Here is a 72089-nt window from a genome sequence, read left to right on the forward strand (position 1 = left end):
TTCTGAAGTGATCGTTGCCGAATGCAATGACGTGGTTAGAAGTTAGTGTATCTAACATACAGTCGATACTTTACTATCTGATTTATGGCAGTATTCCAGCACACTTTGAAATGACCTAGGATTATCCCTGGAATAAGCAGACTTTAAGAAAGTAAATAGGATATAATTTAAGACTCTCACACTAGACAGTTGGAAACGTGCAAAGAATGGAATACAAAGGAAATAGTAAAATATCACAGAATATCTTTAATACAATGCGTATTTGTAAATAGAGGAGGGATTTCTTTACAAGTTGCTTTAAGTCGCACCGACACAGGTAGGTCTTATGGCGACGATGGGATTAGGAAATGGCTACGAGTGGGAAGGAAGCAGTCATGGACTTAATTAGGGTACAGCCCCAGCATTTGCCGGGTGTGAAAATGGGAAACCACGGAAAACGATCTTCAGGGCTGCCGAGAGTGGGGTTCGAACCCGCTATCTTGCGAACACTGGATACTGACCGCACTTAAGTGAATGCAGCTATCGAGCTCGGTAAGAAGTAAAATTATTAACCTTCAAATGTTCTCTATATCTTGCCGTAACCAGTTTGTTAATGAAGTAGAGTACATTGAACATATTCCGTGTCTGTAGTGCTGAAAGTGTGAGGATCATGCAGTACTTCGATGATTCAAGAAGTTTACTATACTGATATTATGATATCTCAAGAATGTCAGAATTTTAAGCAATCATTAAAGCTCTCTCGCTAAAGGTTGCTTTTTGGTCTCGAATTCAGTGATGGCTGGGCGAAATGGCAGAGCATTAAGGGTCGAGCAGCTGTGAGCTTGCATTCAGGAGATGGTGGGTTTGAATACCACCACCGAACACGGTAGCAGCAGTTGCTAAAATGCGGCCAGTGTCAAGTATACGTGAGATAGTGAGCTGGAATCCCACTGCCGGCAGCCCTGAGATAGTTTTGCGTGGTTTCCCATTTTCACACCAGACAAATGCAGTACTTAATTAAAGTCACGTCCCATCGTTGCATCGATGAAAACCTCCGATGTGTTAGTGCGACGTTAAACCACTAACAAGAACTCAGTGATGTTTGAGAAGTCAACCTCCTTTCTGCCGTAGATGTAAATTGAACCTGGGCTCGAATGGAGAATAATGTAAAATGAATAGTGGAAGAGACTCGTGTCTCAGTGACTCGTAACAATTCCCCCAGTTATTAATTCATAATCCTATTACGACTGTTCTGCGATCATTACGTTATCAGGGCAGGAGTATTTTTGTTCATACGAGACCTGAATAACGAGTGAGTCAGGTTTTCGTTGAACATCAACATCACTTTAAAATGCATCTTCGCAGAAGTATTAAATTAGCTGGGAGTGGGGTGAGGATTAGCTCAGTGGCTTAGCTGCTGACTTGCTATTCGGCACACTGTTGTAGGAATCCCGATCGATCCTGGGTTGAAATATTCATCTACAAAATCATGTGGCCTCAGGAAAGGCACCCGGCCTTAAAACCCCAGCCAAAAACCAAAATGAGCCTGGGTGACTCCAGCGACCCCAGAAATTACTGGGATAAGGGGAAGAAAGTTTAGTCCGGCTCCTTGGCTGAATGGTCAGCGTCGAGGATTTCGGGCCTTCGGTTCCCGACCTGGTTGGGGAGTTTAATCGTATCTGGTTAATTACTCTGAATTTGGGGCAAGGTGTTTGTGTTTGTCCCAACACACTCATCTTCATACACTCACAACACAAAACACAACCATCGCAGAAACACGCAATGGTGAATACATCTCTCCACATATGGGTTGAGTCAGAAAGGACATACGGCCGTAAAACAAGGCCATATCCCCATATGTGACTAACGTCGCACCCGTGACCACACCACAGTGTGTGAAAAGTGGTAGAATAATAAGGAGAAGAAGAGGAATAAAAGTGTTGCATTCTAAAGCCGCCCAAGTAGTTTTGTGTTTCTGGCTCCTAACTGGATGAGGTCTCAGTTTGAATTTTTGGTTCGTCCAAAGGTATTACTTCTTTTGTGGAGACCAGGAAACCATTCACCAAACTCGTATAATTGAGCAGCTAGCTGTAACAAGAGGCACAAGCCCTATGGTAAATGGCATGCAAGGTAACTGGAGGAGATGGCACGGTGACTAATTTACCCCAATATCTGCGGGTTGGGTAGCAATGGTCCTAGATCGATCTCTGTGGTGCAGTTAGATATTTGTTGTCTTCTCTCAGCACGATAGTGAGCTCGATTCAGCAGGGACGTTCAGTTGAAACAAGTGTCTATTGTACTAATCTTAGCTGCACATAGCGATAACTATACATGTCGATTCGAGTTTGATAAAGAAATCTTGTAGGCGTATAAAGTGATCCCTTTGTGCAATAGAACCTGATCCTACCTGGAAACGTGTACCCTGTGTGTTCAAAATAAATAAATAAATAAATAAATAAATAAATAAATAAATAAATAAATAAATAAATAAATAAATAAATAACCACTGATCAGCACTTAGTCCTATCGCCCATGTGGCAGATCAGTCACTTACCTAGCATTTTCCTAAAAGGTTTCAAGCAAGGTGGACATTTATCAAATCTAGGTAAAGTTACCAATCCTTTATTTTTCTTCCTATGGTGTAACAGTTGCCACAACTTGTCCCCTTGCGTCCAAACTTCAACTTCATATTACGATCTTTCCTTCATATAAACTCCACATAAGCTTATTCGTCTACTAATGTCATTCCAAATGTCCGACTCGTTGGCTGAACGGTCAGCGTACTGGTCTTCGGTTCAGAGGGTCCCTGGTTCGATTCGCGGCCGGGTCGGGGATTTTAACCTTAATTGATTAATTCCATTGGCACGGGGGCTGGGTGTATGTGTTGTCTTCATCACCATTTCATCATCATCATCATGACACGCAGGTCGCCTACGGGAGTCAAATAGAAAGACCTGCACCTGGCGAGCCGAACCCGTCCTGGGATATCCCGGCACTAAAAGCCATACGACATTTCATTTTTCATTCCAAACTATCTCTCCACTGACAGCTTGGAACGTCCGCTAAGTCGAGCTGTTCGTATCTTCACTCCCAGGTCATCCCAGCGCAAACATTGCAACATTTTCGTAACATTACTCTTTTGTCGGAAATCACGCAGAAAAATTCGTCCTGCTTTCCCTTGGACCTTTACCAGTTCTCCAATCAAGTAATCTAGGTGAGGGGTCCCATACACTAGAGCTACACTCTAATCAGGGTCTTACCGGTACATATATGCCCTCTGGATTTCATCTTCACAACACCACTTAAATACCCTCATAGCAGTATGAAGATATCTTTAAACTTTATTTAATCCCCTTTATATGACTACCCCAATTACGATATTTTGTAATGTTAACACGTAAGTATTTACACTGATGTCCATCAGCAGTGTAAGTAAAACTGAGAGGACTTCTCCCATTTCCGAAACTTACAACCTGACTTTTCACAACGTTTACCATCATACAATTGTCTACTGTACTCACAATTTTGTTGAGGTCTTTTTCCTGAAATTGCTCAAAATTCTGGAACTTTTTTTTACTCCATCTGGTGTGACATCATCCGTAAAAAAGCTTTATCAGTGATTCCAGTTCCAGTACCAACCAGTTCTTTACTCATATAATATACTATATATAAGAAAACACTCTCTTGCGGGGCCCTCCTCTTATTCGTTGCAGGATCATCTACGTTCATTCTCTAAATTCTGTTTTCCAGAAATGTAGCCACCCATTCAGGCACTCCTTTGTAACTGGGCCAATGACCTAGCTTTTAGGCCCCTTTAAACAACAAACATCATCATCATCACTCCTTTGTCCATTCCACGTTTCTTCATTTTCGTCCATACTGTCGAAGGCCTTGGATAGGTCAATAGTTTTTCTTTCTATTTGCTTTACGTCGCACAGACACAGATAGGTCTTATGGTGACGATGTGATAGGAAAGGTCTAGGAGTTGGAAGGAAGCGGCCGTGGCCTCAATTAAGGAACAGTCCCAGCATATGCCTGGTGTGAAAATGGGAAACCGCGGAAAACCATTTTCAGGGTTTGCTGACAGTGGGATTCGAACCCACTATCTCCCGGATGAGAGCTCACAGCCACGTGTCCCTGACCGCACTGCCAACTCGCCCGGTAGGTCAATATGATACCGTCCATTTGATCTCTTGAATCTAAAATATCTGCTATCACTTGCTGGAATCCTGCAAGTTGCCCCTCAATGAAATAACCTTTCCTAAACCCGAACTGTCTTCCGTCAAACCAGTTAGTAATTTCGCAAATGTGTCTAATATAATCAGAAAGAATGCTTTCCCAGAGCTTACATGCAACATGCATATGGCCAGCAAAAACCCGCTTTATATTTTTCGCACTTTCCTTTGTTAATTGGTGTACCAATATGAACTCCCCTTTCATTTGATAAAACCCCTGCATGCTAACGGTAATCAAATATGTACTTCAGATACGGTACTGTATCCCAACCCACACCCTTTATTATATTACCGGATATTTTATGAATTTCAGGTGCTTTTCTAATTGTCAACATATGTATCTTCCTTTTATGTAAATATCTTTGTTATCAAAGGTAAATTTCAGTACTTCTATAGTATTATTCACCTCCTCTGCCTGGACATTATCCTCTAATCCAACTATATTCACATGCTGCTGACTAAATACTTCTGCCTTCTGTAAATCCTCACATACACACTCACCTCGGTCCTTCATAATTCCTTGAATGCCCTTCCTGGTACCCGTGTCTGCCGTTTCATTTTTCACTAATACATTTTTATACGACTGCCAATTATGCTTGCCATCATGTTATCTTTAGCTGACTTCTTTGCTAAATTTAATTTCCTGATATGTTACATCAATTTCTCTTTATTTCCTCAACATGTTATAACTCCGTTTCTTTCCAAACTGCCATTACTCCTTAATATATATATTTTTCTGTTATAATATACTAGCAAGATACCCGTGCTTCGCTACGGTGTTATACTGAAATTTATAATTGAATGTTTATTGTTTTGTATATAATCAGCCGAAATTCGCGATCTGACTGATTTTCTGAGAGAATCCGCCAAAACTCGCGATCTGACTCGTTTTCTAATAGATTACGGCAAGTTTCCTCCCATTTTTCAATCTTCCTTCCCAGGAATCGATTTCGTACTTCCCGGGCTAGGTCCAGGTATTCCACCCCGTCAGTTGGGTCCCTAAATCTTTGCCATCTTTTCCTATAAGCATTTTTAATATGGATCAAATTCTAGCGGAGATCCGGCGTGGTTTCGTCTTGGGTGCCTTGGCGGTACTGAACCCGCGGCCGGACTGCATTCTTAGTCATTACACGTCAAGGACCCGTTTCCAGCGCGGTCGGCACATTTGGCGACGGTGAGAATATTATTATTATTATTATTATTATTATTATAGATGTTCTGGACCCCATAGCAAGATGCAAGACCGCTACTTGGCAGTAAATTACATCTGCTGCCATTGTCATTGTTGACATTGTGACCAGCACCATTGTCGCGCGTAGGCAAGTGTGCGGGATTTCTGGCGATACGAATGACATACTTCCGTGTATTATTGACCTTATTATAGAGGTGAACAATTGGACGGTCAATCTCATTCCTATCGTTTATTTCAAAGGTGTTTAAATTTTTATTTATATGCCAGGAGAATCTACTGTAATCTAAGAACGTTCTCCGAAGAAAAAGATGGCTCTTGAAAACGAACCCAGGAAAGATTAAAAATGATCGGTTTATGATCAGAACAAGTACATCGAAAATCTACAGCCTGTTTCCAGTCATTCGACAGGGTCAGGAATGGAATGAATAAACCCTCCATCTAGCGGCGACAATTGGAATTGTGCCGGCTGCAGAAGCCTGTCGCACTCCTCTGGGGCAATGGATAATGAATGACAAATGAAATGAAATAATATTGGACAGTGTGCTGGAATGAATAATGACAAGAAAAACCGGAGTATCCGGAGAAAAATCTGTCTCGCCTCCGTTTTGTCCAGCACGAATGTCACGTGGAGTGACCGGGATTTGAACCACGGAACCGAGCTGTGCGAGGCCGGAGCGCTGCCACCTGAGCAACGGAGGCTCCTTATAAGTGCATTATGAACAGTAAAATCAACTGGACTCACCTCCTTTTACACCCCACCGCCATCAAGTTTATTTATCCCCCCCCCCCCACAAAAAATTTAAAGAAGGCATGTTTCTTTATGTTTAAAGGAGATTCCAAACACCAATGTTCACGTCTATTACCTTCAGCTTTGGGATATAAGTATCCCCATAAAAATAATTCACTTTATTTCACTCCTTTTCACACTCCTCCCCCAACCCCAAGTGAATTTTCCGGCAAAAAACTTGTTTCTTTAGTAGTAAAGGATCTTCTAAATACCAATTATCACGACTCTAACTTCTTCAGTTTTTAATTTCTGTGCCCTCATGAAAGGAATTCAACTCCATTTTACTCCCACCCTCAAGATTATTTCCCCCCAATACGCGTTTTTCTTTGTTTTTAAAGGAGATACAAATACCAATTTTCACGTCTGTAACAACTTTAGTTTTTATTAGATGCAAGTATTTTCATACAATTAAGTCAATTTTTCAATTCTTTCACCTCCCCCCCCCCCACTTCATTGGATTTTCCGAGAATACGTGTTTCTTTACTATTAAAGCAGATTCCAAATACGAAATTTCACGTCTGTAACATCTTCATTCTTGAGATATCAGTAGCCTAATTAAAATAATTTTACACCATATTCAGACATTTTTACCCCCCCTTTCCACCCAAGTGGTATTACGGAAAACTAAAAATACACGTTTCTTGATTTTTAATAGAGATAAAAAATACCATTTTTCACTTCTGTAACATGTTCAGTTTTTTGAGATATACTGTACAAATTCTCATTTTAAAATTTCACCCACTTTTTATTTCCCCTTGAGTGGAGTTTCCAAAAACAAATCACCTATGTTTCTTTATATTTACAGGAGATCCCAAATACCACCTTTTACATCTGTAACATTTTACGTTTCTCAGGTATTCTGTAGATATAATCTTTCAAAAAAATTCACCCCAATTTGTCACTCCTGTTTAACCGCCATTGATTGGATTTTCCAAAAACAAAAAAACACGTGTTTCTTTATTTTTAAAGAAGATCCCATATACAAATTTTCAGTTCTGTAATATCTTCAGTTTCTGAGATATATGTATCCTCATTAAAGGCATTCAACCCATTATTCACCCTTTTACATCCCTCCTATTGGGATTTACGGAACACAAAAAAATACCTGTTCCCTTATTTTTAAAGGAGATTCTAAATATCAATTTTTACATCTGTAAACTTTCAAAATTTTGAGATATAGATACACTCATTTTAAAAATTCAACCCCCTTTTCACCCTACCATTGATTGGATTTTCCGAATACAAAAACAAGTGTTTCTTTATTTTTAAAAGAGATCAAAAGTACAATTTTTCAGGTCTGTAATATGTTCAGTTTCTGAGATATGAGTACCGGTATCCTGATTAAAGGCATTCAACCCCCTTTTCACCCTTTTTCACCCCTCCTATTGGGATTTTCTGAAAACAAAAAATACGTATTTCCTTATTTTTAAAGAAGATTCTAAATGCCAATTTTTACATCTGTAATCTTTTAAAGTTTTGAGATATAGATACACTCATTTTAAAATTTTACCCCCCCCTTTTCACCCCCTTAGCGACGGAATATCCAAACAACCTTTCTTAGCGAGCACCTACATGTTAATATGAATGTATCCCAAAAATTTCATTTCTGTATGTCCAGTAGTTTTGGCTCGGCGATGATGAATCAGTCAGGACAAGTTACTATATATATATATATATATATATATATATATATATATATACTAGCAAGATACCCGTGCTTCGCTACGGTATTATACTGAAATTTATAATTGAATGCTTATTGTTTTATATATAATCCGCCAAAATTCGCGATCTGACTGGTTATCTGAGAGAATCCGCCAAAATTCGCGATCTGACTCGTTTTCTAATAGATTACGGCAAGTTTCCTCCCATTTTTTCAATCTTCCTTTCCAGCAATCGATTTCGTACTTCCCGGGCTAGGTCCAGGTATTCCACCCGGTCAGTTGGGTCCCTAAATTTTTGCCGTCTTTTCCTGTAAGAATTTTTAATATGGATCAAATCCTTGAGGACATCCGGCGTGGTGTCTTCTTGGGTGCCTTGGCGGTACTGAACCCGCGGCTGGACTGCATTCTTAGTCATTACCCGTCCAGGACCCGTTTCCAGCGCGGTCTACATATCTGACGACGGTCCAGAACATTATTATTATTATTATTATTATTATTATTATTATTATTATTATTACTATTATTATTATTATTATTATTATTATTATAGATGTTCTGGACCCCATAGCAAGATGCAAGACCGCTTTTAGGCGGTAAATTACATCTGCTGCTACTGTCATTGTTAACAATGTGACCAGCACCATTGTCGAGCGTAGCGAAGTGTGCGGGCTTTCTGGTGATACGAATGACATATTCCGTGCATTGTTGACCTTATTATAGAGGTGAACAATTGGACGGTCAATCTCATTCCTATCGTTTGTTTCAAAGGTGTTTAAATTTTTATTTATATGCCAGGAGAATGTACTGTAATCTAAGAACGTTCTCCGAAGAAAAAGATGGCTCTTGAAAACGAACCCAGGAAAGATAAAAAATGATGGGTTTATGATCAGAATAAGTACAGCGGAAATCTACAGCATGTTTCCAGTCATTCGACAGGGTCAGGAATGGAATGAATAAAGCCCCCATCTGGCGGCGGCAATAGGAATTGTGCCGCCTGCTGAAACATGTCGCACTCCTCTGGGGCAACGGATAATGAATGACAAATGAAATGAAATGATATTGGACAGTGTTGCTGGAATGAATGATGACAGGGAAAACCGGAGTATCCGGAGAAAACCCTGTCCCTCCTCCGTTTTCTCCAGCACGAATGTCTCATGGAGTGACCGGGATTTGAACCACATAACCCAGCTGTGAGAGGCAGGCGCGCTGCCACTTGAGCTACGGAGGCTCCTTATAAGTACATTATGAACAGTAAAATAAACTATTCTCACCTCCTTTTACATCCCACCGCCGTTAAGTTTATTTATTCCCCCCCACCCACAAAAAATAACAGAAAGGCATGTTTCTTTATGTTTAAAGGAGATCCCAAACACCAATGTTCACATGTATTACCTTCAGTTTTGAGATATAAATATCCCTATAAAAATAATTCACTTCTTTCACTTCCTTCCACACTCTCCCCCAATTGAATTTTCCGGCTAAAACCATGTTTCTTTAACAGTAAAGGATCTTCTAAATACCAATTATCACGACTGTAACTTCTTCAGTTTTGATTTATGTGTCCTCATGAAAGGAATTCAACTCCTTTTCACTCCCGCCCCCCAAGATGATCCCCCCCCCCAAACGGGCTTTTCTTTGTTCTTAAAGGAGTTCCACATACCTATTTTCACGTCTGTTGGCCCTAACAACTTTAGTTTTTATTAGATGTAAGTATTCTCATACAATTAAGTCAATTAATTTTTCAATTCATTCACCTCCCCAGCCCCCATTCATTGGATTTTCCGAGAATGAGTGCTTCTTTACTTTTAAAGCAGATTCCAAATATAAAATTTCACATCTGTAACATCTTCATTTTTGAGATAACAGTAGCCTCATTAAAAGCATTCAACACCATTTTCAGTCACTTTAACCCCCCGCCCTTTCCACCCAAGTGTTATTTCCGAAAACTAAAAATACACGTTCCCTTACTTTTACAGAGATAATACCATTTTCACTTCTGTAACATGTTAAGTTTCTTCAGATATACTGTATAAATTCTCATTTTAAAATTTCACCCCCTTTTTAGTTCCCCTTAAGAGGAGTTTCCAAAAACAAATCGCCTATGTTTCTTTACATTTACAGGAGATTCCAAATATCACATTTTACGTCTGTAATATTCTAGGTTTCTCAGATATTCTGTAGATATTGTCTTTCAAAAAATTCACCCAAATATGTCACTCCTGTTTAACCGCCATTAATTGGATTGTCCAAAAACAAAAAATACGTGTTTCTTTATTTTTAAAGATCCCATATACAAATGTTCAGTTCTGTAATATCTTCAGTTTCTGAGATATACGTATCCTCATTAAAGGCATTCAACCAATTATTCACTCTTTTACACCCCTCCTATTGGAATTTTCCGAAAAAAAAAAACATGCTTCTTTATTCTTAAAGGAGATTCAAAATACCAATTTTCACATCTGTAAACTTTTAAAATTTTAAGATGTAGACACACTCATTTTAAAAACTCACCCCCTTTTCACCCCTCATTATTTGGATTTTCCAAAAACGAAAAATACCTGTTTCTTTATTATTTTTAAAGTAAATCCCAAATACCAATTTTCAGGTCTGTAATATCTTCAGATTCTGAAATATAATTAGCCTCATTAATGCCATTCAACACATTTTCACCCTTTTCCACCCTTCCTATTGGAATTTTCCGAAAACAAAAATATACGTGTTTCTTTATTTTTAAAGGAGATTCTAAATACTAAATTTTGCATCTATACACTTTAAAACTTTTGTGATATAGATACACTCATTTTAAAAATTCACCCACTTTTCACCCCCCCTTAATTGGATTTTCCAAAAACAAAAAAATACGTGTTTCTTTATTTTTACAGGAGATCCAAAACTCCAATTTTCAGGTCTGTAATATCTTCAGTTTCTGAGATATAAGTATCCTCATTAAATGCATTCAACACTTTTTTCATCCCTTTCCACCTTTCCTATTGGGGTTTTTGCGAAAACAATAAAAACGTGTTTCTTTATTTTTGATGAAGATTCTAAATACCAATTTTTACATCTGTAAACTTTCAACGTTTTGAGATATAGATACACTGATTTTAAAAATTCACCCCCCTTTTCACCCTCCCATTAATTGGATTTCCAAAAACAAAAAAATACGTGTTTCTTTATTTTTAAAAGAGATCAAAAGTACCAATCTTCAGGTCTGTAATACCTTCAGTTTCTGAGATATAAATACCGGTATCCTGATTAAAGGCATTCAACCCCTTTTTCACCCTTCTTCACCCGTCCTATTATGATTTTGTGAAAACAAAAAAAATACGTGTTTCCTTATTTTTAAAGAAGATTCTAAATACCAATTTTTACATTTGTAAACCTTTAAAGTTTTGAGATATAGATACACTCATTTTAAAATTTCACCCCCCTTTTCACCCCCTTAGCGACGGAATATCCAAAAATCCTCACTTAACGAGCACCTAAATCTTAATGTGAATGTATCCCCAAAATTTCATTTCATTATGTCCAGTAGTTTTGGCTCGGCGATTATGAATCAGTCAGTCAGTCCGTCAGGACAAGCTATTTTATATATATAGATATATATTACATCTTTGTCATTCCTTAACTCCTTTAAAGGCATGTGCCTGTTTTCACTGTCCTCAACAACTGCCGTAAACCAATAACATTGGTTGTTCAAATTTTTGTTTATAATTTCCCACTGATCATAATTACTTTGTTCAAATTCCCCTCATGCCTGCCTTATCAACCATACTATACTGCACAATATTCCTATATTTACAATCTTTCTTCTAACACATTTATTTTTAACTACATGGGAAACAGTTTCATGATCACTTATATTTTCTATCACTCCAGTTTAGCTATAGAGCTCATCTGGTTATATCAGCACCCGCGTGCAATTTTCTTCCTTCCAGTTCATTCCATCACTTTATGATTCAACTTTCCTTCCCAAGTTAATTATTTACCATTTGTTGGCCATGTTTCTGTCATTCACATTACTGTCCCAGTTAGCATTTGATACATTTACATTACGCATTACAATCACGTCCCTATAAGTGTTGTTTCCCAAATAGCTAAAAAATTATCAAATAATTCGGCACCAGCGTCACACTTTCCAGGTCTGTACACCCCCCCAAAACATGAAGTTGTCACAATGGACAAGAATTTTCTTGAACAGTGCGGGGCATTTATTTCCCTTTCATGTAATGATGTTTCGTTCACGATTCCATTCATTGCATCAAAATAAATTTGATGTTTTCTGGAAATACTTATAGGCAAAGTAAGCATTCCACAAGGCGAAATTCCGCTGGTTCAATCTGCAAATATAAAGACTGCTGTTTTCGTGAATGGAAAGAGATTGTCAAACACTTTTATGAGAAAATCGTGCTAAACAACACTGAAAACGACCCCCAAAACCGAAATGCTATCACCTACTTTATTCGTAATCACTTCAGCACCCTAATATTGAGTAACATCGTCAACCACGTTTGGAAGGAAGCTTCATTTCTAGTTGAATTTAGTGTCCTTGATGATCCTGACAACATTTTGTGGAACACTGGGGAGTCAATATTTTCAACTACCAGTTGCACAAATTTCATCCAGTGTGCTTAGCGACGTGTACAGGTACGTTCATGCTTGCACGATTTCTCATCATTACAGCTATGAGCAGTCACAATTAGTACAAGAAGCACTCTTTACAGCTGACTGTTCCGTCTTATTCAATATTATAGCAGTAACTATCAGGTACTTCTTCCTTGTATGTCCTTCTCAGGTATGTATAAATCATGCATATTAAGAGATTCTGTTTAGGAAAGTTCCTAATTTTCTAAATCCCGGGCACGATTTCAGTGAATTGGCTAATGAAAATGTAATTTAAGGCAGTTCCTTATCCAGATTCATCACGGAGAAGTCATAATACGTCTTAAATTTTCATAGATATCTAAACATTCTAGGTTCATCTATTGAGTAGGCCTACTTTGTTTCCTTGTCATATCAACCCTTAATTCAAAAGTAAATCACTAAGAACTAAAAATATCTAACATATTCCATTACTTAGTATTAATCTCATCAAACAAGATTTCTGGTAATGTTTCTCGCCTCTATTCCTTGAAAAGGGAATAATACTATATACCTTCTGGGGAGATAGTGATCCAAAACACCATGTACTAAACGCACGACAATTTTGATAAATTGAGTTGTCTGGGTTGGCCTACCTCTGTGCGTGTTTGTAATAATTTACAGCTAGGTTTGGTTATTATGCTGTTCTTCCTCTACAGATGAATCGTGAAACACGGGATACAATATCTAACATGACCGAGATTGGGAATGGAATCAATATTTCTTCTCTCTTACGATCAAGGACTGAGTGCATTCCTTTCCGAAACACCAGGTAGAATTTAATACTCCATGGTAGAGTACAGAGTCAAACACTAGCTAGCATGTTGACTACGGCAATACCTAGAGAACTAGAGTAAGCTGGTGTTTACTTGATGTTGGGTGGTCGGTTCCTTTCAGCTAACAACAGACATTCACCCATCAAAATTCTGAGCCAGATCAATATTGCCACGTAAGCCGTTGGCATGGGTATCACTAACACCGACATTTCAGAACTAAGGATAGAGAATTTAATTCAACAATAGTTCTTGTTGATTTATTTTGAGAGCTAGCGTTTAACCTATTTTATATGCTCGCGAGTAGTAGGGCAAGGTGGGTTCTAAAACAATGGGAGCTGAATCAACATTTTCCCACGAGGTCATTGACCCAATGACGTCATGACCACGTGACCATATCGTCACGGCCACGTGCTCTTGTTTACAAATATGGCCACGTTGCCATGACAGCTGTCGTCTTGACAGACCCTAACCTCACTTTTGTGTTTGGCGCGGAATTTGAACAAGAGAACGTCGTGAACCTCACTGCTGCCACCTTGACAGGTCCTAACCTCACTGCTGCTCTCTTGACAGGTCCTAACCTTATTTTTTGGCTACGTGGGTGAGGAATTTGAACAAGCGAACGTGGCTAAACTCACCGTTGCCATCTTGACAGGTCCTAAACTTACTTTATGGCCACGTGGGCGCGGAATTTGAAAAAGTGAACATTGCTAACCACACTGTTGCCATCTTGACAGGTCCTAACCACGTGCACATGTTTTTGGTGCGTAATTTGAGTAAGAAAACGTGGCTAACTTGAAAGCCGTCATCTTGACAGGTCCTAACCACGTACACTTATTTGGTGCGGAATTTGGGAAAGAGAACGTGGCTAACCTCACAGCTGTTACCTTGACAGGTCCTAACCACGTGCACTTGTTTGGAGCGGAATTTGAATAAGTGGGCATGGCTAACCTCTTTGCCGTTATCTTGACAGGTCCTAAACACATGCACTTGGGCGCGGAATAAAGTGAACGATCCCTAATCTCACAGCTGTCATCTTGACGAGACTCAGCTACGTGCGTTTTACAAGTGGAATTTTGAACGACCCTAACCTCACTGCTGTCATCTTGACGGGACTTAGCCACGTGTTTGAAATTTTTGAAAAAGTGAACGATCCGTAACCTCACTGCTGACATCTTAACGGGACTTAGCCACGTGCTGTTGTGAGATGCGGAATTCCCGACACCATCTTGGAGGGGCCCTAACCTCAGTTGTCTCTAGTTTTATGGCTAGCTGTGCTTCTCAACTGCCTTGGATGGGCCTAACCTCCGAGTACTCTAGTTTTAAGGCTAGCTGCCCTTCTCAATATGCCCCTTCTCGACACGGGAGGCCTAAGGACTCAATTGGGAGCCGAGCGTTAATGTTTGGTCAGGATGGTACAGTCAATATTAGGAAATTATGGTCGACTTTTTTGTGGTAGGGAACGCTGATTGTCCTCAACCCCGTGTAGTGGATTTTGAAACCCACCTGACAGCATGTGAAATTGAGGTGTCTGTAGAAGTGTGGAGTAGAATTGGGATAGACGCCGCAGGATTAGCAATTTTCTCTGGTATGGAATAACCTAATGAAACCTCAGAATAGCTCATTAATTTGTTGTAGCTCAGAACCGAGCCACTGAACTTAATATCCCATTTATATCGTAGGACATACCTTAACACCTTGCAAACCTACGAAGGGTGGCGTGAGGTATTAAGGTACAAGTTTGGTTCACTTTGGCTGTTGTAGTGGAAAGCTTGACAATGTGGAGGAGGCTTCACTAAAAGTTTGCTGGTATGTTTCGCTTGTTTCTGGGTCGTTTACACAACCGCCTTCATACATAATAACAGCAAAATGAAAGCCACATTTATGTACAACCATTTAGCTTTACGTGGCACACAATTCAAAGGCAAGTTATTTTGTCTGTGGATGTCTCTGGCAGTAAAACTTATCTTCTATGCTCAATAAATAATGGACTATTAATTCCTGAAGCCCGAGCTAAGTAGCAGTGCGACCTTTCTCGCAAGTGAACTTTGAAAGAAGCGCTTGCTTAAATATTTAGCGTTTAATCCACTTCAAGAAGTCTGTCAACCTGCATCCAGCATCGTCACCGAAGAAAAGACAAAGGCCGTACTAGTCACCTCTCCAAAGAAGTACACAAGAGACAAAAAGCCTCGGAAAAGTGAATACTGAATGGTAGAGACCTCGAGAGAAGTGTGCCATTCTACGGTATCCATGTTATCCGCTAAGAGACGAATTTCTTTTTTTACCATAAAGACGATGGTTATTTAAAAGTATTTCCCTTATGTAAATATTTGGAATAAATTGAGATATCAATAGGCACGGTGAACGTATTAATTTCAGGTTCGTAATTTACAGTACAGTATACCTCTGTGGTGTAGTGGTTAGTATGATTAGCTGCTATCCCTTGAGGCCCAGGTTCGATTCCCGGCTCTGCCACGAAATTTGAAAACTGGTAAGTTACTAGGACTGGAACGGGGTCTCTTAGAAATCATTTCGTAATTTATTAAAAAATTCCGTATGTTTCAATTAATTAATTTATAATTACCAATTTCTCAGAAACTAAACATCTTTTTTTCTTTTTTTCTTTTTTTTTGCTAGTTGCTTTACGTCGCACCGACACAGATATGTCTTACGGCGACGATGGGATAGGAAAGGCCCAGGAATTGGAAGGAAGCGGCCGTGGCCTTAATTAAGGTACAACCCCGGAATTTGCCTGGTGTGAAAATGGGAAACCATGGAAAACCATCTTCAGGGCTGCCGACAGTGGGGCTCGAACTCACTATCTCCCGATTACTGGATACTGGCCGCACTTAAGCGACTGCAGCTATCGAGCTCGGTACTAAACATCGTAGAACAATGAAAACTGTACGTACCGGTATTACAAACGATAAGCTTAAGATCATTTGTGATATATTTCAGAACTTGAGTAAAATAGTTCGATAATTATCAATTAATTACGTTGAAAAATATGGATTTTAATAACTTACGAAATGATTTCTAAAAACACTTTATGAAACTATCTAGCTACAAAAATAGCGTTTGGAAGAGAAAATCGTGCTCTGTCAGTCACCAAAATTTTACTTTCATATCATGCATAGTTCTTGAGATAAATGTACCCAACTGAGACTAATTTAACATCAGTATAATAGGTACAATCTCCCCTTAAGGCGGTAGAGTTGGGATCCATTGCTGATTCCGAAGGAAAATCCAACGCTGAGCGGTAAATGGATTAAATAATATGATAAAAATGTAAAGTACGACCTTTTTTCTACAATATTTTAACAAATCCCGAAATGAAATGCATTGCCAATTCAAATTAGTTTTAAAGCCTCGTATCCACAAATAATTTCCATTAATAATATACTTTCCCCTTGAAGTTCCCGCTATGTAGTAATAGGACCTCTAATTTCAACTGTTGATAAGTATGCGTAAACGATTATGTTACGGCATTATCGAGAGATTTCCAGATGCTATAAAAACTTCCTAAACATATGTAAATATTGTAGGTATATTGTGGAATGGAAAAATTTCAGGAAACATTCACCAATTTTTAACTTCGTTTTCTGACGTAAATTGATAAATATTTCACAGATATTAATTAACTAGTTATTTATTCCTCTTAGTGTTTCGAAGTGGTAGTTTGGACACTGGTTTTGTTACAGCATTCCCAACAAGAAGAGATAACTGTATTGATTATGTTTCTCTACAATCACAATTCGCTACCATTCCTTGGGATGTCCTCGATGACGGAGAAGAACATGTAAACTGTTAAGATTTATGTCCCTCATTCGCGCTGCACTGATGAGGTAATTTCCTTTGCATTTCTAGTCGTTATTAAACTACAGAATTTATAGGTTATCAATAAACTTCTTGAATGAGCCTTCATCGGCCTTTCGTAGCTAGTGTTAAGGGGAGATGATATAATTTTTTTAAATGCCCCATTTTTAATTAGATTTTATACTACTGGGGTTTATGTGTTGTTTATTTGAGAGTGATATTGCATGAACGATATTATTTCTGCATAATAATCTCCTTCCCTGCTTCACCCTCCAGTCAACTGTTGTGGTAACTGTGAGTGTCACACAACACAGTTATTATCGTGCTCTCAATATTGCCCTTTTGAAAGAGTTGATTGTATAGAAATTTAAGATTGTTCCTATTATGGCGTTCTGTATAATAATTTCGTGTAAGGCAGAACCTCTGATGAGGGTGGGCGGCATCTGCCATGTGTAGGTAACTGCGTGTTATTGTGGTGGAGGATAGTGTTATGTGTGGTGCTTGAGTTGCAGGGATATTGGGGACAGCACAAACACCCAGCCCCCCGAACCATTGGAATTAATCCATGAAAGTTAAAATACCTGACCCGGCCGGGAATCGAACCCGGGACCCTCTGAACCGAAGGGCAGTACGCTGACCATTCACCCAACGAGTCGGACATTGCGTGCTGTAACATACTAACTGTACAGAAATGTCCACATGACGTAAAAGAGTTGCAAGCAACATTCTCATGAAAATTATAACATGAATGTAATTTAATTGATATTGGTGTAACATTGAGTGGTTCCGTTGGAAGGCCGTAACTTGCAACTATTGGTGCAAAGTGCTCTCGAAAAATTGTGTTTTGGGAGACCTCTCTCCTTAACTACCTGTCTATCGCAACAATTTTGATGTTGAGACCTTGGTAAATTGTGAGCTTGAAGCTCATTGTAACTAGTCTTTCTGTGTTTTACTGTTTTTTTCTAATTTGTACCTATCTGTACCTGATATACTGTTTGTCAAATTTTAATTTCTGAAAAGAAATATAACCTTTATTGTAAAATTTTAAACTCATCTTTGACTATCGTAGATAGACCCATTCCCACCAGCACCTTCCTTCACCACTGCGTTCCACGACAACACGGTAACAATTATTATTATTATTATTATTATTATTATTATTATTATTATTATTATTATTATTGTTGTACCGGGCGGTACACCTCCACGCCGCTAATTCAAACTTTGCGCCAGTTGAAACTCCTCTACTGGAGGAAGTCTGAACTTTATCTACTGTGTTAATTTTCAAGTTTCTCAGAAGATGTCACTACTTGTAAAATTTTGAAGTTCTGAACTGTGTCAGTTTCGATTCATTTTTGTTTTCTCTGTAGCAAGAAGTGTGAACATTCTCTTCTAGATGGCACTACTTAAGAACTACTATTGTGCACCCTAGTGCGAAGTGAAGGAACCTTTTTTTGAAGAAATTTAGTATGTATAAGTTTGCTCTTTGTTAAATTTCCTTCAGTCATTGTTTGTGTTGGCAATGTTAATCCTTTCGTTCCGCCAGGTTTGAATTTAGGCAATCCCGAATTTCTTTAATTAATTTATGACCAATCAGGTGTATCTTCTTCAACTTGGATATGTTGCTTAACCCTAGCCAATAAAGTGAGGGAGGGGGGGGGGGTGTGGCTTCTCATTCATGAAACGTCTCGAACTTTCCGCGAGGGTTTATAAACTGCTGATTTTAGGGTCTCTGCGCCACTTCAGTAACATCTATCAGTGTGTAAAGTACGTAGCAGGGGGCGGGAAGCGCCTCTTTCTTCGGGCAGCAGGTCAGCCACCAGGTAATGGCCGTTTAATAACTTATTTTCTTGCTAGCTCAGCAGTTTAACTCTCGGGGCAGGTCCGAAGCCTTTCTACCATGTAACTTTGCCCCTAAAATGTAAAGACACCTAGTATCAATTCTATCTTTTAAACTACATTTTGGGATAGAGAGTGCTTAACCCTCTCGAGCTCCCACTCATATTGCGTTGAGGTGAACTTATTTTCTCAACCGTTTCTTCCTTAACGTAATGTAAATTGTCTCCTTCGATAATTCACCTCTCTAGTATGGGATTAGCCCTTGCAGTAGCGGCCTAGTGCCAAGTAGGTTTTATATAAAGTGTATTAGAAGTGCAAGAACGCCTCCTCTCAAGTTGGTATTTCAGAGGCCATGTAATTGACCTATTTCTTTACTTAATAGGCCTCAGTAGGTTGGGTATTTTTACCCCTGTTTTCATGTCCTTGGAGGACAACTTGAAAGTGGAGTTTGGTGTGGCCTTTGATAGGCTTAAATTTTGAGAGCGAGTTGCTCTTTCTTGAAAATTGAGTTGCTGTATGCCTCGAGGAGGCTTTACCGTGTAAAGAGGAGCAAGTGCTCCTAGGCCTGATTGGGGTTTTCTGCCCCTTTGTTGAACCTTGAATATAAGTAAAGTTGGGCTCATTGCTCAAGAATTGTGTGTCTGGCTCTCGGAGCCCAATCCTGTAATCACTGTAATTGTACATTTTCGAATTGTGTTTCGGCTACTGAGTACCTGTTCTATTTGTTATTTCTTAATCTGGAAAAGAAAATATAACCTTGTTAAATTTTACCTTAACTTTAATTTCGTATTTTGAGACCTGTTCACCCCCGCACCTTCTTTCACCTCTGCTAATCCACCAAACCACGGTAACAATTATTATTATTATTATTATTATTATTATTATTATTATTATTATTATTATTATTATTAGTTGCTTTACGTTGCACCGACACAGATAAGTCTTATGACGGCGATTTGATAGGAAAGGCCTAGGAATGGCAAGGAAGCGACCGTGGCCTTCATTAAAGTACAGCCCCCAGCACTTGCCTGGTGTGAAAATGGGAAAACACGGAAAACCATCTTCAAGGCTGCCGACAGTGGGGTTCGAACCCACTATTTCCCGGATGCAAGCTCACAGCTGTGCGCCCCCAACCGCACGCTCAACTCGCCCGATATTATTATTATTATTATTATTATTATTATTATTATTATTATTATTATTATTATTATTTCAGTACCACTGTAATTTGAGAATTATGCAAATTTGAATAGAGGCGCATGAACTTCATTTTTTGTAAAAGCAGTGTTGCCTCAGTTTAGGACGTACCTTATTTTACAGGTGGGCCGATGACCTAGATGTTAGGCCCCTTTAAACACCAAGCACGTTTTTACAGGTTATTTCATTTATGTACAATTTAGAATAGGAAACGCTATGTTTTAAGCGTCTCATTATACATTTTATAGATAGATAACGGTTAAGAACAGAGACAGTTACCTTGGGCCTTGCAATAATGTCAACATTTCTTACATCTTAAATCACAAACAGGTATCACAACAGGTAAAATAATCACTGAACCAACCGATTTAGGAAATCCTGTATGTAACGGTAAATGTATAGTTAGGTTGACCGATGATGTAAAAAACCATTTCGATATGATGTAGCCATGTCATTATTCATTTGAAACCAAGTTAGGTATGGTCAACACGATAGTCAATCAATCAATCAATGCTGATCTGCATTTAGGGCAGTCACCCAGGTGGCAGATTCCCTATCTGTTGCTTTCCTAGCCTTTTCCTAAATGATTTCAAAGAAATTGAAAATTTATTGAACATCTCCCTTGGTAAGTTATTCCAATCCCTAACTCCCCTTCCTATAAATGAATATTTGGGTCAGTTTGTCCTCTTGAATTCCAACTTTATCTTCATATTGTGATCTTTCCTACTTCTATAAACGCCATTCAAACTTATTCGTCTACTAATGTCATTCCACGCCATCTCTCCGCTGACAGCTCGGAACATACCACTTAGTCGAGCAGCTCTTCTTCTTTCTCTCAATTCTTCCCAACCCAAACTTTGCAACATTTTTGTAACGCTACTCTTTTGTCGGAAATCACCCAGAACAAATCGAGCTGCTTTTCATTGGATTTTTTCCAGTTCTTGAATCAGATAATCCTGGTGAGGGTCCCATACACTGGAACCATACTCTAGTTGGGGTCTTACCAGAGACTTATATGCACTCTCCTTTACATCCTTACTACAACCCCTAAACACCCTCATAACCATGTGCAGAGATCTGTACCCTTTATTTACAATCCCATTTATGTGATTACCCCAATGAAGATCTTTCCTTATATTAACACCTAGATACTTACAATGATCCCCAAAAGGAACTTTCACCCCATCAACGCAGTAATTAAAACTGAGAGGACTTTTCGTATTTGTGAAACTCACAACGTGACTTTTAACCCCGTTTATCAACATACCATTGCCTGCTGCCCATCTCACAACATTTTCGAGGTCACGTTGCAGTTGCTCACAATCTTGTAACTTATTTATCACTCTATAGAGAATAACATCATCCACAAAAAGCCTTACCTTCGATTCCACTCCATTACTCATATCATTTATATATATAAGAAAACATAAAGGTCCGATAGTATTGCCTTGAGGAATTCCCCTCTTAACTATTACAGTGTCAGATAAAGCTTCACCTACTGTAATACTCTGAGATCTATTTTCTAGAAATATAGCAACCCATTCAGTCACTCTTTTGTCTAGTCCAATTGCACTCATTTTTGCCAGTAGTCTCCCATGATCCACCCTATCAAATGCTTTAGACAGGTCAATCGCGATACAGTCAATTTGACCTCCAGAATCCAAGATATCTGCTATATCTTGCTGGAATCCAAGTTGAGCTTCAGTGGAATAACCTTTCCTAAAACCGAATTGCCTTCTATCGAACCAGTTATAAATTTTACAAACATGTCTAATATAATCAGAAAGAATGCCTTCCCAAAGTTTACATACAATGCATGTCAAACTTACTGGCCTGTAATTTTCAGCTTTATGTCTATCACCCTTTCCTTTATACACAGGGGCTACTATAGCAACTCTCCATTCATCTGGTATAGCTCCTCCGACTAAACAATAATCAGATAAGTACTTCAGATATGGTACAATATCCCAACCCATTGTCTTTAGTATATCCCCAGAAATCTGATCAATTCCAGCCGCTTTTCTAGTTTTCAACTTGTGTATCTTATTGTAAATGTCATTGTTATCATATGTAAATTTTATTACTTCTTTGGCCTTAGTCTCCTCCTCTATCTCGACATTATCCTTGTAACCAACAATCTTTACATACTGCTGACTGAATACTTCTGCCTTTTGAAGATCCTCACATACACACTCCCCTTGTTCATTAATTATTCCTGGAATGTCCTTCTTGGAACCTGTTTCTGCCTTAAAATAAATATACATACCTTTCCATTTTTCACTAAAATTCGTATGACTGCCAATTATGCTTGCCATCATGTTATCCTTAGCTGCCTTCTTTGCTCGATTCAATTTTCTAGTAAGTTCCTTCAACTTCTCCTTACTTCCAGAGCCATTTCTATTTCTTTCCAGTCTGCACCTCCTTCTTAGTCTCTTTATTTCTCTATTATAATAAGGTGGGTCTTTACCATTCCTTACCACCCTTAATGGTACAAACCTGTTTTCGCATTCCTCGACAATTTCTTTAAACCCATCCCAGAGTCTGTTTACATTTTTATTTACCGTTTTCCACCGATCATAGTTACTTTTTAGAAACTGCCTCATGCCTGCTTTATCAGCCATATGGTACTGCCTAACAGTCCTACTTTTAAGACCTTCCTTTCTATCACACTTATTTTTAACTACCACAAAAACAGCTTCATGATCACTAATACAATCTATTACTTCAGTTTCCCTATAGAGCTCATCTGGTTTTATCAGCACCACATCCAGGATATTTTTCCCTCTGGTTGGTTCCATCACTTTCTGAATCAGCTGTCCTTCCCGTATTAACATATTTGCTATTTGTTGGTCATGCTTCATGTCGTTCGCATTTCCTTCCCAATTGACATCTGGCAAATTCAGATCTCCCACTACAATCATATTTCTTTCCATGTCGTTTCCCACATAGCTGACTATCCTATCAAATAATTCCGAATCCACGTCAGTGCTACCATTTTCCGATCTGTACACTCCAAATATATCAAGTTGCCTATTATCTTTAGAAATGAGCCTTACACCTAGAATTTCATGTGTCTCATCTTTAACTTTTTCGTAGCTTACAAATTCTTCTTTCACCAGAATGAACACTCCCCCTCCCACCCTACCTATCCTATCTCTACGATACACACTCCAAAGCCGTGAGAAAATTTCTGCATCCATTATATCATTTCTCAGCCATGATTCAACTCCTATTACAATATCTGGTAAATATATATCTATTAAATTACTTAATTCTCTTCTATTCCTTTCCTTATAATACTTCTACAGTTCAACACTAACAATTTTATGTCATCCCTACTTGATTTCCAGTTCCCTGTTCCCTTATCACCGCTCCCTAGGCCATCCCGTTTCCCTGAATGTACCTCCCTATTCCCCTTCCAAACAAATTTCCTAACTTATACGTACCACTGCGGTTTAAATGAAGGCCATCTGAGCGCAGATCCCTATCTCCTACCCACCCATTAGGATCTAGAAATTTCACTCCCAGTTTCCCACATACCCACTCCATAGTCTCATTTAAATCCCCAATCACCCTCCAGTCAGTATCCCTTCTACACAGTATTCCACTAATAACAATCTCCGCTTTCTTAAACTTCACCCGTGCTGCATTTAGCAGATCCCACACATCTCCAACTATGTTGGTACTTATATCAGCTTGCCTTACGTTGTTGGTACCAACGTGAAACACTACCACCTTCTCCTTCCCCTCCTCCCTCTCTTCTACTTTCCTCAACATCTGCCTCAACCTAATTCCTGGATAACGCTCTACCCTGGTACCCTTTCCTCCACACACTTTCCCCACGTGTCTAACGATGGAATCCCCTATGAACAGAGCCTCAACCCTACCCACCTCATTTGATCCCCTCCCCTCCTTGTCAACCTTATCTTTCCTGATAGCTGAAGAAGCTACTTCCTCCTCCCTTTTCTCCTTCCCATCGCCCTGTTCCACCTGTCTTTTCCTATCCTCTACTCTACATTTTCCTTTCCTACCTTTTCCCTTCCTCCTACTTCCACACATCTCAGCAACAGTTCCCTGTCCCTCATCTTCCCTCTGTCGTTCTACCTGGAGTGACTCGTACCGATTTCGCACAGACACCTGTCCTGAATTCTGATCCTGAATAGAGCCCTTAGCCTGCAATCTCCTGCAATAATTTGTAAACTGTAAAATCATGACAGTTCAGATGATAGAATACAGGGTGGCCCATTTAAACCTTTCACCGCAGACATATCTGGAACAACAAGATATATTGAAAAATGACTTTCACAGGCATGAAGGCAGGGAAAGGGCTAATTAAAGTAAATACTATGAGCCAGTCAAAAACGTAGGAAAATAGTATTTTCAACTCCAACTTTCGTTTTTTTTTAATGGACACCCTGTATTATTTCGTGCGCAATAGTTAACCTGAAAAATCACATAAGTAATGGCGTTTGTTTCATCGCAATAGGTCAATTACATCCCGAGATATTGCAACGTAAAGTTGACGTTTGAGATAAACGAAACGCGAAGCAGTTGCATATCCCGAGAGTCAAGCGCGAAACTCACGGTTCTCTTACTCGCGATATGATTGCCGTACTACGATGCGACAGGCACTGTACTTAATGCTATTTGCACTGTTATCAAGAGGGATGAAAATAAGAGAAGGGTTTCCTGCCACAGCAAAAGGATATGTAAATAACGGTTTCTCTCTTGCGTGTTTTATTTACCTACACAGTACATTGCAGTACCTGTACTGTACTACTTCAGAATGTACATAATTCGTACACCAAAGTTACTGTAACGAAATTCTCTTATTTTCATCCCTCTTGATAGCAGTGCAAATAGCATTAAGTATAACGCATGTCGCATTGTAGTACTGCAATCATTTCGCGAGTAACAGGACCGTGAGATTCGTGCTGGAATCTCGGGATGTACAACTGCTGCGCGTTTCCTTTATCTCATGCGTCAACTTAACGTTGCAATATCTCGTGATGTACTTGACCTATTGCGATGTAACAAACGCCATTACTTATGTGATTATTCATATTAACGATTGCTTACGAAATAATACAGGGTGTCCATTTAAGAAAAACGTAAGTTGATGTTGAAAATACTATTTTCCTACGTTTAGACTGGCTCATAATATTTACTTTAATTGGCCCCTTCCCTGCCTTTATGCCCGTGAAAGTAATTTTTCAATATCTCTTGTTGTTCCAGATATATCTGCGGTGAAACGTTCAAGTGGGCCACCCTGTATATAATAAAAAGCGCTTTACAAGCTGCCCTTACTTCATCATTTTATCTACATGTTCGCTTTTGCCCATCTTTACGCACTATTGTTACAGGATATTCTGTTGCTGTTTCTATTACAGCATCACTGTAGGTCACGCTTTCACTTTCCATATGCCGAACATGCCGACTGAGACCGTTACTTTTCATTAATCATATATATATGGAAGAGTTAAAACTTGTTGACTCAATTCATACACCACCTTCAAATTCCGAGACAACAAACAATTAATCTTCTATCAACAAAAACGAACACTTCTGTTGAAGACATCGAGAGCTACCTTATAGTTTTTAATACAAATGCTTGTGGACGGAACACATCAGGCTTATTTGTGAACAAGCGCAGATTCGCGGAAACTGCAGTTCATTCTAAATGCGATTTAGTACGGTATTTTTATTTTATAATTACATAATGTTTTATCTAACAATACCCATGTCAACACTATTCTGAACTCATCTGAACGCACTTGAAATCCTTGATCATTAACCAAATATTCCGTCACAAATTCCGTCCAAAAAAAGTGAAATTTCCATTCATCATTACTTCAAGAAAACCAGCAACTAACAGAATAGTGCAATATCTTCAAGTACTTACCGTCGCTTACCTCAACGCATGGCTTTATAGAATGGTTGTAAAGGGTCGTCGATCACGCTGGAAATGGATTACAACGTAATATACAGCAGAGTCACCTTGCGGTAAATAATATGCAGAGTCTTTTCCTTTCACTGCGGTTGTTTCTTATACAGTTCCTTTCAGAACCCACTCTACTTCCTATCCTCATGATAGCTACGTGTCTTCATGTCTGGTAAGGTTATGTGGATGTCTGATCAACATTCAAGGTTGCACAGAAATAGCTCGGGTAAAAATATCAAAAGAAAGGACATCGCGGAAAATTAGCATTGTAAAGGGTATTTTGATGAGGAATTCAGAAAAATCTTGTCCATTTTTGTGTCTTATCATATAATAATACAAATTAAAAATAACTTGTCCTGACTGACTGACTGACTGACTGACTCATCATCGCCGAGCCAAAACTAGTAGACATAAAGGAATGAAATTTTGGTAATACGTTCATATTACAAAGTAGGTTCTCTCTAAGGGAGGATTTTTGGATATACCGTGGCTAAGGGGGTTAAAAGAGGGGTGAATATTTAAAATGAGTGTATCTATATCTCGAAATCTGAACAGTTTAAAAATGTGAAATTTTGTATTTGGAATCTCCTTTAGAAATACAGAAACACGTATTTTTTTGTCTTCGGAAAATCCCATTGAGGGGGGTGTGAAAGGGGGAAAATTGGTTGAACACCTTTTATGCGGAGACATATCTCAAAAATTGATGATCTTACAAACATGAAAATTGGTACTTGGAATCCCCTTTACAAATGAAGAAACGCGTAATTTTTTGTTTCTGGAAAATCCAATTAACGGGGGTTAAACAGGAGTGAAAAATGGGGTGAATTTTTAGACATTTTAAAATTTAGTGTATCTATATCTCAAAACTGTAAAAGTTTACAGATGTAAAAAGTTGGTATTTAGAATCTTCCCTAAAAATAAAGAAACACGTACTTTTTGTTGCTAAGGGGGTGAAAAGGGGGGTTACATTTTTAAACGAAGATATCTAAAACTCAAAATCTTAAAAGTTTAAAGACGTAAAACTTGATATTTGGAATCTCCTTTAAAAATAAGGAAACACTTGTTTTTTGTTTTCGCAAAATCCCATTATGGGGGTGAAAAAGGGTGTGTGAAATTGGTTGAATACCTTTTATGAGGATACTTATACCTCAAAAACGGAAGATATTACAGACATCAAAATTGGTAATTGGAATCCCCTTTAAAAATAAAGAAGCACGTATTTCTTTCATTTTGAAAAATCCAATGAATAGGGAGTGGAAGGGAGTGACAAACGCGATGGAATTTTAAAAATAATATATCTAGGCCTACACTGTATATCAAACACTTAACATGTTACAGACTTGAAAAATGGTACTTGGAATCTCCTGTAAAAGTAAAGAGACATAAATATTTTTTTCGGAAAATCCACTTAACAGGAACAAAAGACGGGGTGAATTTTTAGAATGAGCATATCTACAGTATATCTCGAAAACTTAACATGTTACACAAGTGAAAATTGGTACTTATAATCCATTAAAAAAGGAAACACGTATTTTTTGTTTTCGGAAAAAAACACTTGGTGGGGGGCGGAGGGGCGGGTAGAAAGGACTGAAAGTAGGTTGAATTCTTTGTATTAGGATTCTGATATTTCAAAAACTGGAGATGTTACAGACGTAAAAATTGGTGATTGGAATCTCATAAAGAAATGCATATTTTTGTTCCGGAAAATCCGCTTAGGCGGGGTGAAAACATTGAAAAATTAGTTAGATTATTTGTATGTGTCTACAAATGTCTCAAAAACTATAGCCACCGGGCGAGTTGGCCGTGCGCGTAGAGGCGTTCCGCTGTGAGCTTGCATCCGGGAGATAGTAGGTTCGAATCCCACTATCGGCAGCCCTGAAAATGGTTTTCCGTTGTTTCCCATTTTCACACCAGGCAAATGCTGGGGCTGTACCTTAATTAAGGCCACGGCCGCTTCCTTCCAACTCCTAGGCCTTTCCTATCCCATCGTCGCCATAAGACCTATCTGTGTCGGTGCGACGTAAAGCCCCTAGCAAAAAAAAACTATAGCCTAGATGTTGCAGAAATGAAAATTGGTGTTTGGATTCCTCTTTGGAAGTAGAGTAACACATATTCCTCTGATTTCGGAATACCCAATTAAGGGGGGTGAAAGAATTGAAAAATTTATTGAATTATTTGTATGAGGATACTTATATCTTATGAAAACTTAAGTTGATACCGACGTGAAAATTGGTATTTGAAATCTCCTTTAAAATAAAGAAACGCGCATTTTATGGGGAAAATAAACTTGGAAGGAGGGGGTGAAGAGGAATTGAATTCCTTTTATGAGGACACATATCTCGAAAACTGAAGATGTTACAGTCGTGATAATTGGTATTTAGAAGCTGGTTTATAAATCAACACGTATTATTGGTGAAGGGAAGTGAAAAAATTAAATTATTTTTATGTGGATACTTATATCTCAAAAACTGATGGTTACCGACGTGAAAATTGGTGTTTGGAATCTCCTTTAAAATAAAGAAACATGGATTTTTGGGGGGAATCAAGCGGGGAGGGGGTGAAAAATAAGTTCAATTCCTTTTGTGAGGATACTTATATCTCAAAAAGAGATGTTACAGACGTGAAAATTGGTACTTGGAATCTTCTTTAAAATAAAGAAACACGTCTTCTTTTGTTTTCGGAAATCCACTTACGGGGGTAAAGAATTGAAATAATCGTTGAATTATTTGTATGAGGATACTATTATCTCTAAAAGATAAGGATGTTACTGACGTGAGACTTGGTATTTGGAATCTCCTTTAAAAAAACGTATTTTTTGTTTTCGTGAAATCGACTTGGGGGAGGGGTGAAAATAAGTAAAGCAGTTGAATCTGTTTAAGAGGATACTTAAGTAGTATAATGGGAGAGTTCGGGCGCCTCCTCCTCCTCCCGCCGCACGCCTCCGCCCGCCTCCTCCTCCGCCGCCGCCTCCGCCTCCGCCGCCCGCGGGAAATTTGAATTTTGGCGGGAAATTTGAATTTTGGCGCGAGATTTGAATTTGTAAACAAAGCCACGTGCTTTTTGACAGCTGTCATCGACAACAACGCATCGCTAACCTCACTGCTGCCATCTTGACGGGCCTAAACCTCACTAGTGCCAACTTAACCTAACTAGCGCGAGGTAAACAAAGCCACGTGTTTTTTGACAGCCACGTGCTTTTTGGCAGACAACAACGCATCGCTAACCTCAGTACTGCCATCTTGACGGACCTAAACCTCAGTAGTGCCAACTTAACCTCACTAGCGCGAGGTAAACAAAGCCACGTGCTTTTTGACAGCCACGTGCTTTTTGACAGATTTGTAAACAAAGCCACGTGCTTTTTGACAGACAACAACGCATCGCTAACCTCAGTACTGCCATCTTGACGGGCCTAAACCTTAGTGGTACCAACTTAACCTAACTAGCGCGTGGTAAACAAAGCCACGTGTTTTTTTTGACAGCCACGTGCTTTTTTGACAGCTGTCATCCGCCATCTTTGAGCACTGTGCTGCCCTCTATATCGCAGTAGCTGCAAAATTCATCACCTGTCATCGGCAGTGCTGCCATCTTGACGGGTCTAAACCTTAGTGCTACCAACTTAACCTAACTAGCGCGAGGTAAACACAGCCACGTGTTTTTTTGACAGCTGTCATCCACCATCTTTAATCTATAGAGCACAGTGCTACCCTCTTTGTGGTGGCGGATAATTTGAAAAATGCTTTTTTGACAGCAGCCATCTTGCATCGCAAACCTCAGTGCTGCCCTCTTTAGCTAGATACCTGTGGTGGCAGACAATTCCACGTGACAGCAGCCATCTTTAATCAAGAGAGCACCGTGCTGCCCTCTATGTGGTGGTGGTAAATTCCACGTGGTCTTGTTTGGAAACAAACTCACGTGCTTTTTTGACAGCCGTCATCCACCATCTTTAATCAACAGAGCACAGTGCTGCACTCTATGTGGTGGCGGCAATTTGAAAAAATCTATGTGCTCTTGTTGGGGAAACAAAGCCACGTGCTTTTTTGACAGCTGTCATTCGCCATCTTTGAGCACTGTGCTGCGGGCAATTTCGTCAGCTGTCATCCGCCATCTTTGAGAACAGTGCTGCACTCTATGTGGTGGTGGCAAATTCCAAGTGCTTTACAAACCTATGCGCTTTTCTGACAGCCGTCATCCGCCATCTTTGAGAACAGTGCTGCCCTCTATGTAGCGGTGGCAAATTCCAAGTGCTTTACAAACCTATGCGCTTTTCTGACAGCCGCCATCCGCCATCTTTGAGAACAGTGCTGCCCTCTATGTGGTGGTGGTAAATTCCACGTGCTTTACAAACCTATGCGCTTTTCTGACAGCTGTCATCCGCCATCTTTGAGAACAGTGCTGCCCTCTATGTAGCGGTGGCAAATTCCAAGTGCTTTACAAACCTATGTGCTTTTCTGACAGCTGTCATCCGCCATCTTTGAGAACAGTGCTGCCCTCTATGTAGCGGTGGCAAATTCCAAGTGCTTTACAAACCTATGTGCTTTTCTGACAGCTGTCATCCGCCATCTTTAATCACCGTGCTGCCGGGTGACGGCAAATTCCACGTGCTCTTGTTTGGAAACAAAGCCATGTGCTTTTTTGACAGCTGTCATCCGCCATCTTTAATCACCGTGCTGCCCCGGTGACGGCAAATTCCACGTGCTCTTGTTTGGAAACAAAGCCATGTGCAGCTGTCATCCGCCATCTTTAATCACCGTGCTGCCCTCTATGTAGTGACGGCAAATTCCACGTGCTTTACAGACCTATGTGCTTTTCTGACAGCCGTCATCCGGCATCTTTAAGCTGTAAATCCCCGATTCTCGTGTTAGAAGTTGTAAAACAGATTCTTAATCCGAGTTGTCAGGAAGGGCAACCGGTCGAAAACAATAGTGTATGACGTGAGAGGCTAGATACTGCTAGTTTTGCGTCAGGAAGGGTAACCCAACAAATTCATGCGATTTAAAAATCTTAGTCAGGAAGGGCATCCGGCGAGCATCTAGCTGTAAATCCTCTCCGATTCTCGACAGATTCTTAATCCGAGTTGTCAGGAAGGGCAACCGGTCGAAAACCATAGTGTATGAGGCTAGATACTACCAGTTTTGCATCAGGAAGGGCGACTAGTCTTAAAACAAATTCTTGCGATTTAAAATCTTAGTCAGGAAGGGCATCCAGCCGTAAAACAATAGTTCGTGATTTAAAATCTAAGAAGTGCATCTAGCTGTAAATCCCCGATTCCCCGTGTTAGACGTTGTAAAACAGATTCTTAATCCGAGTTGTCAGGAAGGGCAACCTGTCGTAAAACTATGGTGTATGAGGTTAGATACTGCTAGTTTTGCATCAGGAAGGACAACTCAACACATTCATGTGATTTAAACACATTTTTATTCCCAAGAGAATCGAACCCGAGACTACCGGGTGAGAGGCATGCATACTGTAGGCTATAGATTTGTTCTACAGTCCTCGAAGTATCGGCACAGTCATTCTGAGCGAGTTGTGTGGAATGCGTGTGTTAGCTGAAATTGTACACGTATCTTCCGGCTCGACCTTGAACGAGGACACGGCATGCTTGTAACTCGCGAACGTCTTCTTAGCCGAGTAGCATGTAAGCTCTTAAAACACAGTACTAATTAAGGTTGTAAAATATTCTGAAATAGTCCTCCTCTGTGGTGTAGTAGTTAGCTGCTACCCTCGGAGGTCCGAGTTCGATTCCTGGCTCTGCCACGGAATGTGTAGCATTTAGCCTATGTAAGTTCCTAACGTAAAATATCATGATTGTACGGAGAGGTTAAAACACACACAGTGCCTACTCCTATCGAAAGAACCTGCACGGTACCGGCATGTAGGCTTCTCCTGGTGAAGGAGCTTGCACATAGTTTAACGCCTCCTATCAACAGCCCTTACTTAATGCTGGCTTTCTTGCACACCCCGCCTCACACCATAGTTTTACGACCGGTTGCCCTTCCTGACTAGGATTTTAAATCGCAGTATACGCGATAAATTTGTTGTAGCGGGTTTTATAACTAGATATCCCGGTACCGACACATAGCCTACTCCCGCTGAAGAAGCCTGCACAAGGCTTATTGCCTCCATCCGACAAATGAATCACCGTCAAGTCTTGTACTCAAAAAATCATTTTCGAAGGAGTCTGCACAAGGTTTAACGTCCCCATCAACAGCCCTTACTTATTGCTAGCTTTCTTGCACACCCGCCTCACACCATAGTTTTACGACCGGCTGCCCCTCCTGACTAGGATTTTAAATCGATATCCCGACATAGCCTACTCCTACCGAAGAAGCCAGCTTAACACCTCCATCCAACAAATGAATCACCCTCAAACACTCTTCAATCATTCTCGCTACTTCGGAAGATAGCGGGTTCGAACTGGAAGCCGTAAATGTTAGGTGAGGGACCTGCGCGATCGTCATAACATGATCTAGCTAGATGCCCTTCCCGACGGCATAAGTTACCAGGATTTGAATCGCGTACCCCGACTAGAAGAAGCCTGCACATAGCTTAACGCCTCCATCCGACGAATGAATCACCCTCAACATTCTTCAATCATTCTCGCTACTTCGGTAGATAGCGGGTTCGAACTAGAAGCCGTAAATGCTAGGCGAGGGGGGGCCCTGCGCGATCGTCATTACATGATCTAGCTTTAGCTCAATACCTACAGGTAAGGAATACCGCGTATGTACCCTCGAGAAGTCGAGGATCACACGCTAACTTTCCAAGGCTCGAACTCTTAAATTCTGACACCTCGGCATCAACAGGAGGTTCGAATACGTCAGCCTGCAGGTGGGAGCTCTTGTTGCATTCGTCCCGACTGTACCGCAGTTGTCAGCTCAGCGATTTTTTCACATCCGGTTGGTAACAAGCAGAATATTTAGCCGCTGCAGTCTGCGCGAAGTGCTCACAGTTCTCTGTATGCGTTTATTACGTACACACACATCTCCCGTCTGCAGTGAATATTATTCTTCAGCCTTTATCTTAAGGTAAGGTAGAACTGTTAGTTACTTTTTTTATTTGCAAAGCAACTTCTACGCTAGACATCTACATTCATATATGTTTGTTCTTTTTTAGGTACCGTTCGAAAGTACACAATTTTATTCATCCCAGTAACAGTCTGCAGCACGTGCATTTTTTTAAAAAGGTATGTTTTCGAACTTTGAGTTATAAAGATAACTAGGTTAGATGATGCACCCTACACTACATTCATATATGTTTCTTCTTTTTTAGGTACGAGCAGAATATTATCATTCGAGTTTCAGGCTTGAACGCACGCATTTTATACATCCGAGTAACAGTTTGCAGCGCGAAGATTTTAAGGTATGTCTGACCTCTATTCGCTGAAACTTGGTTTCTTCTAAAACATCGTAACTTTAGTCTATTGATAAATAGTTGTTCTCTTTAATCCTCACGCGGGGTGCGTACATAGCTATGTCTGCCCTTAACAGGCTGAAACTTGGTTTCTTCTGTAACTTTAAGCTATTCATAAATAATTGTTCTCTTCAACCTACATACTATAGACGTGGTATAATTTCAAACACGCACACATAGCTATGTCCGTCCTCAACAGGCTTAAACTTGGTTTCTTCCGAACATCGTAACTTTAGTCTATTGATAAATAGTTGTTCTCTTTAATCTACATACTATAGACGTGGTATAATTTCAAACACGCACACATAGCTATGTCTGCCCTCAACAGGTTGAAAGTTGGTTTCTTCCGAACATCGTAACTTTAAGCTAATCATAAATAGTTGTTCTCTTTAATCAACATACTATAGACGTGGTATAATTTCAAACACGTACACATAGCTATGTCTGCCCTCAACGGGCTGAAACTTGGTTTCTTCTGTAACTTTAAGCTAATCATAAATAGTTGTTCTCTTTAATCTACATACTATAGACGTGGTATAATTTCAAACACGCGCACATAGCTATGTCCGTCCTCAACAGGCTTAAACTTGGTTTCTTCCGAACATCGTAACTTTAGTCTATTGATAAATAGTTGTTCTCTTTAATCTACGTACTATAGACGTAGTATAATTTCAAACACGCACGCATTGCTATGTCTGCCCTCAACAGGTTGAAAGTTGGTTTCTTCCGAACATCGTAACTTTAAGCTAATCATAAATAGTTGTTCTCTTTAATCAACATACTATAGACGTGGTATAATTTCAAACACGTACACATAGCTATGTCTGCCCTTAACGGGCTGAAACTTGGTTTCTTCTGTAACTTTAAGCTAATCATAAATAGTTGTTCTCTTTAATCTACATACTATAGACGTGGTATAATTTCAAACACGCACACATAGCTATGTCCGTCCTCAACAGGCTTAAACTTGGTTTCTTCCGAACATCGTAACTTTAGTCTATTGATAAATAGTTGTTCTCTTTAATCTACATACTATAGACGTAGTATAATTTCAAACACGCACACATAGCTATGTCTGCCCTCAACAGGTTGAAAGTTGGTTTCTTCCGAACATCGTAACTTTAAGCTAATCATAAATAGTTGTTCTCTTTAATCAACATACTATAGACGTGGTATAATTTCAAACACGTACACATAGCTATGTCTGCCCTCAACAGGCTGAAACTTGGTTTCTTCCGTAACTTTAAGCTATTCATAAATAATTGTTCTCTTCAACCTACATACTATAGACGTGGTATAATTTCAAACACGCACACATAGCTATGTCCGTCCTCAACAGGCTTAAACTTGGTTTCTTCCGAACATCGTAACTTTAGTCGTTCTCTTCAATCCTCATGCTATAGGCCTAACTCACAGCCATGTCCAACCTCTATACGCTGTAACTTGGTTTCTTCCGTAACTTTCACCTAATCTCTATCGGTCGTTCTCTTTTCAGATGTTCCCCTGCTGCGAGGAATGTAATGTAACGTTTGCAAGGCGTGATAACTTCACGCGCCATATGAAATCAAAACACCCTAGCATAACATCAGCTTTATGTAAAGTTTGTAGTGTGTATTTCGCTAACGTAGAGCGATATGAGGATCACTTAGCAGAGGTACATCAAATATCTACTTGCCCTCAGGTAGTAGTAGGGGAAAAGCGTGCAGCTACTGATGTAGCTGTAGAAAGTACTAGTAGTAAAAAACCTAGAAAAAATCATGAACTTCAAACTATTCACTGCGAGCACTGTAACACTGATGTACCATCTTCGCATTTTCAGGGGCACTTACGGAGTAATGCGCATAAAAATAATGCGTGTAGAAGTGGTAGTAACGCAAACATCGAGGAAATTAATACAGCATTTAAAAGTAGGATTGCTAGTTACCGAATTCGCACCAGTCAAAAGTTTCAGAGCACTTCAAACTTTTTAAATTGCGTTCAACCGGATGTACAACAGCTTCTTGCTAAATCTTTGTCCAATCATAGTTTATTTAAAGTTAATTTTGAACTTTTCGCCTTGTACATTAAAAGCACGGATGAATCCGAAATAACGGACATTAAATCATTTAATACGAAGAATTTTGTCATAAGTCAGTCGACTAATTTTGGTGATGTACTTAGGGATGTCTCTAACATTATTTCAACTAAGAGCGAGGAATTTCAGGAAAAGGAATCAGGGTGGGCTTTAGTTGAGATAATGTATCTAGAAGTTAACATCAATAAGTACAATCCTATGCGTGGATCTTCGCACATTGAGCTGCCGACATGGATTCAGCAAAGAAAAGCTGTTGTAAACATCCGAAACAATGACGAAGCATGTTTTGCATGGGCGGTGATGTCGGCTTTAAATCCTGCGAAATCAGACGTAGCTAAGAGAACATCATCCTATCCACACTATTCAACGCAGCTAAATTTCGATAGTATAGAATTTCTCGTACAGTTAAAAGATATTAAGCGCTTTGAGGAACTAAATAACATTAGTATTAATGTGTATGGTGTAGAGAAAAAGTCTGTAGTAGGTCCTCTGTATTATACATGTCATAAGAAGAGTACTCATGTTAATTTACTCTATATTGAAAACAGTGAGAATAGCCACTTTTGCTGGATTAAAAATCTGAGTAGACTTGTTGGTAGTCAATTGTCAAACAGGTGTAACAAAAAGTGGCTATGTGATGGATGCTTGCAGTATTTCAGAAATGAAGATCAGTTAACGAAGCATTCCAAGAATGACTGCAATCATGTACGTACAGAGATACCTACTACAGGCAATAATGTTTTAAAATTTACAAATTTTCACAAGCAGATGTGGGTACCGTTCGTGATTTATGCAGACTTTGAAGCCATCCTCACGCCATGCAACACATGCTCACCTAATCCTGACAACTCTTTCACTAATACTACGCACATGCATGTCCCGTATAGCTTCGCGTATTACATCAAGTGTAGTTACGATAGTACGCTTAACAAGTTAGAGCTGTATCGAGGACATGATGCTGCTAAAGTATTTTTAGAAAGACTTGAAAGTGATGCAGTTCGTCTCGGTCGTATTCTGAATAGTAATATTCCTATGAAGCCACTCACCGAAATTCAGTTAAATGATCATGAACGTGCTACAAAGTGTAGCATTTGTGATAGGGAATTTTCCGAAAATGACCCTAAAGTTTTTGATCATGATCATTTAACTGGTTTCTACAGATGTGCCGCTCATTATAGCTGTAATCTTAAGTATAGAGTTCCTAAATTTATCCCTGTAATTTTTCATAACTTATCTGGTTACGACTCTCATTTCATCATTTCACAATTTGGAGCTTCGGATGAAAAAGTAGATATAATCCCTCAGAATAAAGAGCGGTACATTGCGTTTGCAAAGTCTGTAAAAGTAGATGCTGAGCATTCTATAAAACTGAGATTCCTTGACTCGTTTCGCTTTATGGCGAGTAGCCTCGATAAACTTTCTAGTCATTTACAGCCTGAACAATTTACAGAAATTCGACTCGTTTTCCCCGAAGAAGCGCAGTTTAATTTACTTCGGCGTAAGGGTGTTTTTTGTTATGAATATCTCGACTGCTTAGACCGCCTCGAAGAACGTGCCTTACCATCGAAACAATCCTTTTACAGCTCGCTGAATTCAGCAGATATTAGTGATGATGACTATTTACATGCGCAACATATCTAGGAGCAGTTCCACATTCAAACGCTGGGTGAATACTCCGATTTATATTTAAAGACAGATGTACTTTTGTTAGCTGATGTTTTTGAAAATTTTCGCTGTGTTTGCATGAACACCTACAGCCTTGACCCATGTCAGTATTTTACTGCACCTGGGTTAAGTTGGGACGCGATGTTAAAATACACGCGTGTGAATTTGGAACTGCTGTCCGATATCGATATGGTGCACTTTATAAAAGCATCCATTCGAGGCGGTCTGAGTCAGTGCAGCGGCCGGTATTCGAGTGCTAATAATAAGTACATGCCGAGTTTCGATTCCAGTCAGGAATCTCGGTATATCGTTTACCTCGATGCTAATAATCAGTATGGGTGGGCGATGAGTCAGCATCTACCGGTGAGTGGTTTCCGCTGGCTGACGCAGTGCGAAATTGATGCTTTACAGCTACACGCCCTAGGTGATGAAGCTGATAAAGGTTATTTCCTCGAAGTTGACTTACAGTATCCTAAAGAGTTACACACTTCTCATAATGACCTACCGTTCTGCCCTGAAAATATGAAGTCCCCGTACATTGCATCAACGATGAAAATGCTCATTGCTAATTTATGCGATAAATCTAAGTATATCATTCATTACCGAAATTTAAAACAGTGTTTGCAGCATGGTTTGAAGTTATCCAAAATTCATAGCGTACTAGAATTTAATCAATCACCGTGGCTAAAGCCATATATCGATCTGAACAATAATTTAAGAACGAATGCGGTTAACGAGTTTGAAAAAGATTTCTACAAGCTCATGAATAACAGTGTGTTTGGTAAGACTATGGAGAATGTTGACAAACGCGTTGATGTAAAATTGATTACAAACTGGGATAATATTAAGAAAAGGTATGGTGCTAACTATTTAATAAGTAAACCAAATTTCCACAGCTGCACCATCATACATGAGAATTTAGTTATTATACAGATGAATCGTGTCAAGGTTAAGTATGACAAACCTACCTACGTCGGCTTTGCAGTACTTGAATTGGCTAAAACACTCATGTATGAATTCCATTACGATTATATGATGAAGAAGTACGCGCATAATGCGCAATTGCTCTACACAGATACCGATTCGTTTATTTATCAAATCAAAACTGATGACTATTACAATGATATAAAGCCTGACTTGGGTAGGTTTGATACGAGTAACTATCCTGCAGATAATCAATATCATCTACCGCTAGTGAACAAAAAGGTTCTAGGTAAAATGAAAGATGAATGTGCTGGGAATATTATCGATTCATTTGTAGGTACTAAATCCAAGTCATATTGCATAAAACTCTTAAATGAATTACAAATAAAGAGATTGAAGGGGGTTAAAAAGAATGTCGTTCAGAATCAGCTAAGTTTTGAAAACTATAACAATTGCATTAAAAGTAATCCACCTGTTTTGCATAAGCAAATGTCTGTCATTAGAAGCAAGAAGCACCAGTTGTACACACATTTAATTAGTAAGGTAGCCCTTAATAGCGATGATTGTAAACGGTTTGTCATTCCAAATTCTACCAACACGCTAGCCTGGGGGCATAGTAGTATTGATAAGTACTACTTTACATAAACATTATGCTAGAGGTGTGTGTACTTACGTTACGCTGTCTTACATCACAAAGAGGTATGCTGGGAGTGTAGTACGGCAAGTTTAAACTTGTACATTCAAGAATTGCATCGAGAAGTACGCAAACATCACTGGGGTAAAATGATTCAAGATAAAACTTGTACATACAAGATGTAAATAAATAATGTAGAATTGGCATATTCTTTTTATTTTAGGTTAGGTATTACCTTCCTCCCACTCCTTATTTGCAAGATAGAGTTTTGTTTATTACTCATAGAAGAAGAAAGAAGGTGATGAGCAGTTTCGTAAGTATAGTTCGGTAAGTATCTCGAGAGCAGAATTTTTTTTTGTCAAAAAAGCACATAGCTTTGTAAAGCACGTAGAATTTGCCGCTACCGGGGCAGCACTGTTCTCTCTGGATTAAAAGCTTTGTTTCCAAACAAGAGCACGTGGAATTTGCCGTCACCCGGCAGCACGGTGATTAAAGATGGCGGATGACAGCTGTCAGAAAAGCACATAGGTTTGTAAAGCACTTGGAATTTGCCACCGCTACATAGAGGGCAGCACTGTTCTCAAAGATGGCGGATGACAGCTGTCAGAAAAGCACATAGGTTTGTAAAGCACTTGGAATTTGCCACCGCTACATAGAGGGCAGCACTGTTCTCAAAGATGGCGGATGACAGCTGTCAGAAAAGCGCATAGGTTTGTAAAGCACGTGGAATTTACCACCACCACATAGAGGGCAGCACTGTTCTCAAAGATGGCGGATGACGGCTGTCAGAAAAGCGCATAGGTTTGTAAAGCATTTGGAATTTGCCACCGCTACATAGAGGGCAGCACTGTTCTCAAAGATGGCGGATGACGGCTGTCAGAAAAGCGCATAGGTTTGTAAAGCACTTGGAATTTGCCACCACCACATAGAGTGCAGCACTGTTCTCAAAGATGGCGGATGACAGCTGACGAAATTGCCCGCAGCACAGTGCTCAAAGATGGCGAATGACAGCTGTCAAAAAAGCACGTGGCTTTGTTTCCCCAACAAGAGCACATAGATTTTTTTCAAATTGCCGCCACCACATAGAGTGCAGCACTGTGCTCTGTTGATTAAAGATGGTGGATGACGGCTGTCAAAAAAGCACGTGAGTTTGTTTCCAAACAAGACCACGTGGAATTTACCACCACCACATAGAGGGCAGCACGGTGCTCTCTTGATTAAGGATGGCTGCTGTCACGTGGAATTGTCTGCCACCACAGGTATCTAGCTAAAGAGGGCAGCACTGAGGTTTGCGATGCAAGATGGCTGCTGTCAAAAAAGCATTTTTCAAATTATCCGCCACCACAAAGAGGGTAGCACTGTGCTCTATAGATTAAAGATGGTGGATGACAGCTGTCAAAAAAACACGTGGCTTTGTTTACCTCGCGCTAGTTAGGTTAAGTTGGTAGCACTAAGGTTTAGACCCGTCAAGATGGCAGCACTGCCGATGACAGGTGATGAATTTTGCAGCTACTGCGATATAGAGGGCAGCACAGTGCTCAAAGATGGCGGATGACAGCTGTCAAAAAAGCACGTGGCTGTCAAAAAACACGTGGCTTTGTTTATCTCGCGCTAGTTAGGTTAAGTTGGTACTACTGAGGTTTAGGCCCGTCAAGATGGCAGTACTGAGGTTAGCGATGCGTTGTTGTCTGTCAAAAGCACGTGGCTTTGTTTACAAATCTGTCAAAAAGCACGTGGCTGTCAAAAAGCACGTGGCTTTGTTTACCTCGCGCTAGTGAGGTTAAGTTGGCACTACTGAGGTTTAGGTCCGTCAAGATGGCAGTACTGAGGTTAGCGATGCGTTGTTGTCTGTCAAAAAGCACGTGGCTGTCAAAAAACACGTGGCTTTGTTTACCTCGCGCTAGTTAGGTTAAGTTGGCACTAGTGAGGTTTAGGCCCGTCAAGATGGCAGCAGTGAGGTTAGCGATGCGTTGTTGTCGATGACAGCTGTCAAAAAGCACGTGGCTTTGTTTACAAATTCAAATCTCGCGCCAAAATTCAAATTTCCCGCCAAAATTCAAATTTCCCGCCAAAATTCAAATTTCCCGCGGGCGGCGGCGGCGGAGGCGGCGGCGGCGGAGGAGGAGGCGGGCGGAGGCGTGCGGCGGCGGAGGTGCCGCAGAACCATCCAATTATACTACTTACTTATATCTCAGAAATTGAAGATTCTACTGACGTTAAAGTTGGTATTTTGAATTTCCTTTAAAAAAGAAACAAAAGGGAGAGGGGTTGGAAAAATGAGAAAAGGAAGTTGAATTCATTTTGTGAGGATATCTCAAAAACTGAAGATGTAACAAACGTGAAATTTGGTACTGTATTTTGAATCTCCTTTAAAAATAAAGAAACACGTACTTTTTGTTTTTGGAAAATCTACTTAAGGGGTTGAAAAGAATTGAGAAAGTGGGTGATTTCGAAAATGAGTACCGGTATATATACAGTGTATATCAAGAACTTAACATGTTACAGACAAGAAACTTGGTATTTGGAAAGTCCTTTAAAAATACAGGAACAGGTAGTTTTTGTTTTCGGAAGAGGCACTTAACGGGGGGCGGGGCGGGTGAAAAGAAGTTAAAAAAGAAGGGAATAATTTTTAACCTCACAAACTGATGTTGTCACAGACGCGAAAATTAGTATTTGGAATCTCCTAAAATGTAAACAAGTATTTCTTTTATTTTTCGGAAAATGGGAAGGACTGATAAAGGGGTTAAAGCCTTTTTATGGGGATTCTTATAGCCTATCTCAAGAAATGAAAATGTTATGAAGTGGGGATAGATATTTGGAATCTACTTTAAAAAAAACATTTCTTTTTTTTTTTTCGACTTGAGAGAGGACTGTCTCTCATATGTACAATTCTATGTAGCATGGTAACCTTAGCCCCAAAAGGCAATAACACAAACGTGGTTTACAAAGCGTTTCCGGGGTAAATGAAACCCAATTTGTCGGTGAATGCTTATACTTTAGGGATTTTTAGATAATGTCTTAGTGCAGTACCGAGGAACGATTACTTTTATTATTTTACAAAATCCACGCGAGCGAAGCCGCGGGTAAGTGCTAGTCTCTACATATAAGAAATAAATCTTCAAATTTTACATCTTGATTCTCTTAAATCTTATACAAGATTATTGGGAATTTAAAGTTTGTGATGTCAATATACCTTTCTCAAACTTTATAGTGACTCCAAAAGTTCCTTCGTGAGATTTATATATCGAGCTCTCTTCAGGGTATCAACGAAAATACGATGTGTGGTAATGTGACACACATTACGAACAGCTTCACCATACTGGCAGAAGACTATTGCATGAGGAAGGGTTTCGATCCCTCTGTAACAGTACCGACAATTGGCAGATGCCGCCCACCCTCATTGGAGGGTCTGCCTTACAAGGGCTGCACTTGGCTAGAAATAGCTACACGAAATTATAATTATAGTGCCGACAATAGAGATCTGTTCATTTCATCAGGACTGCAGTAACATTGCACCTAAGCTTAATGACGTATTTCCACTCACAGCAAGGCAGTTCATTGTGGTGTTTAATCTAGCTCGTGCAAACCTAACAAAACATAACTCCTCTGTTCCCATGAGATAATTCAAATCACATCTGGTATTCCTGGTTCGAGTTCAAAAATGGATTTGAGAGTATGAAATTATTTATATTACAAATTTGCTGACCAAAGTGACCTCTATACTTGAAACAGTGAATCAGAGTAACCAAGCTGAAGATATAGAAGTGCAAAACGGCTTCTATGCAGGGTAATCTTGTATCGATAACATTTTAATTCTAAAACAATTGTTGGTTGAAACAATGGCCAAAACTCGGAAAGCTCACGTGGTGTTTATTGATCTTAGAGAAGCCCAAAAGAAACTATGGCCCGCATTTTCGAAATGGTATCTGTCCCGTATATGCCAAAGTTGTGAAACCGATATGTACCAATATTAATATCGCCATTAAAATGGGATCGGCGTATCTGTATGCATACGAATGTATACACACACGGATAAAAATATTCATGTTACTACTATTACTACTACTACTACTAATACTACTGCACTACCTGACAAAAAATTGAAGCACCCAGAACGGGAGAAGGAAACGATATTGAACCCATGACCATTGTGCCCTAAGAATTTTAAGTATGAAAAGTTACTACATTTCTGAAAATTTTTTGATATCACGGGAGTGACACGTGGCAAGGAGGTCGCTACTTTCCGTCCCACGCTCTGAAATGTGACGTCATCCGCACGTGTCGGCAGTGAAAGAATACAGAAGGAAGTTCATGTCGAATAAATATAATTAAATGAAAGAATTAGTGGTGAATGCAATATAATGATGGTCCTTTATTTATCTTTAAGACAATTGGTCTTTAGTAAGACGGATTTGAGACTGCTAAGCCATTTCTGGGGATTATTTCAGAAGGGCGCGTGTGTCTAGCGCCCCCCGCGAAGTCGACAGAAAAGTAGTGCCTATCAAATGAGGTCATCTAACCAGTTAATTTAAGGTGCATAAATTTTAAATGTCCAGGAACACTACCGATAGCCATGTAGCAAGTGTGTGGTTACATCCGAAACTCTTTTAAATACGGTTCATTTAAGTCAGAAAAGTTACGCAAATTTTCTAGGAGGCAAAGGGTAAATGCCTGGAGAGAGGGGGTACTGTCTATAAATATAGAAGGCATGCCATGTTGAAACCCCTGCATTTTGTATCGTGGGGCTGAAGACAGAGGGTTGAACTGCTCTGTAAATCGATCGACAAAACTAGACTAAGCCCAACCAACAGATTTTAGCCGATGTGGCAGGGGTCTTGACTCCATGTTTTTCTTTGAGGAGAAGTAATTGTATAAACAGGACGGCCAAGATAGAGGAAGAAGTTGATATATATAGTTGTGTGTGGTAAGGGAAGTAATTCGTGTGCGGGAAATGAATACTATTAGTCGAGTGCGATCAACAAAATCAACAAGCGAAGGGTATTTCTTTCTTTGTTTTATACATACACACATACATACATACATACATACATACATTATCATTATAGACTGTTATGCCTTTCAGCGTTCAGTCTGCAAGCCTCTGAGAATTTACTAAACGTCGCCACAATCCTCGATTTGCAACTAGTGTTGTGGCCTCATTTAGTTCCATACCTCTTATCTTTAAATCGTTAGAAACCGAGTCTAACCATCGTCGTCTTGGTCTCCCTCTACTTCTCTTACCCTCCATAACAGAGTCCATTATTCTCCTAGGTAACCTATCCTCCTCCATTCGCCTCACATGACCCCACCACCGAAGCCGGTTTATGCGTACAGCTTCATCCATCGAGTTCATTCCTAAATTAGCCTTTATCTCCTCATTCCGAGTACCCTCCTGCCATTGTTCCCACCTGTTTGTCCCAGCAATCATTCTCGCTACTTTCATGTCTGTTACTTCTAACTTATGAATAAGATATCCTGAGTCCACCCAGCTTTCGCTCCCGTAAAGCAAAGTTGGTCTGAAAACAGACCGATGTAAAGATAGTTTCGTCTGGGAGCTGACTTCCTTCTTACAGAATACTGCTGATCGCAACTGCGAGCTCACTGCATTAGCTTTACTACACCTTGATTCAATCTCACTTACTATATTACCATCCTGGGAGAACACACAACCTAAATACTTGAAATTATCGACCAGTTCTACCTTTGTATCACCAATCCGACATTCGATTCTGTTGAATTTCTTACCTACTGACATCAATTTACTCTTCGAGAGGCTAATTTTCATACCATACTCATTGCACCTATTTTCAAGTTCCAAGATATTAGACTGCAGGCTTTCGGCACAGTCTGCCATTAAGACCAAGTCGTCAGCATAGGCCAAACTGCTTACTACATTTCCACCTAACTGAATCCCTCCCTGCCATTTTATACCTTTCAGCAGATGATCCATGTAAACTACGAATAGCAAAGGTGAAAGATTACAGCCTTGTCTAACTCCTGTAAGTACCCTGAACCAAGAACTCATTCTACCATCAATTCTCACTGAAGCCCAATTGTCAACATAAATGCCTTTGATTGATTTTAATAATCTACCTTTAATTCCATAGTCCCCCAGTATGGCGAACATCTTTTCCCTCGGTACCCTGTCATATGCTTTCTCTAGATCTACGGAACAGAAACACAACTGCCTATTCTTCTCGTAGCATTTTTCAATTACCTGGCGCATACTGAAAATCTGATCCTGACAGCCTCTCTGTGGTCTGAAACCATACTGGTTTTCATCCAACTTCCTCTCAACGACTGATCGCACCCTCCCTTCCAGAATGCCAGTGAATACTTTTCCTGGTATACTAATCAATGAGATACCTCGATAGTTGTTGCAATCCTTCCTGTTCCCTTGCTTATAGATAGGTGCAATTACTGCTTTTGTCCAATCTGAAGGTACCTTACCAACACTCCACGCTAATTTTACTATTCTATGAAGCCATTTCATCCCTGCCTTCCCACTGTACTTCACCATTTCAGGACTAATTTCATCTATTCCTGCTGCCTTATGACAATGGAGTTCATTTACCATTCTTTCCACTTCCTCAAACATAATTTCACCAACATGATTTTCCTCCTCCCCATGAGCTTGGCTGTCTGCAACACCACCATGATTTCCTTTTACATTGAGAAGATGTTCAAAATATTCCCTCCACCTCTCCAGTGATTCCCTGGGATCTATTCTGAGTTCACCTGAATTACTCAAAACACTCTTCATTTCCTTTTTCCCTCCCTTCCTAAGATTTTTTATTACTGTCCAGAAAGGTTTCCCTGCTGCTTGACCTAGCCTTTCCAGGTTATTACAAAAACCTTCCCATGACTTCTTTTTGGATTCAACAACTATTTGTTTCGCTCTGTTTCTTTCATCTACGTACAAATCCCTGTCTGCCTTGGCCCTTGTTTGGAGCCATTTCTGATAAGCCTTCTTTTTACGTTTACAGGCTGCTCTCACTTCATCATTCCACCAAGATGTTCGCCTTTTCCCATCTTTACACACAGTTGTTCCTAGGCATTCCCTTGCTGTTTCTACTACAGCATCCCTGTATGCCACCCATTCACTTTCTATATACTGAACCTGCTTACTGTCTACTGTTTGAAACTTCTCACTAATCATATCCATGTACTTCTGTCTAATTTCCTCGTCCTGGAGATTTTCTACCCTTATTCGTTTGCAGACAGATTTCACTTTCTCTACCCTAGGCCTAGATATACTTAGTTCACTACAGATCAGATAGTGGTCTGTATCATCGAAAAATCCGCGAAAAACTCGTACATTCCTAACAGATTTCCTGAATTCAAAGTCTGTTAAGATATAGTCTATTATGGATCTGGTAACCCTAGCCTCCCATGTGTAGCGGTGAATAGCCTTATGCTTGAAGAATGTATTCGTAACAGCTAAACCCATACTAGCACAGAAGTCCATCAAACACTTCCCATTCCCATTAGCTTTCATATCTTCCCCACATTTACCAATCACCCTTTCGTATCCTTCAGTTCTATTCCCAACTCTCGCATTGAAATCGCCCATTAGCACTATTCTATCCTTGCTGTTGACCCTGACCACGATGCCACTCAATGCTTCATAAAACTTGTCAACTTCATCCTCATCTGCACCAGGAAAAATAAATAAATATTATGATGTACAGCCAGAAATGTAAAATGGCTAGATAAGCGGCGCAAGGTCACAGGTGAGCCGAAGGATGGAATCAGACGTCAATCTGAAGTAGGTGCCTTGCCATCTTACCATCTATTATATCTTGTTTTGTGATGTCAAACTTATGTGCATTTGAAATGGGTTTTTATGACGCAGTTGGTCACCCCTATGTTTTGGCGAATGTCAAAATATGACGAAAGGTCATTTGTTTTATTTTCTGCCTGGATAAATTTAAAAATTGCGAGTGCCGTGTGACATGTAAAAGTTATTAGTGAGGGCTTCGAAGTGATGTCACGTCTAGAGTAGATCGTCATTTCCGTGAATTTATTGCCTATAACTTTGTGATGTCAAATTCAGATATTTTATCTGACGTAAACGTTTTCTGTTTGAAATTTGATTGAATTAATGTAAGAAGTCCATGGTTACCCATTTTCAATCGAGTGGAAGAGCGCTGTCGGGTTGAGAAATTTAGAGTGGTGAATTTTTTCACGAAGAGAAACGTTATTCTATGTCTATTTAAACTGTGTCTGACTGACGATAAATAGTAGTATTTTGACCGTCATTTTGTGAAATCCTGTTTTGGAAAATACGAGATCATTATGCGAAGTGTTCGTTATTAATGTATATGTGCGTGTTATGCGTCGTGGATTCTAAATATTTTAATCCATTTCTTTGTTAGTGAGAGCCGTCGAGTTTAGGCAGAGTTCAGAGTTGTCGTATCGGTTGAGATAGGATTGGTGAATCAGGTGATTGGATGCCTGTGAATGTGCCGGGATATGCGTAAGCCCGAGGGAGATTTTGTGTAATGTTTGGGATGGGAAGTAGAACTACAGAATCCATGCCGACATTAATTTGCGACGTGTACAATTAGTGTAGGGCATTTTGAAGTATAATCTATGTTCATTTTGCAGGTCAGAAATATCGTATTTGTTTAATTATGTCGGTGAAGTTAAAGGTTTCATTCTGAGAGGCCAGTCAAGCAAGACGAACAGATGTTTCATATCACAGCAGAGCGGGGTCGCGTCTCAATGCCGTCAGCTAATAGGAGTTCGCAGCTCGAATGACGGAAAGTGCTGAATGTGATATGCATTGGAACGAGATTGCATTTCTTGGCAGGGGATAACGTTAACTGTTAGATCTAGTTGAAATTTTCATCCGGGAATAACGTGTGTGTTATTAGATACTGTAAATTGTTTAATTGAAATTGTAATGTACATTTGAGACCACGAACTTAGAGTATAATGAGCGAGGTTAGCCAATTTCAGGGTTGTCCAAAATATAAAGCCATGGTAATGATGAGTGCTTTGTTTGTGAGGGGCGCACAAAGCTTCACGGAAATTTTATGACAAGATATGACATCGTAATCGGTTTACATTGTACGGCGAGTTACTTATGGTTTGGCACTTAATTATCAGGGTTATCCAAGTAGTAATAATGGTTAGTTTTAGATTAAATTAAAGTGTGATATCACGAAACAAGATTAATATTGGAAATAAGTGATGTAAATTTTTTCCAGCTACCGACGATATCCATGCAACATGATTAAAAATGAATTAGGGACTTGTGAAAGAAACCATTCGTCCACGGAGATAGAATTTGTTGTTCATTAAGTTTTCATTAAATCATTTAAATTTATTTAATTATTAAATTCAGTGGAAACGTATTTTGAAATAACCTTAAATCAAGCGAATGACTTGAAGACGAATTCTGGAAATCTTAGTTCATTTTTCAGGGGAATATGTAAATGTTAACGTAACGATTAAGGGGACATATCCGAAGGTAATGGATTTTACTGCCACAAAGTATTGTGAGCATTGTTGTTGTTGCATTATTTGACTTTGATTGATGGAGCAGTAAACGTGCTGGGGTTAGTAAAAGTGGAAAACTTTGGTCGTCAACCGATGTAACTAAGTTGTGTTTGGCCTTCAGCTTAGAAAGTTGGATGGTCATGGGGTCATCAACCTCAGTTACTTATAGCAGCGCCATATGCCACCGTAGCATCATTTTCCTTGCGGTCATCATCCACAATGGCTTTAAAGTAACTTAGAAATTTAGATGTCGGTCCATGACATAGTCGCAGGTCACATCTATTCAAATAAGGGTCCATGCCGTATAACCACTGTGCGGCACACACTGATTGGACTGCCTTAATTATACCCAGAGTCCGGAGTTCGTGTTACGAGGACTGGACCATAAAGAATCACTATGATGGTACATGTAGTCTCACGTGGAAGCCGAATCTAAGGATTTCCAGACTTTCTTTTCTTTAATTAATAATTGAGACAATGGTTTCTAATAAGGATGCCCATCAGGCAGTTACCTCAAAGGCTCACACCAGTATTCTGACCTTCTGTGTAAAATGATTGTGGTGTCCAGTGGACACGATTGGATCCCAATGATACCGATGATAAATGATTAGCTCTTCAGAGATTACTTGAATAAAGAGGAATATTTTTAAACAGACTTTTCATTTGAGTAGATAGGTTAGAATTACTGAACCCTACCTTTACCTCAGCAAGTGACGAAGAACCCGATACGACCGAGGAGACAGATCTCATGAAATTTTGCTGATAGGTAAGGAAGGTAGGTATCCTTCATAGTGGACCAAAAGGGTTCAATATGAAACTTCACGTTTTGAGAAGGTATGCGATGTTATTTCAGAGATTATAAAATCGAGTCAAATTTACAAGGAACTTGGCAGTATGAGCCCACTTATCAGATTGAGGTTGCACCTCTTCTGGCCTGGATGCATGCAATGATTCGGTTGAGAACGGTGTCATGCAGCCGGTGTACCCTCTCCTGAGTCAAGGTGGACCACAACAGTTTTACGTGTCCTTGATATCGCGGATAACGGCACCGGGACGGATATGACGTCAAAGTTAGTCCCACACATTTTATATCGGGCACAGACTTGGGGATTTTGCTGGCCACTAGAGAACGTCATCATCACGAGAACAGTTCATATATAAATGTGCGGTGTGTGGACGAGCAATGTCCTATTGAAAACTGGAACCAAGATACTGTCGCATGAGAGGTAACACATGAAGACGCAAGATGTCCGTAACGTACCGTTGTGCCGTCAGAAATCCCTTAATCACTACCAGCTGTGACCGGAAATCATACCCGATGGCTCCCCGCACCATGACGCCAGGAGTACCAACGATGTGTCTCTCCAGAAACGTGAAAGAATGGGACCTCTCATCAGGTCGCCGCCATACTCGCAGACGATGGTCATCCGTGGTAGTGCAGAACCGTGAATCATCGCTGAACACAATGCGACGCCATTCGTCAGCAGTCCATACTTCCCGGTCACGGCACCACTTCAAACGCAGCCGTTTGTGTTGTCGTGTTAACGGCAGCCTACGCATAGGACGGTAATTCCCTATTCCGGCTGGTGATAGTCTCCGACCAATGGTGCGGGAGTCCATTACTTCTTCTCGGACGTCCGGCGCAGATGTGAAGGGTTTGTTACGGTGTGCTTGGTGCGCTCTATGGCGATCCTCCCTTGTGGTGATCAGATGTGGTCGACCGGAACCTTGACGACGAGTATACCTGCTCTCACGTTCTCATGCAGTCCAACATCGGTCCACTGTCACATCCGAATGCCCCACAAGTCTGGATATTGCACTATTCGACCAGCGGGCCAAGTGGAGACCCACAATGAGACTCCTTTCAAATTCTGCCAGGTGCTGATAACGCTGTCTCACATGAGTGCGCAGAATCTCAGTGTCCTTCACACTGATCACTCAACATCCAACGCGTTTCACGCCTTTATATACCCTATCATGCTTGATAACAACACTAAGGCACTCCGGTGGTCGTACTATCTGTCACAATGAATTGTAACTCTAATCATTTACATGCCCGCCGATGGTATCTACGTGGACGAAGTTGTATTAATATCCGACCATTTGTTCCGGGTGCTTCAATTCTTTCCCAGGTAGTGTACTACTACTACTTCTATTAATAAATAATAATTATAAGAGATGTTTCTGGATATCACATTATATGCTCTGAAAATTAGATTACACTATCATCTATGAGGATGACAAAACAGATAAAACTGAAGATATTATTTCGAGAAATGGAGAAATATATTGCTAAGCCAGGAAATTAGAGAGGTGTTATTTGTGTAAATCTCTAGGTGTTACAAAAGGAAGTACAGGTGAAAAACACTGATAAGATTTTGTAAAGAAGTGATAAAAAATTTAAATTGCGCATTGTAGAACATATGAAATGTTTATAGAGAACATTGAAACGCTCGGCGCTGAAGTATGGGAAATCACGGAATAGACGTCCAAGAGAGTATTAGGAAAAGAAATGGGATATTGGTGAATATACTCTGGCGTTAACTTGCAAGTGAGGTTTGAAAATGCGAAAAGGAGGGAAATGATCACAGCAACCACTATCGTAATACTACTGACGAGTAAAGGTTAAGATGGTATTGTCACATATGTACCGAGTGGAAGACGACGGATGGCCTAAGAAATTATTAAATTGGAGGCGTAGAGGTAGACCTCGAGAACTCTAGATTTGTTATGCTGCACGTCGAACCGACACAGATAGGGCTTACAGCGATAATGGGATTGGAAACGGCTACGAGCGGGAAGGAAGCGACCGTGGCCTTAATTAAGGTTTATTCCCAGCATTTGGCTGGCGTGAGAATAGGAAACCACCGAAAAACATCTTCAAAGCTGCCGACAGTGGTGTTCGAACACATTATATCTCGAATGCTAGTAGACAGCTGCGTAATTAACAACGCCATGACACAAACTGAAACGACGGTGACTGGAATGATACGCGACGTTGGAATGTAGGATAAAAAAATGTTTTATTTAAATCATATATTTTCACTCCTATGCCAAAACCGCGAATGTGACATTATTTTAGGAATAATGAACCTTAAATACATCATACTCTAAGGCAGGGCCTCTCAGGGTGCATGCGCCGTGCAGTGCACGGGCGCAAGGTGCAGGAGACGACTTCACTAGGTTGACCAGAGTGCAAACTCCCACTCCATTTCTCCTACACTTGTCCCACCCGTTCGGCCTGTCGTCGCCTTCTCCACCTTCCCCGCTGATCCTCCCCTCACTGCGAAATGTTTATGTGCGGTGAGCGGGGACACTTTTGTATGGGACAACGTTACCGGTGTTAAAACACTCTTCTTTCAATTTGGTCTGAGCAGACAATTTATCTTCTCTAGCTCTTCTTTTCCTTTATCGTTGCAATAATACCAGTTATGCCTGAATCAAGGGACTGGCTGACAGCAATTTGAGAGCCTTCTTTAAATTACAATAAGAAATAGGCCTACTCGCACGCAATCTAGTTTTCGTACAAGTCAAAGCAGGAAAAAATACCTTTCACATATGCATGTGGAACCAAATATAGAAATAATCTTAGCTGCTTCTCGATGCAGCTTAGGAAAATCTTCCTTCGACAAATTCTCGTAGAACTGGAGCTAAGCCTTTGTATTGGAAAATCTTTTTGATTAACTTATCACATAATTATTGGCCCACGGATTAAGCATTTGGCTTTATCGTCACGACTGACAAAGAAATACGAAAATTCCCAGTTCGATTGAAATGGACTTTCGGAAGTCTTTGCTTTCTTTGAAACAGGTTGCTCCATTATTAATATGTTGTTGTCTTGCGCTTATCTATTTCACTGATAAACAAGCCGTCTATCACCGAACGCTTGGTCGCTCTCAGCTCACTACACCATCCGAGTCAAGCCGAGTTCAGCCGAATTCGGAACGATGCACAGTGTACGGAGTCTCTGCGCCTCGATATGCACGCGTGAGATTTTGAGCGTTTGAGAGGCTCTGCTCTAAGGAGTGGGTAAATCTGTCATGAAAACACATTCATACACAGTACGGTACAGTAAGGTTCGATTTCCTTTATACACGCGCTTAGGAAAATTGTTTTGATGAACTGCATATCAATATGTGGCTGGGAGGCGTCACCCTTCTTAAGGGAAATAATGGATAGGAAGAGCATCGTCACATTCGCGGTTTTGGAACAGGAGTGACGATATAACCTTTGAACACACTAAATTAACTCGTAGTTCTTGCTTATTGCTAACCTACGGGAAGAAGACTGTTAGTGTATCACGTACATTTCACTCTTTTTATTAGTTCCTTCGCTTACAGTGATAGTACCGTCTCCATATTCAATGAAAATACCCCTTGGATATTTGAAATTAAATATGTAGATTTTAGACTGCTCTTCTACGTAAAATATACCTTCCGATAAAGTATAAATTTTGTCTTTTTGATTTCCGTAATTTTCGATAGTAGAACTTATTGAATCTTCTACAAACTAAACAAACATATCTTCGAAACTTCAGAAACGGGGACAGCCGAAAGTAATGTATTGAAAGAAATGCCTACTGTACTTATTTAAATATGCTTTTATATGTCTTATATATTGTACCTTCGTCGCCATAAGACCTATCTGAAAACAATGTTCAACTTTCGTGTGTGTATTACTGTGCTTTCATTCTCGTAAAAATGGTCAAATCGTAAATTATCCCAAGGTCTAAATATTTCTATAAAATGTTATTTGCTTTACGTCCCACCAACTACTTTTACGGTTTTCAGAGACTAAATACTTTGAAGTTTGTACTTGATAAGAATGAAAGTCCCTGGGACTTAAATTCATTACAAACTTCAGAATATTTAGACCTTGAGATAAGTATTGTTACGGGTAATGAACACAGAAGACTTAATATTTGACCCGGATTCGATTATCTACGGCTCGTTTGTATTGAGAAATGTAAATGTCTTAAACACAAAAGAAAAAAATAGCTTAAAAGCGGAGATGATCTGAGAAACGGAGAAAGCCGAAAGTAATGTATTGAAAGAAATGCCTACTTATATGAATATGGCTTTATATGTCTTATTTATTGTACCTTCGTCACCATAAGACCTATCTGTGTCGGTGCAACGTAAAGCCACTGGCAATATATATATATATATATATATATATGTATTGTACCAGTAAAAGATAGCCCGTCCTAATTGATTATTTAAAATAGCATGGATGAAAGTTCTCAAGGCGTTTCTTAGGCACAGTATAGGTTCTATCTATAATAAGTGAAGATGTATTTTTAATATTTAATATTTGAATATTTCATGCATTCAAAAATATACAAAAATATTGGCAAGTTGAAATTCACATCACCTTAGTGCATTGAATCGCCGAATCGCCTTCCCGAATGGTTCTCCAGGCAAATTCGTACTCTGGGGTCCTCTCGTCACCATGGAATTGGACTCGTACTCCCAAGTTCGCTCGCCACCATGGACTCGAACCTGTACCTCGTACCTGAAGGTCTCGAATTTCTCGAAGGTCTGCGGCGATCTCGTGATTTAACTTTACACGAGTGTCCACAATCCTCAAACACATTCAGAATCACTGAACACCAGAAACTGACTTTAACTTATGTACGCGCACAACACGTATTTTGAAATATGCCAAAACTTCACTTGACACTTGCACACAGAAATTATTGAATGTTACTTCAAATGTTGAAAATGCGGATAGCATTGATTTAAGAAACGAAATAATAAAACACAGTTCATGGTTATTTACCACTGAAAGTGATGGAACGAAATACCGTTCACTTGTAGTGCACTGCCTGTGGTTATTTGCCACAAAGTATAATACTAGTTTTACACTTGACACAAAAATGGCTATTTAAGAGTTTATCCGTAAGACACTGCTAACAGCAATGAAATAGATAATAACTTGTTAGTCACTCTTAGCATAGCGAGTCTCGTAAAATAATAAAGTCACTGAAGAATATTTAGAAGTAATTATGCACAAGAATGAGCAGTAATCAGTTCGAATCCAGTTAAGACTAACACTATAATGGGTTACCAGTTTACGTCGCACACTTTTAACAGTGCGGTTGGGACAGCTCATCGTACTCCAAATTTATCACCAGTTAGGTGTTGAAGAAATAGGCCAACACTTGTGTTATCACGATGAAATACATTAAACACCTTTAAAACATCACAGTCACTGAAATAATGTTTTAACACTTGCATAGCAATGGAATAAATTAAACACTTCACTTGGTTTCTGACCGAAGAATATTTTGTTTCGTAGTTTGAGAATTACACTTGGTTCGGTTCTCGGTGTGCGAACTTACACGTCGCGGTTGATAATTACTACGTTGTCACTCGACTCTACTGTTGACGGACAGAATAACAGAGGGTCTGGCCATGCAGAGCCTTTGTCGAAGAATGCTTGTCTATTGCTGGGTAGCTTCGCCTTTTATATGTTCAAGGCCTAAACGCCATCGCATAACGTGATTATTTAAAAGCGGATTTACTCGAAAATCCTTCGGTGGATTTTCTTGAGATTTGACAATGGAGACGTTCATATAATGGCTACAGAATGGCGTATATTCCAAGACAATAGGACCATTATTAAAGACGTTTTCTAAATCTCTAAATCGAAAGTTCATGGTTCTAGAAATCCAGTCCTTCACGAGGGAAGTTGATGAGTTGGGCGGATTAGTCTACCTTGCTCCTGCACCTACGTCACTCATAGCTCTTTAACTCTCATGCTCGCTTGACCTCGCAGATGCAAGCACATCGAGCTTGGAGTTGTCGGCGCGCGTGATGATTATACGGCATCGCTCTTAATAAATACGGCATGTACCGTGCGTTCCTGGGACAATATGTCCTTTCATGTGTTACATTGATGCCGCTGTTTTCGGGAAAGACATTTCCACTTCAATATTATTCACATATCAAGTTATGGCATGTTAAATGATGTGCTCATATATCACCATTCATAAAGTTTGAAGCTTGATGATGATGTTGCCTGTTGTTTAAAGGGGCCCAACATCTAAAGTTATCGGCCCAAGTTTTGAAGCAATCATGTTATCTGGAAGAGGAGAGGAGTCGGAAGTGGGTATACATATAGCGAACCTCAATAAGCAATTTTTCCTCATCACTCACTAAACAGGTTCCACTTATTTTGAAAATGAACAGTTCCGTAAGAACATCATCATTTATCAATTAAGTAAGTTACTTATATACGGATAAACAGTTATATTTTTAAAAGGGTGCTTAATTCAACTCAGGAAGAAATGCTTCAACACCATTCACAAGTCGGATACCAATGCTATAAAGATTTCCAAACTGCGTTGGAGACATCTAACTGTCATATAATTGCTGTATGGCCGGGTATAGCCCTGGACAAACTAGTTTATGCACATCATACTGTAGAACGTACGAATTTGAACATCAGTTTCCTGGAGCCACCAGCTTCCCCACTTGAGCATTAATAAGACAAATATACACTGACTGACAGAGCAAATGCAACACCAAGAAGGAGTGGTCAGAACTTTATGCCAATTGCAGGGTAGACTGACGTCACTGAGGTATGCTCATGATGTGAAATGCGCCGCTGTGCTGCGCACGTAGCGAACGATAAATGGGACACGGCATTGGCGAATGGTCCACTTCGTACCGTGATTTCTCAGCCGACAGTCATTGTACAACGTGTTGTCGTGTGCCACAGGACACGTGTATAGCTAAGAATGCCAGGCCGCCGTCAACGGAGGCATTTCCAGCAGACAGACGACTTTACGAGGGGTATGGTGATCGGGCTGAGAAGGGCAGGTTGGTCGCTTCGTCAAATCGCAGCCGATACCCATAGGGATGTGTCCACGGTGCAGCGCCTGTGGCGAAGATGGTTGGCGCAAGGACATGTGGCACGTGCGAGGGGTCCAGGCGCAGCCCGAGTGACGTCAGCACGCGAGGATCGGCGCATCCGCCGCCAAGCGGTGGCAGCCCCGCACGCCACGTCAACCGCCATTCTTCAGCATGTGCAAGACACCCTGGCTGTTCCAATATCGACCAGAACAATTTCCCGTCGATTGGTTGAAGGAGGCCTGCACTCCCGGCGTCCGCTCAGAAGACTACCATTGACTCCACAGCATAGACGTGCACGCCTGGCATGGTGCCGGGCTAGAGCGACTTGGATGAGGGAATGGCGGAACGTCGTGTTCTCCGATGAGTCACGCTTCTGTTCTGTCAGTGATAGTCACCGCAGACGAGTGTGGCGTCGGCGTGGAGAAAGGTCAAATCCGGCAGTAACTGTGGAGCGCCCTACCGCTAGACAACGCGGCATCATGGTTTGGGGCGCTATTGCGTATGATTCCACGTCACCTCTAGTGCGTATTCAAGGCACGTTAAATGCCCACCGCTACGTGCAGCATGTGCTGCGGCCGGTGGCACTCCCGTACCTTCAGGGGCTGCCCAATGCTCTGTTTCAGCAGGATAATGCCCGCCCACACACTGCTCGCATCTCCCAACAGGCTCTACGAGGTGTACAGATGCTTCCGTGGCCAGCGTACTTTCCGGATCTCTCACCAATCGAACACGTGTGAGATCTCATTGGACGCCGTTTGCAAACTCTGCCCCAGCCTCGTACGGACGACCAACTGTGGCAAATGGTTGACAGAGAATGGAGAACCATCCCTCAGGACACCATCCGCACTCTTCTTGACTCTGTACCTCGACGTGTTTCTGCGTGCATCGCCGCTCGCGGTGGTCCTACATCATACTGAGTCGATGCCGTGCGCATTGTGTAACCTGCATATCGGTTTGAAATAAACATCAATTATTCGTCCGTGCCGTCTGTTTTTTCCCCAACTTTCATCCCTTTCGAACCACTCCTTCTTGGTGTTGAATTTGCTCTGTCAGTCAGTGTACATTCCAGCAATTCAAGTTTGATCCTAAAAAGGTCGAAGGTTATACATCAAGATTTTCTTAAATCAGAATGTGGTAATTGTGTTCCTCACAAAGTCTAAAACGATCTTATCATCTGAAGTAACTTGAGTTTTTCCTCGAACTAAAAAGAACTAAAAGGACAAAAGACAAAACTTCCTTATTTTGTATTCTACTGTACCTATTGAACTAGATAATTGTTGTGTGCTCTTTCTAAGGATGTGACAAAATTCCAATCCTAAGATGGTAAATGTATTTATAACTAAATTAATAAATTTTGTTTTGTCGTGAAGGATTTACCTAGCACACATTATTTGACATGATATTCTGAAACACTCTTAGTGGGTCTGACGGAAGAACAGTTAGACGTTCATCTGTGTTCAAACTCTTCGAATTATGTCATTCGTTTATTGAATTCCATCGTTATTTAACCATTATAACCAGTTATAATGAAAGAGCTCCAGGATGTCCTGGTGCATGCCACCACGTGATATCTTTTGAAAATATTGAATACAAAATGCTCGGTCATCTCATATAAACTTTTAATTCAGATATACGTGACTGATGATTCCGCACTCCTGTAGCAGTTTAGTAACATACAGGTGATAAAACTTAATGCTAATTCGAACTGGTTGGACGAGGACTTATGCCCTACAATGGTGGAATGAAAGCTCGTATGTCTTCCCATAAAAGGTGACTGAAAAAAATTCCGTTGTTATTGCCTTTGTATCAACTGCTTATAAGAAAATAAGGCTTTGAATCTGATCCCAGTAGGTAACTAGTCTACACAGCCGTGTTGTAGGAACAACATGAATAACTGAAATTCGTCGATGAAATCCTAGTTCAGGCGACTGCCATTTAAGTGTGTTTAACTCCAAGAGGCACGTATCGATGTTGTTGTTTTTGTTTGAGCCATCAGACCATAGACTGGTTTGATGCAGCTTTCCATCTCACCCTATCCTGTGCTAAACTTTTCATTTCTACGTAACTACCACATCCTACATCCACTCTAATTTGCTTGTCAAATTCATACCAAGGTTTACCCCTCATGTCCTTACTTCCTACACATCACTCAAAAATCAGCTGAACAAGTCCTGGGTGTCCTAAGAAGTGGCCTACCATTCTACCGCTTTTTCTCATAAAATTTAGCCAGATCGATCACCTCTCACCAGTTCATTTGTGATTCGATCTACCCATCTAATCTTCAGGATTCTTCTGTAACACAACATTTCAAAAGTTTATATTACCATCATTCCTGAGCTAGTTATCGTCCATGTTTCACTTCCATACAATTCCACGCTCCAGATGAAAGTCTTCAAAAGCATCTTTCTAATTTCTATATCAATGTTCATATCGATACATCCACTGGAATGTCAAGAAACATTTCAGGGAAATTTAGGATACTCTGCTTTCTTCCTATATTCTATAGCAATTGAAGTAAAGCCAGGACACTTACGATTATAATTGCAGTGACAGAGGCACTACCACTTCAACAAGACAACATTGACATTATTACTTTCAAATGCATATACAAATATGCACAGCAATATGGAGAGCTCAATTACACAGGTTAGAATACAATTCCTACAAGCGTCAAGCATACTGAGTTGTCCACTGCGGCGTTCAAAACCACTTACTTATAGAAAAAAAAAAAAAAAAAGCAACAATAATCACAACAGGAATCGGCATAGGTGCCAAGAACTTTCAAAAGGGCACTACCCCAAAGTTTATCTGCAGTGGGTGTGAAGGAAATTCAAGGACGGAGTCATAGTCAGATAACTGTTGTCAGTTCCAGAATTCGAACGTCGGATCTACGAGCGTTAAAGCAGCCCAGTCTTCCAGTGAATCAGATTTCAGAGCTATGCCACAGGCACGGCTCCATTTTTCATTGAACACATTGTAATGTGTATACTGATTCCAGGAGCTAAGTTCGCATTTAACCACATACAATGTAGATTATGTGATTTCCTTTCCTTGAAATTTTAAGCAATCGCCTCTCTTAATCACCCATAGAATCTTCACTCCCCTTTCCATATTTCCAAGAGTGGTTCATCTCACTTTTAGTGGATGAAACAGTGCAAATTTCAAGGCATATTGCTACCTAATCTGGCGTAAGGTTGCCTTATAAATGGTTTTGTCACGCATATTGGATCAAGATCAGCTGCTGGTAATTGCTGACAATAATGCGGAGCTATTTCACCGCTTTTATTGTTATAGTTCCGATAATAAAAGCTTCGTAGTGCATATACATTTTCAAGTGGATAATAAATGTACTCCTCCTCAATGTGTTGAGCTGTAAACAGACGGCTGCTATTTAGGTACTAAAATTGTTTGATTTATGGTCTTGAAAAGCGATGTAGTATGTTATGAACTATTAAAGTGGTATTTTTAGTCTCAGAGTCAGCACTTTAAAATTCACAATTTATTTTGAAAGAGAAATTTTCCACTTGGTTAATCAGCTTTCGTATGATGAAGTAGCTGTGCGTCACGATGGACCAGAAGCAAAAGGTACATTAATAGGGAAAAGCGTCGTATAGTAGTAAAAATGTGTTACTAGAATGTGTTTCCTGTAATCTTACATTTCTTTCACAGAAATAACTTTCATATTAAAGGACTAATTCACTGAGACGTTGCGATGTAAAGAAGGAAATAACAGAATTTATTGCAATTGATTCCCGAAACTTCGGGCCGAAAGACAAATTAGTTGATCTTATTGACCGATTCACGGATATAGTTTACACACTATTCTATTTGTCATCAATTCATCATTGCAGCGTTACTGGCCTTGGGTTCAGAGGTACCGGGCTCAATTCCGGGCCGGGTCGGGGATTTTAACCTTAATTGCTTAATTCCAAAGACTTGGGGCTGAGTGTGTGTGTGTGTGTGTGTGGCGTATTCAGCATTAGAAATCATCCTAGGTAGGGTCCTAATCTTCAGACATGCAGGTCGCCTAATAGGCCGTCTACGAGAAAAAGACCCGCATCAGGCCTCTCCGGAATCCATACACAGTTATTATTATTATTATTATTATTATTATTATTATTATTATTATTATTATTATTATTATTATTATTGCAGATGAGTACGTGCTTAGCATGTCTTTCACTGGCCATATCTATTTTGAACTGTCCAGCTGTATAGCGTTGATGGTTCGAAGTCGATCTTTCATATCAGGCATCACCGTAGGGTAGGGTTGGGCAGACACGGTCTGCGCGTACATGTACCAAGGCGACTGTGCACTTGCCGACAGAATGAAAATAGGCTAGCCTGCCGAACACAAGCGTTGTGATGCTTGGCAAGTAACTTTCTGTACGAGAAGGCTTCTTGTAGCGGAACAATGCGAATTGCGCAAATTAGAAATGGATTTTAACATTTTTGCTACTTCCTATGATTTACCTCTACAAGTTGATGATGTATCAACCGTATTACAGTGTGAACTGCTGGAGGGTGCGATTTGAGTTACAGGCTAAGTTTGAATCAAGTGTACATTTGTTGCAGTTCTACGAACACTATCCCAGAACACGGTTTCCTAAACTTCATCAGTTAGCCGTCAGAATGTCTTCCTATATGCGGTTCTAAATTTTCCACTAAGCAGCTATTTTCAGTAACAAAAATGAACAAATCACATTTGAAAACACACGTGTCATATGACCATTCGTATGCCGTACTTTTAACATAGCACTGTCAGTGTGACCAATACAGGCCACCTGGTACGCCAAAAAGTACAGTTTAACAGTGCAATGTAGACATTCCTCAATACATTGCTAATCTGCAATATTTTCGTCGGAAGTCAATTAAAGTAACTTTGTGTAATGGTATTCCGCAGAAGAATACCACTTCCACAGGGCAAATCATTTGTATACAAAAGTTTAAATAGAACATAAGTCGACACGAGTGTTATCTTCATTTAAATCTGTTCTGAACGAAATATAAGTAATGTTTTCGTTTACATTATTTCATAACAATGCCAGGTCTTCACGTTACAGTTCTGTTGAAGGCACTGTATTTTCGTACGAAGTGTTTACGAATTAAATATTTAAAGGTGATACATACGGCACAAACCTCCCTGCACTTCTCACACATCTGAGTTCCACACGAGCGCCCACCTATGCCGTAGTCTTTGCCACATGCTGTTATTTCAAATCACTGTGAGGGATCAGTGTTCTAAACCGGCCGCCGTAACAAAAGCTACTAATTCACAGCAAATAACAGAATACCTGAAGGATCTGTGCTAGCCCCACTACGTTTCAACTTATAAACCAGTGACAAGTCTGACACAATCAGCATAAAATTCTGCTATGCCGATGACTTATCAGTAGCTGCTTAAACCACCATGGTGACAGAATAATTTTCGAGGACCTCGAAACCCTGAATGCATACTCCAAAAATGTGGGGTCTCTAGGACCCATCCAAGACAGAAGTATGTGCCTTACACCTGAACAATCGACCAACACTGGGAAGTAACTGGCTAGCACCTCTTGGGTAGCCGATCTACCCTCTGCACCGTACCTCTCACATTAGTGAATCCTGTTGCCTGCGTAGCAACGCAATGCCCACAATAAGAAGATAGTTGTCCAACTTAACAAATGTATGTGAATTATTACGGGTAAACTGAAATCTACTATTCCCTGACTGCACACCATAAGCAATATCTCACCACTTTAACTCTCACACGACAGGAAGTGATGGCACGAGCGTGGAAGAAACCACACTATCCAACGATCCTCAAGCATTCTCAATCCAGGGCATTCTTAATGATCTTGCCTCAGGCTGGCTGAAGACCAAGAACCTAATATGGCAAGGTGTAAGAGATGACTTGATATTCAAAGAAGAATGAAGTCAGGTTTGGAACATACCACAAATTAACCACCAAATTATTCTAGATGCTAACAATCAACTACTGAATATCAATATAAAGAAGAAAGTGTGGTCTAACTAGACTAAACTGACTGAGGGAGAGTCACGCCATGCATAAATGGGGACTCAGCAACTCTCCGACCTGTGACTGTTGACCTGAGGAACACCTTATGATATACTGCCCACAGCATTAACAATGTCCTCTCGTGTTGCAAACCGCCTACCACACAGTGGTTCCTTAATCTTTCTAATGAGATCAAAGTCACAGGGGGAAATGTCGGGAGAGTACGGTGGGTGCTCCAATTCTCCCCATCCCCAACGTCGCAGTAGCTGCCCTACACACTCTGCTTTACGTGGTTTTGCAATGTCGTGCAGGATTATTGCACTGTCCACAAGACCCGGACGTTTCTGCCGAACGCCACGTCGTACCTGTCGCACCAGGAAGTCCCTGTAGTACTGTGCGGTCACTGTTCTGCGATGTGGAACAAAGTGGCAAACAAAGACACCCCTGACGTCATAGGCGACGCTATCAAATCCATGGAGCTTTTTAATTCAAGCTGGCCTATGTTAATGCGACCAATTTGTTAAGAAGATAAAGGGTATGATTACTATCACATCTGTTTGGAATACCTTCGTCCTTATATTTTACAATTGAAAAAACCCCTGATGGGCCTTGATCTACCAAGTTACGGCTTATCAGCTCGAAGGACTACAGATTACGCCGTTCGGGTGGAATACAATAAGCTTGGCCACTGCTCTTACCATACCCCCTTTTAATAATAATAAGAAGAAGAAGATGAAGAACAAGAAAACTGTATTTTAATGTGTCTTCAACTATAAATCTCTACTTTTTATTTTTTAATTAATGATCGTAAGGAAGAACAACAGCTCTTAAGTAAACTAAGACATATGGTAACGGAATATACAGATCATATATCATAAATCGACATATAGTGACTGCAGCCAGGTTAAAGCTAGGGGAGTCCCCGTTAATTATGTCTTGGAATGATTCATGGTACGTCCCCAGTGGGCAATCTGACTTGAAGACTGCCGCATACACGGAGGTCCCGATTTCTATTAACGGCCAAGTCAGAGATTTTTATCTGGATCACAGGCTTGTTTCAGGTCCATTTAGCCTAAATACGAACAATTGAGGGACTATCTCTTTATCTCCCGGATGCAAGCTCATAGCTGCGTGCCCCTGACTGTACGACCAATTCGCCCGGTCGCAAAATATTGAACCTTATCGGCCAAAGTTCTATGTTGTTATTATAATAGGTTGTTTTAATGCTTAACCAATAATATAGTGCAGAAAACTGTGCCACAATGTTTGTTTCTAAAGCTCGCAGAAATTCTGTAATATGGGCTGCATCTCGCTTGGCCAATTGCCATTAACTGTCGAGTAAGGTTGACGCCAGTGTGGCGCCAAGTTACCTGTCCTGCAGTCTGAACGCTCCACTGCTTCAAAGTTTACGATGTTTTAATTACCGGCTGCTCATGAATGGGATTACTCTTGACAGAGGTAACCGTGCGTAGGTTGGCCATTCTGCAAGTAGCATGAGCGTCTCTATCCTCTTCAAGTTCACCAGCAGCCGACCTCTGAATTTGTAATAAATGAGGTGTTTCAACACGAAAGGGCAGTTTCTTAGAAGATTATGGATATTCTGATTTCTATAACTTCCCCAAAGTATCCCTGCTGCAATGCATGACCTGTAATTACATTTCCGTGAGAATTCAGACCTTGATAAATGAGAAAGTCGGGACTCCCAGAAGCGGTATGATTATGTGAGGCATATACAAAACAAATAGGCTAAATAGTTCACCTTAGCATTAGTGGAACCGAGTGAGTGGCTGCGTGGTTTGGATCACGAAGCTGTCACCTTACTTTCGGAAGATAGTGCGTTCGAACCTCACAGTCGGCAGCCCTGAAGATTGTTTTCCATGGTTTCCAAATTTCGCACAAGGCAAATGCTGGGGCTGTACCTTAATCAAGGCAACGTTCGCTTCCTTCCCACTCATAGCCCTTTCATTTCCTGTTGTCACTATAAAACCTATCTTCATCGGTACGACGTAAAGCAAATTGTAAAAAAACCAGTGGAAATACTAGGATACAAATACGGATATAGAAATGGGGGAGAAGTCTGCCCTTTAATAAACAGAGGTAAACGACAGAGGAATTAACATAAGGTAGGATAGTAGGGTCTGCATTTATGTACGTGGAAGGATAATGAGAGGCAGAGATGTTCCTTATGGAACTAAATGGAACATGAGGAAAGGAGAAACGTATTAGAAAGAAAATGATTAGGTGGCTCAACTCAAAGTAAAAGTAAAACCAAAGGTAAATACATCATATTGTGAAACGGGAGAGCTGTTGACGGTAGACACCGAAGTGAATGAAGAAACTAGGACAAAGGGACATACATAAAGAGTAATAAGTCGTAAGATCACTGACGTTCAAATAAGCTTAAAATCAGAATAGAAGTAAAATATGAAAATGGGGGAATAGAATAAAATGGAACAGAAGTAGGACAAAACGAGGTAAAGAGGAATTAGAACAGTTAAACAGCATTTCCTCACATAAGCAGCGAAACTACTCTAGGTCAAGAACAGGCATAGAAGGAATTGGGAAATCAGATGGCTCGCTCAGAGCACAGGAAACTAGATGAAAAAGAAGCATATAATAAAGTGAAAATTAAGTAGTTCATCCCGAAATTAATACAAAACTTTGGGTAAGAAGATATGTATAGTGTAAAAACGACATGAATCCACCTATGTTGAAAGAGATTTGAAATCAAGAACAAAGAAGCATACAGAGATTACCAAAATTAAAAAAAGCATTCATTTCAAAGAAAATAACATACAGGAATCAACAATTTCCGAACACACTAGACGTAAACCTCTTTCTATGAAGTTGATAGGTAAATCACGACTCCCACATAGGGTACAGGTACACTGCAAGCCACCGATCCTGTTGGCTTATGTCACTTATTTACACGAAATTTTACAGTACATCTCCTAACAAGAAGGGTGTAATTTAAGATTTTGTAGGCATAAAATTAATGCATACGAATTTTACGCTAGTTAGAAACTTTCTTGAATAACTACAGTTATGGTACCAGTAGCTACAGACATTTGAAATTACCTGGCATAGCGAAAAGGTGAACGTGTCAAACGAGGAATCTAGTCCGAAGCTAGCATTCAAATAATAGCAATCTTGAATGTGCAAGTGATTATGACTTCACATCTATTTTTAATGGTGACCAAATTATGTTACTGGGGTGCTTTCGGGAAATTTTGATTGGCCATCATCGGAATAAAAGGCGTTCTAATATTCTTTTTCCAATTTGCTTTACGTCGCACCGATACAGATAGATCTTATGGCGACGATGGGATCGCAAAAGGTTGGGAGTGGGAAGGTAGCGCCGTGTCCTTAATTAAGGTACGGCCCCAGAATTTGCCTGGTTTGAAAATGGGAAACCACGGAAAACCATCTTCAGGGCTGTCGACAATGCAAGCTGATAACTACGCGCCCCTAACCACACGGCCAACTCGCTCGGTGGAAGTGAATTGTATTGTCATAATACTTAAAACTAAATTTCATAGAACATTATTGCGAGGGAACCTCCGTGGTTCAGGGGGCAGCGCACCTGCCTCTCACCGGTGGGTTCCATGGTAAAAAATCCTAGTAATTCCATGTGAGATTTGTGCTGAATAAAGCGGAGGCGGGACAGGTTTTTCTCCGGGATCCCCGATTTTCCGTGTCATCTTTCATTCCAGCATCACTCTCTTTTATCATTTCAGTTTCAACTGTCAGTCATTAATCATTGCCCCGGAGGAGTGTGACAGACTTCGGCAGCCGACAAAAGTCCTATCCTCGCCGCTAGATAGAGGCTTCATTCATTCCTTTCCCGACCCGGTCGAATGACTGGAAACAGCCTGAGTATTTTCTTTAATGCGAGGATCATAAAATACAACGCACGCATTCTTTTTTTTTTGAACAGCTATACATGTTTCATGATACTGCGTTAGTATTTCGGTACTGCAAAAAGTATGTGTCCGTGATAACAATACTTCTTCGTTCAAACTGGATCGGTATTTAACGTCCCTTCAGCTGATATGGCTGTTACAAGTTGTCAAGACTTGTAGCCTAAAACGAGTACATAAATGTGTCAATTCACTCTTGATAAGTGAGCTTGTATTCGATTTTGTAATCTTAAGCACAGAGGGAGAGCGGCGATTCAAATGTGCTAACCGTCTGTCCACGGAGAGTACAGTATGGCGGTCCGGCTCCATGGCTAAATGATTAGTGTGCTGACCTTTGGTCACAGGGGCCCCGGGTTCGATTCCCGGCAAGGTCGGGAATTTTAACCTTAATTGGTTAATTTCTCTGGCACGGGGACTGGGTATGTGTGTCGTCTTCATCATCATTTCATCCTCAACACGACGTGCAGGTCGCCTACGGGAGTCAAATCAAAAGACCTGCACCTGGCAAGCTGAACATGTCTAAGGACATTCCCGGCACTAAAAGCCATACGCTATTTCATTTTAAAGTATGGTGCTCTAAAGATGGGTATTCAGCAATATTTCACCACAGGAAATTTTGGTATTTCTGTTAAAACATTTTCAATATTAATTCTGAAGAAATTCTGATTTCTTCGATTTGCAAACACCAACACAGAACACATTACTGGAACTGACACACACATACTAAACGAATAATGCACAGCATCAATGACATCAACAAAATGTAAGCAGAGTTTCTGAGGATCAAATGGCATGAAACTTTTCATAAGTAATTGTTCTCCCTTTGCAGTAGTTTCAAAACTTCCAGAATTAATAGAAAGTACTCGCTATTCCGTTGTCATATATTTATATCGCAGCTAAATAGAAGGTAAAATAGATGATGATGATGATGATGGTGCTTGTTGTTTTCAGGGGCCTAACATCGAAAGTCATCGGCTCCTATAAAATAGACAGGTGAAACTTGCAAAGTTAGATTTAAATAGGAGAGAGAGAGAGATACACAAAAGTAAAAGGTCATAGTTGGTAAGGCAAGGTTCATTTTCCTTTACAAACATGCATAAGAAAATGAACCCAATGCAATTATTCTCATGGACTGCACATCCATATGAGACTGGGAGGCGTGACCGGTCTTAAAAGAAAATAATGGATTAGAGGAGCATTGTGACATACGAGATTTTGTTCCTTCGACGATATGCCTTAGAAAATATACACTTCAGTATTAATAGCTTAATGATGATGAGTGATTTGCTTGTCACTATGATACCATAACGAACGAATATTCAAAAGTGCGCTCTTTTTATATTTAACGGATTTTAAGGTAAATATGAGCAACTCACCAACAGCTGATAGCATTCTCTAATCGCCCGTCATATAACTCATGCAACACCAGCACCTACCTAAAACAAAGGAGACAGAACATTAAGACATCTCACATAAATATACTCCAGTTTTCTAAGTAATCTGATAATCACTAAATAATATTCTCCAATACAGTGTAATGTCAGTCAAAAGAAATACCAAAGAAGAAGACTCTCCGTCCGTACATTTGTAAAACAGTTCATTGCCTTTAGTTTACAAATGTGGATAACAGGGTGAAACACATTCAAATTAGATATTTTGGTTATGGTATACCCTTCTCACAGCAGGAAATTTCTCACTTATATGTCATCAGGCTACACTAGGACCGTGCAATTAGAAGAAAATACGCATTAGTCTTCAAGCCAGTTTATATCAAAATAGATATACATATTAATTCAGAGAAAATGTATTTACAGAATTGTGTATATCCTAAGATCGGCAATTGTAAGTTAAAGTATTATGAATAAAACCTCAAACTTGAAATTAAATCTGCTAGTGCAATTATTCAGAAAATTGTGAAATCATAATTAAATCTGTACGGCTCTATTGCTAAATGGTTAGCGTTCTGGCCTTTGGTCAAAGGGGTTCCGGGTTCGATTCCCGGCAGGGTCGGAAATTTTAACCATCATTGGTTAATGTCCCTGGCACGGGGGCTTGTGTATGTGTTGTCTTTATCATCATTTCATCCTCATCATGGCGCGCAGGTCGCCTACGGGCATAAAATCAAAAGACCTGCACCTGTCGAGCCGAAACCGTCCTGGGTTCTCCCGGCAACTAAAAGCCATACGACATTTCATTTCATTTCATAATTAAATCTGATAATCTCTCGACACGTCGAAAGATGAAAGAATAATTATGATGTTACCAACCTAAATTTGTCTCATTTTCCACGGAAACAGATTTAAATGTACTGATATAATGCATTGGACTCGTATGTAGGTACGCTTAAATACCATCCGATTGTGCCAGGATTCTTTCCTGAAAACTCGAGCATGAAAAAAGAGTGCCTAACCAACAACTTTACACAGCCGGACTCACCGATTCGAAAGGAAATTTAATTACAATGTTTACTTCTTCTTCTCCTTCTTCTTCTTTTGTGGCGGCCTCCGCAGATCCACGGGTAGCATTTTCTTGGTTTGGGTTTTCTTCTCCTCCCGGAACCTCTTCATCCTTTCTCTCACTCACTCCTCACTCACACCTAAACTTGCTGATGACCATATCGTCGGTGAAGAAACAAAACATCGTATGTCAAAATGCTCTTCCTATCCATTATTATCCTTAAGAGTTGTCACGCCTCCCAGCCACATATTGATAGGCAGTCCATCAAAACAATTTTCGTTGAGTTCATTTTCCGACGCATTTGTGTAAATGAAAATGGACCTTATTGTAACGTACTATAGGAATGTAGGCCTATGTTTGCATGACATACTGACCCACTCCTAGAGCATGATGCATTTAAGGTTTAATAATGTTATTGGTTTTACGCCCCACTGTCTACTTTTACTGTTTCCGGAGATGCCGAGGTGGCGGAATTTAGACCCGCAGAATTACTTTTACGTGCCAGTAAATCCACCGACAAGAGATTGACGTATTTTATCACCTTAAAATACCACCGGACTGAGACTGGATCGAAACTGGCAAGTTGGGGTCAGAAGGCCAGTTCTTCAACCGTTTGAGCCACTTAGCCCGACAATTTAAGTTTTAAGAATTATTCAATGTACACAGGGACTCTTTCAGCAGTTCTTAACATTTTGAGCGTGAGGCGTATATTTGTATGTATTGATGAATTGCTCATGCACTGATACAACTCAGCATATAAGTAGTATTTTAGAATCAGTGGAGAAGTTATTGGAGAACCTAGGTGCAGTTCCTACCTGTTCAGTCGTTTTCAGAGGGTTTGGTAATGCGCAAAGCAGATGTACTAGTACGCACCATTATGTACACGCCCTGGGAAAGATAATTATCATTATCATGCTTTATCAAAATTAGAAAGATCCATTTAGGTGAACTATGGCACCGAATTTACGGACATTTCAGTTAATAATTCAAATTATCTTATGTGTATTATACGTTAATACATTAATAATTCCGTTACCGCCCCGGCGTCAGGAGAGTATTTTATTTTATGAATTTAAATATATTGAAAATTACAACTTTGAGAGGTGTTTCAATACGGCATTAAAGTAAAAATTGATTAAATCACTTAAAATCACTTGTATTAGTATTAGCTCTTTACAGAGATTTCTGTCGAAGAGAACAGATCTGTCTCATCGAAGAAAGCTTTCCTCAGCCGATGTTTAGGTATAGTAGTGTGATGAATTCCACTCCGCTCCTTACCTTCGCCTGCGTGTGCAATTATGCAGTTAATTACTGTGTTGATGGGGTGTTCCTTATGGGGATCACTGTAAGTACTGTACCTAGGTGCTCATTGCAATAATCACATAAACGGTATTTTAAATAATGGTTACTGATTTCTGCACATGGTTATGAGCTTATTTAGGAGTTGTAGTAAGGATTTAAGGGAGAGGGCATACAAGTCTCTGGTAAGACCCCAACTAGAGTATTGTTCCAGTGTATGGGACCCTCACCAGGATTACTTGATTAGAGAACTGAGAAAAATCCAAAGGAAAGAAGCTCGATTTGTTCTGGGTGATTTCCGACAAAAGAGTGACGTTACGAATATATTGCAAAGTTTGGGCTGGGAAGACTTGGGAGGAAGGATACGAGCTGCTCGATTAAGTGGTATGCTCCGAGCTGTCAGTGGAGAGATGGCGCGGAATGACGTGAATAACGAATAATACTGAGTGGTGTTTTTAAAAGTAGGAAAGATCAAAATCTGAAAATAAATTTGGAATTCAAGAGGACAAATTGAGGGTAAATATTAGTTTATTGGAAGAGGAGTTTGGGATTGGTTTAATTTACCAAGGAAGATGTTCAATGAATTTCTAAATTCATTGCAATTATTTACGAAAATACTAAGTAAGAGACAGATAGGCAACCTGCCGCCTGGCGATCGCCCTAAATGCAGATCAGTGGTGATTAATTAATTGATTGATTGTTCCGATGATCACCCCTCGAATAACTAATCAAACACATTTCGGCATATCACTCGGAAGACACTTTTCAAACACAACTTGGCCTGAGAACTACGGAGTTGCGTATTTTTTATTTTTTTTGGCTAGTTGCTTTACGTCGCACCGACACAGATAGGTTTTGTGGCGACTATGGGACAGGGAAGGGCTAGGAGTGGGAAGGAAGCGGCCGTGGCCTTAATTAAGGTACATCCCCAGCATTTGCCTGGGGTGAAAATGGGAGACCACGGAAACCATTTTCAGGGCTGCCGACAGTGGGGTTCGAACCTACTATCTCCCGAATACTGGATACTGGCCCCACTTAAAGTTGCGTAATTTTGGGAATCCTTAGTTGTATATAAGAGAGACAGAATTTAACCTCTCTGTAGCTTGGTATGTAGCCTAATTTCGATCCTACGCTTGGAATGTTCATAACATCAAGTCTCAGGACTCAGGAATAAGTTTCAAGATATTTCTCGACGTATAAAGCGGCCTTGTTCTCACAATAGCAGGCATGGAACGAAATTCTCCGCAGTACTCTCATCCGTTACTAGCTTTCAATTAAGGATAGGTCTCCTTTAAGCTGTTGAAGTGTAATTGGAGGTCTAACAGCTCTTCTCAAACCCCTTATTGCAGAGCTCAAATGTTTAACACAGAGTAATTGCCGACATGGGCCAAGAAACGGAACGTGCCGAGAAAACAGCCACTTCTTGCTCTTTCAGTGAGCATATGTATGCCACATGGTGATTCTGCTGTCAGAAGATATCAACATCGCACACGTTCCTCCACGGAAGAATTTCTGTGTATTTTTGTTTCTCCCCATCATTCCTGCATGGAGGCAACATTTCTTATCCTATGGCTGCAGTTGAATATACTGTACTAGAATGACTAGAGTGACAGTTGTATAAGTTGCAGTCCATAAGTATCTATTGATTTACTTTTAAGGTCCAAGGAAGTTACAGTCATTATCCTAACACACATAACACGTGTGCATAATGCCTGACTGCCTACGTCATTGTAATATGTGCTGTCGTAATCCTATTTGGCGTGGTATGGAGAAAGACACCTAGAGAAACGTAAAAGTTTTCAATCTTACGTTAGATTTGGAAAAATTCGAACGGAACCTTAGTCAAAATATTGTTCTTTATTTTACGTCCCAGCAATATTTTCAGATAATCAGGGGTGCTGCGGTATTCGAATTTTGTCCCACAGGACTTCTTTGGGGTGTTGAAAGATAATGACATGGGGGAGATTCATATGTATATCCAAAAATACCATTTGTACCCACTACCTTGAGAAGAGAAGGACAACTCTCCAGTGATGTATGCTCAGAATAAACTTTCTTGACTACTGCTGGCACACTGAGTAAGGGTGAAAACTGGCTATAGTAGGGAATAAGGAGAAGAGGAGATTGTCATGACTTTCTAAGAAGAATCACTAGGATAGACTAAAGCGGATTATCAAAGGCCTATTAAAGGCCTATTTACATCCCGGTCTCTTTGGAACTGTCCAAGGTAATAAAACTAAATGTTGCTACGCTGTAGACACATATTTAATACATTGAC

The sequence above is a fragment of the Anabrus simplex genome, chromosome 2, assembly GCF_040414725.1.
Source record: "Anabrus simplex isolate iqAnaSimp1 chromosome 2, ASM4041472v1, whole genome shotgun sequence".
Lineage (NCBI taxonomy): Eukaryota > Metazoa > Arthropoda > Insecta > Orthoptera > Tettigoniidae > Anabrus > Anabrus simplex.